This window comes from Nicotiana sylvestris, chromosome 1 (assembly GCF_000393655.2).
Source record: "Nicotiana sylvestris chromosome 1, ASM39365v2, whole genome shotgun sequence".
NCBI classification, from domain to species: Eukaryota; Viridiplantae; Streptophyta; class Magnoliopsida; order Solanales; family Solanaceae; genus Nicotiana; species Nicotiana sylvestris.
In genome coordinates, this window is record NC_091057.1 from 187,823,961 (window position 1) to 187,896,049 (window position 72,089).

The 72,089-nt window shown below is 37.7% G+C and overlaps 4 protein-coding genes across 6 annotated transcripts; 2 read left to right on the forward strand and 2 right to left on the reverse strand.

Annotated features, from left to right (window-relative positions):
- The first annotated feature begins 11,208 nt into the window (after nucleotides 1-11,208).
- On the forward strand, nucleotides 11,209-14,483 carry LOC138878390 (uncharacterized). Its single transcript, XM_070158065.1, has 5 exons — nucleotides 11,209-11,418; nucleotides 11,521-11,703; nucleotides 13,271-13,434; nucleotides 13,510-13,691; nucleotides 13,987-14,483. Exons 1-5 carry the CDS (start codon nucleotides 11,209-11,211, stop codon nucleotides 14,481-14,483), a joined length of 1,236 nt encoding a protein of 411 aa, XP_070014166.1.
- A 6,912-nt stretch (nucleotides 14,484-21,395) lies between these two features.
- On the forward strand, nucleotides 21,396-27,526 carry LOC104223000 (uncharacterized). Its single transcript, XM_070158075.1, has 8 exons — nucleotides 21,396-21,549; nucleotides 21,845-22,055; nucleotides 23,116-23,359; nucleotides 23,490-23,588; nucleotides 23,675-24,242; nucleotides 26,282-26,538; nucleotides 26,629-26,714; nucleotides 26,752-27,526. The coding sequence occupies exons 1-8, from the start codon at nucleotides 21,396-21,398 to the stop codon at nucleotides 27,524-27,526; spliced, it is 2,394 nt and encodes a 797-aa protein (XP_070014176.1).
- A 4,650-nt stretch (nucleotides 27,527-32,176) lies between these two features.
- On the reverse strand, nucleotides 32,177-32,960 carry LOC104224804 (metallothionein-like protein 4B). Of its 2 annotated transcripts, XM_009776511.2 has the most exons (3): nucleotides 32,872-32,960; nucleotides 32,635-32,735; nucleotides 32,177-32,542 (listed from the first exon to the last, which is right to left on the reverse strand). In XM_009776511.2, the coding sequence occupies exons 2-3, from the start codon at nucleotides 32,715-32,717 to the stop codon at nucleotides 32,365-32,367; spliced, it is 261 nt and encodes an 86-aa protein (XP_009774813.1). In that variant the 5' UTR covers nucleotides 32,718-32,735; nucleotides 32,872-32,960; the 3' UTR covers nucleotides 32,177-32,364. The 2 variants fall into 2 exon arrangements, with proteins under 2 accessions (XP_009774813.1, XP_070017669.1); XM_070161568.1 differs by lacking the exon at nucleotides 32,872-32,960 and having other exon boundaries at nucleotides 32,635-32,842.
- Nucleotides 32,961-35,235: 2,275 nt separating this feature from the next.
- On the reverse strand, nucleotides 35,236-52,776 carry LOC104247634 (alpha-1,3-mannosyl-glycoprotein 2-beta-N-acetylglucosaminyltransferase). 2 transcript variants are annotated; one of them, XM_070172606.1, is made up of 19 exons: nucleotides 52,564-52,776; nucleotides 51,298-51,348; nucleotides 50,874-50,961; nucleotides 49,244-49,306; nucleotides 48,956-48,990; nucleotides 48,777-48,853; nucleotides 48,640-48,685; nucleotides 48,486-48,548; nucleotides 47,587-47,653; nucleotides 47,414-47,482; nucleotides 47,266-47,335; nucleotides 41,789-41,850; nucleotides 40,532-40,622; nucleotides 40,353-40,446; nucleotides 40,150-40,212; nucleotides 40,016-40,054; nucleotides 39,710-39,880; nucleotides 38,281-38,411; nucleotides 35,236-35,570 (listed from the first exon to the last, which is right to left on the reverse strand). In XM_070172606.1, the coding sequence occupies exons 1-18, from the start codon at nucleotides 52,636-52,638 to the stop codon at nucleotides 38,295-38,297; spliced, it is 1,341 nt and encodes a 446-aa protein (XP_070028707.1). In that variant the 5' UTR covers nucleotides 52,639-52,776; the 3' UTR covers nucleotides 35,236-35,570; nucleotides 38,281-38,294. The 2 variants fall into 2 exon arrangements, with proteins under 2 accessions (XP_070028707.1, XP_070028700.1); XM_070172599.1 differs by having other exon boundaries at nucleotides 35,236-35,573.
- Between the last annotated feature and the right edge of the window lie 19,313 nt (nucleotides 52,777-72,089).

Consider the following 72,089-nt stretch of genomic DNA (forward strand, 5'->3'; position numbering starts at 1 on the left):
ATATGCAATTAATTTGATATCTTAGAGTTTCTAGCAAATTCAATAATCAAACCTTTGTTATATATATATATATATATATGTAATGCAGTTTGGAATTGCCATCTGTATATCAAATTGTAGAAAATTCATTTCTAAATTAGTTCATTCATGTTTGCACTTGCCTTTTTCAACAGTTTGTTATGCAGCAGCGATCTCTATGTCCAAGACAGCCAAATTAGTTGACGCTATGTGTTCTTTACTGGTGCTAGATAGTTCACAGTAGAGGTGTTTAACGTGCGGGCTGGGACGGGCTGTACATAAAAAAAATCAGCTCGTACGGTTATCGTTCCAGGCTGTTAGCGGGTTGTGTTTTTGCGGGTTTTATTGGGCCCGTACGCGTTCGGGCTTAAACGGGCCGGACCGGGCCGTGTTTTTTTTTTTTTTGTAAATTTTGTTTTTCTTATTCATGATATTGATACTTAAGTGTTTGCAAACTTTGAAGAATTAAATTGTAATTTATCAATTATTAGGGATGGGAGGGCTATTTTCTTAATGGGGAAGGCCGAAATGGTCATTTGTGCAAAATCTGGCCGTTGCCCAACGGTCATTTTTGAATTTGACCGTTGGCAATGGTCCACAAAATTTAAAAAAAATTAAAAATTATAAGGATAACGGGCTGAACCGGGCTGCAGCCCGTTAACGGGTTAGCGGGCTTAGCAGGTTTCGATGCACCGGTATCCAGAATTTGTTCGTCTAAAACCCGCTCCCCGTCCAAGCCGTTCCACCCCGCCCTAATATGCTACAGTAACGGGCTGAACCGGGCCAAAACAGGTTGAAAACGGGTCAGCCCAGCCCGATTAACAGGTATAGTTCACACTTCACTCACTATTTTCAGTGTCGAATCCACGTGTTAATGATTTTGTCCATTATCCTGCGTATGTGAGATAGTGTTAACTTTCACATTAACCCGTTTGGCCATAAATTTTGTTATTTTTTATTTTAAAAAAAAAATTGAAAATACTTTAGGTTCATGAAACATGATTAATATTTTTTCAAGTTCCCAAATACTACCTTTAGGGCAGTTTTTGACTGAAATTTTTTCACACCCACAAAACTTCAAGTTTTTTTTCCAAATAAAATGTATGTCCAAACACTACTTCAACTTCCAAAAATAATTTTTTTAACATGACTTCAAAAACTTCTCTTTCAAGTTTCAACCAAATCTATGTCCAAACAATGACTAAGATCATAGTTTTTAAATATTTCCTCATGAACTAGTTTTCAAATATTCGAATTAGACCTTATATCTATTTTGTTAATACACTACTCTCATGATACACGTGTTCTGTGTATACTCTATCTCGATAACTATCATTTTTTTATTAACATAAATATTATATGAAATTATATTGGTGTTAAAAAAATAAAAGTTAAAGAAAAAAATATAAATTCCTAAAATAATGATTGTTTATCATATTTAGTCAACTCAACAAAGTAAGAAACTCTTCCATAGAAGTGATATATTAATCATCATCGTCAATATATCAACTTAAAAATTTATTCCAATTTTAAATTTTTATTATTTTAATTTCACAAAACTTGTTTTAGTCTTTTGGCACGCACTTCAAGTAAGTACATTTTTAAAAATACATAAATATTAGTATTAAAAAAATATGTTTGAGTAATAAAATAAAAAATTTAAAAAATGTAAGTTTTTAAATAATAAAAGTTGATCACATTTAATTAGCTCACTAAGGAAAAAATGCCTACGACTATTTATCCGAAAAAATAAGGAAAAGGACTAAAAATGCCCATGTAGTATCACAAATGGTTTAGTATCGAGCTCTGTCCATCTATTTATCCGAAAATATGTTCAACGTTATTTTGGGGCCTGATATTATCCCTACGACTAACAGAGCCATTTTTGGCCCCTCATTTAATGCGTTGTCACGATTTTTATTGCGACATGTGGCTATATGGCCCCAATCACTTACAACCCGTCCCAAATATCCACCTGCCCCATTTTTTGGACTAACCCATGGTAAAATAAATATATTTCACCTACCTATTCATTTTAACCCCATTTTTCATCAAATTAGGGCAATTCCTATTTTTCTTCCTCCTCAAAATTGATTCCTTTGTCCATGTCGTAATTGTTTTGTTCCATTCCTCTTCTAAACTTGCTTTTGCTTGTAAAAACTATTATTTTATGGAAAATACAAGCCCACCATATCTGAGAATTCAATTGCTTCTGATTCGTCTCGTCGATGTGGTTGCGGGTTGATTGCTAATCTTTTGTGGCTAAGACTCCAACAAATGTTGGACGTAGATTCTACAAATGCCCTCGTTTTGATGAAGAATCGTCATGTTGTCTTTGGCAATGGCACGACCAAAATATGTCACCACATGTGATAATAGTGATAAGCAACTTGAATAACTCATTGAAATATGTAGAAGCAGAAAGGAATTATTTGATGAAGATGGTGGCTGACTTAGAGGATGTTGTTTGTCAAGAAAAGGTGAAACTGAAGAACATTGTAGCAGAAATGGAGGGCAGTAACTCAACCAATTTAGTGGCAGTGTCTAAGATGGAGGATAAATTACGAATGATAAAACTTTTTGTTGTTATTTCGTGGGTTGTCTTTATTCTGATTTTAGTGGCTAGGAGTTAGTGATGTTTGGTTATTTTTGTTGTCAAGAGAAATGTAATGGTCCTTTTGGTTGTTTGATGATCATGTTTGTTTCAGTTTCATGTGTTTTTAATGAATTTAAGTTATTTTGTTCAGGTTGAAATGTACTTGAAATGTTCTTACAAGGAAATTGCCCATCCATTAGTAGTATCATTTATCCTAACAAGAGAAATAATAATAAAGTTGGCACAAAAGAAGGCTCGATTATGGAGCTTTATTAAGATACAAACATACATTGTTGTTGGAATATTTACCTAACAAACATAGCTATTAGACAAGTAAATATGTGAGCCAAAAACTTACACTAATCTCACAATATTTACTTGTCTATTAACATAGAAGTGGTTACTTGTCTATTACAATCATCACAAAAATAAATTGTCAATTACAATCATCCCAATAACTTGTTACTTTACTTCCCCTTTTCCTTTCTAGTTTGAAGCTTTCAAATTATTTTTTCCTTCACACCTAGTAACTGAGTTCTGGTCATTGCTTGCTTGCCTTTTCAAGTAGTGTTTGTTGGGGAATATGGCAGATTTGTTGATTGTGAGCTACCGGTGGGATCTCCTATGAAGTTTATCTTCCTTGTCCTAGTATTTTGTTGTTTATTTTTCAGTTGAAGCCTTGTCATAATCTCAGAGAAAACTTTAGGCCTCAATACTGGGCCAGGTTCAGTCCCAAAGTCTGAATCAATTAGTCTTTTTGGAATGTCCTTGGTTCTTTTTTGACTTGGCTGTTGAGAAGCATCACTGGCTTGCTGAGTGGGAAACTGACTGGACTAAGTTGCTTGCTGACTGGACTGAGTAATCACAGTACATTGCTGAGTTGCCTGCTGACTGGACTGAGTAGTCTTAGTGTATTGCTGAGTTGTCTACTGACTTGATTGAGTAGTTTGAGTGGACTGCTGAGTTCCTAACTGGGGTATAAACCCAGGATTAGAGATCATAACAAACTCAGATGGTTCACTGAGTTTCTGCTCTGGCTGAGGTATCCCTTGTAGCTGCATAAGGTGAAATAAACTGGTTAGTGTCTTTAAACAAACAGAAATAATAAAATAACTATTGTTAGATGTCTTTACCTTCATTAAACATTTTCTTTGATTGTGATTCTGTTTGCCACAATAACCATAATGCATTTGAAGTTCTTTCCTAGAAGTTGTCCATGTACCTTGCCTATTAATAGCCTCATCTTTTTCTCTTGTCCTTTTTACTTTTGGTCTACCCACCATCTTTGCTAAGAGTGGTGGATCCATGGCATGGTGTGGCTTCACCTTCCAAAATTTCTCACCCCTAACAGGTTGGAGCTTGTGTTGATACACCAACTAGAATGCCTTTTTTTGAATACCACCAGTGGGTCCCTGTCTTTGGATCAAGCTTCTTGTAATTGAAGGCCCTGATAGCATGAGGATATGGGATGCCAAACAAGTCCCATATCCTACATGTGCTCTTCTGCAGCTCAAGAATAACAGTGTGTCTGTCTAAACCTTGTGATACTTCATTTGAACCTTTCTCTTAAAATAATGAGCTAAGGTAGCAGGAGTAGCTATTCTGTTCTCAAATGCTTCCCCACATTCATGTTTAGCATGTAAAGTATTTATCTTGTACCTTTGGTTATCTCCATCCTTAGAAATAAGACATTTAAAGTTACAACCAATAACACACTTATATCTAAGTTTTTTCCTGTCATTTTTAACTACCTCTAAAGCCTTCTTATTTACAACAGAATAAAACCAATAACTTCTTTTGCTTCAGCAAGATTCTTAAATGTCATACCCTTTACCAAGATTTTGTACCTATCAAGTTGGTCTGTTACCTCAAGTTTTCTTTGCTTCTTAAATACCCCTAACACAACATCACTATCATCATCACTTTGCACAGGTTCATTATCTGTACCTTCTTCGTCACTGTCACAATCAGTCTCAGCAGTTATATTTTCATACTTGGTATCAGTACGTTGAGTTATATTAGGAACAACAGCAATATCATCAAGGAGGTCAATAGCGAATAAATTAATAACCCTAAAATTTTTATTAATGAGTGACTGAAGCTTCCTAATTCATTCACCCAAAAAATAATATCTGCCACATGGAGTAGTAAAAATCAGTTGTTGTACCTCAACATACCCTAGTACATCAGTGTATTCACTATACAAATCAATGTAGGACAAATGGTCTACTTCATACTCTCTCAGTAGGTGCACATCTTTTTTACAATAAGATAAAGTGGGTTCCAATTCCCAATCACCATCATTATTAAAATATAAATATACTTTATCGATCATTCTTCTGACATATCCACATGCAACAAAAAAAATTACAAAAAAGAGGCCTACGTCATTTATGAATAAAATCAAAAAGATATCAAGCAATAAAGAAAACGGAAAAGGACCATACTTATGTCGACTAATACCCACCCAACAACATATACAAAAATAAAAAAAAAACTCAACTTTTTCATGTCGGACAAAAATGATTGGGACCACCCCAAATAAAAATTAAAAACAAATGCATAAAGGATACTATAATAATATCATATGACCTATTAAACAAAAAGAAAGAGACAATCTCTACTTAACCCCAAATATTCTCAAACCCTAAAAGTAAACCTAAATCAGTAAATACTTACTTTTATCAACGAGTAGTCAGTCAGATAAGGCTAGAAATGAAAGATTCTTCAGTTTTAGTCCACCAAATTAAAGCAGATAGCAATCCTAATAAACCCTAAAGCATCATTATTGAGAGCTCTAATTTAGTAAAGAAGACGGGATAAAAAATAGGGTAAAAATGAATGGATAGGTGAAATATATTTGTTTTACCATGGGTTAGTCCGAAAATAGGACGGGTTGTAAGTGATTGGGGCCATATAGCCACGTGACGCAATAAAATCGTGACAACGCATTAAATGAGGGGATCACAAATAGCTCTGTTAGTCGTGGGGGTAATATCAGGCCCCAAGATAACGTTGAATGTATTTTCGGATAAACAGGTGGACGGAGCTCGATACTAAACCATTTGAGATACTACAGGGATATTTTTAGCCCTTTTACGGGAAAAAAAAATCTCGAGGAAAAAAGAAAACCAAAACCTTGAAAATATTGAACTGGAGAGATCAGGAGATGAAACCTTATCTGCAATTGAAGTGCGAAATAGGCATACATATTGTTTGACCCAAAAACGTAAACCTTATTTTAAATAATTAATTCTAGTTAAACGGGGGTTAATCTTAACTAAGGATAATTTTCTCAAATTTCAAAGAGGTAGTTGAAAAGTATTTATAAAGATTATAGTGCTTCCTTGCAATAAATGCCTTATATCTGACAAGAACAATAACTATACGTAAGACATTCAATAAAATGCCAATCATGTAATTAAGAGGAATAATTTAAGCAGTAAAAGGTGGAACAAAGAAACCTTCCACCCGACAATGAATGGGTGACAGATCCTCAAACAGTCGAGGATCCTTCGGATATGGCAAGAATCTCAACAAAAAGTAAAGTCCTACATTGAGTAAAGAATGAATATTTAGTCAAAGTATTGTTTACAAGAATCAATTTTCACGTGCCTTTTCTCTCTCTCTCTCTCTTCCTTCTATTTATATGGGTCTTTTCTCGAAAAACTCTAATAGTGCAAATGTAAGGAATATTCACCAGAATATTCCCTTCCTGATTCTATTATGAAAACTAGCCGTTACAGCTCTATCGTCAATGTTCGATCACGACCCTCCTCATCTTCTCGCCGACCTCGGTCCTCCTCGATATTTTGACCACGACTTTCTCAGACTCCTCGAACTCAGCTAAAATGCTTCATGACTGTCTTTAAACGATGGTTTGCTGATCCTTCTCGTAGTGTTATTTTGCCCCGAACATCCTAAAGGCAGATTTTGACCTATATACATATATCCTTAACCGGAAAGCATTACAAAATCTAATAATTGACTTGGGCAAAGTACATACCTTATTTGCTAAACTATAATGTTAAAACATGAGAACTTGAATTGGCTGATATTAATGTCACAATAAAAACCTAAACTCGTAAATAAGTAAATTATACTTTTGAGATATTTACTCATTTTTTTACAATTTAAGATAATTAATCATCAGATCTGTGGGAAACCTTTCTTTTTGACTAAATGTTTGCTCATGTCGACAATAATACAGCGATACAAAGGAAAAAAGAAAATATCAATCGAAACATGGAAAGTATTATATTATGTTATATAGTTCTAATAAAGGAATGAATTCTATAAGCTAAAAGTTTAATTAATTTTAAAATCCTAAATATTAGAACTTAATACATAGTTTAAATTAATTAAAAATTTAATAACCTAAATTTTTAGTTGATTTCAATCTCCTAAATATTAGAAAAATAATTAAATTACGTTTTGTCCAATATGAAACTTATTTTTAAAGGATAAAAATGTGAACGGCATTTTGCCAACCTTCGCGTTTTTAATATGATATAGATATAAATAGATAAGTTTTTAAAATATTCGAATTAGACCTAACATCTATTTTGTTAATATGACATCAAAACCAGTCTCATAGTCATCCATTATGTTAGATTATCAAATTATGCGCATATTATTCAGGCTCCAACTACGAACATAAGTGATGTTAAAATCACGCATTAATTAATTCATAGCATGGGCAATTTTTCTTATAAGGTCATGGCATGAACGTTAATCACTTTAATTATATAGTTTTGGGCCAACCTTACATAATTTAAGAAAAAAGATTGTTAAAATTATGGTCTAGTATGAATCATAAACATTTGTATTGCTATATATCATTTCACTTAGAGCAAAATGAGAATTAAACTTAAAATTGAAAATCATGAACATTCATGTTGCTATATATACATCATCTGACTTGGACACTTGTATTCTTGTTCTGAACAGAATTAAAATAATAATTAGTGATTAAATTAGCTCGAATGACTCTAACAAGTGGCGCTGAACTTTCGCTACTTTGTTTTTCCAATAAATGTAGATCTTCTTAATATATAAATGTTTGGACCTTGAAATAGTAGGGTGGACATAGTTTGGGTGAACCCGAAAACCAGACCGAAATTCGATTTTTTTAGATTTTTGGTTTGAATTTTTGGATTATGGATAGGATTTTAGATTAAAATTTTAAAATATTTGAATTTCAGATTGAATATTGGATTTGGTATTTCGGATTTTTGGAAATCCAAAAATCCAAATTTTTTATACTTTATATTTTGTCCATTACCCATATATCAATAATAATAAGTTCAATACCCTACTCATTATGAAGAAGGCCTATGACTCTATTGAATGAGATTATATGGAGCAAGTCCTAAAGAGTCTGCAAGTACCAGGAAAATTTGTTCACTAAATTATGAAATGTGTGAGAAGTGTCTCTTATTCCATCATCATCAATGGGCATCATTCAAAACCATTTCCTGCTAAAAAGAAACTGAGACAGGGTGATCTTTTGTCTCCTTACCTATTTGTATTGGCTATGGAATACTTCACCAGACTGTTGAAGACACTAAAGAGGAATTCAAATTTTAACTATCACCCTAAGTGTGCTAAGCTGAACATAATATAACTTAGTTTTGCTGATGATCTGTTGTTGTTCTGTAGAGGAGATACTATATATGTGCAGCTGTTATATCAATCCTTTCAAGAGTTCTCACAAGCTTCTGGATTAGTTGCCAATGCTGAAAAATAACTCCATCTTTTTTGGAGGAGTCAGGGATGATACAACAAGAAATACTGCAAATGCTAGGGTTCTCTAAAAGGACTCTACCAGTGAGATACCTGGGAGTGCCTTTGAGTACTAAAAGGCTATCACTCGTGCAATGTTATCCCCTTATTGAGAAAATGATAGGGAGAATACAATCTTGGACTAGTAGGTTTCTTTCCTATACAGGAAGAATCCAACTTATTAAGAGTATATTATTCTCCATACAAGTGTTTTGGTCTCAGATATTCCTACTGCCCAAGAAACTGATTCAATTGATTGAAAACATGTGTAGAAGGTTTCTATGGACAGAAGGTGTGGAGGTCACAAAGAAAGCACTCCTAGCCTGGAACAGATTGTGTTGGCTAAGAGCGGCAGGTGGGTTAAGCCTATTAGATATAGGTATATGGAATAAAGTAGCTATCTGCAAGCTACTGTGGAATCTATGTAAGAAGAAAGATAAAATGTGGGTTCAATGGATCCATGTATACTATAAGAAGTACAGTTCAATATGGGGAGCTGAACCAAAACAAGCATCGTAGGTGCTCCAGAAGATACTAAAAGCCAAGAAGCACTTTGAGGAAGTTGGATACTCAGAAGAAGAGGTATTAAGAATGAAAAAATTCCTAATCAAAGCAAGGTACTTGAAACTTAGAGGAGAGTTTAGTAAGGTACCATAGAGAAGGTTGATATGCAACAATGTTGGGCTACCTAAGTGGATATTCATCATATTTCTAGCGTCACACAAAATACTGCTAACAAGGGACAGATTGGGGAGATGGGGATACTTTGAAGACACTACTTGCTCACTATGTCACACAGAAGAAGAAACTATTGATAACCTATTCTTCAAATGTTCATTCTCAACATAAGTATAGGCAGTAATGTTGCATTGGCAGAGGGTTCATAGACAGGCGGTGACGTGGGATCATGAATTGGAATGAGCTGAACAACACTGTAAAGGTAGAAGCTCCAAAGCTAAAATTTACAGGATAACACTAGTTGGAAGCATATACTATATATGGCAAAAGAGGAATGCACGAATCTTTCAAGCAACACAGAGGAACGCTGAAACAATCACTCAATTGTTAACGCAGGAAATACACTGTCGAGGGAACTTGAAGCAACTATTGAAGAGAAGGTTACTAGAGTTAAACTATTATCCTACTGTTCATATAGATATGTATTATCCTACTGTTCATATAGATATGTAATAAGATAAAGGGAAGGATAGTTGAATCTGGGACTATTGTCCAGATCAAGCTATAAAAAAGATCAAACGTGTAAATATTACTTGATAAATAAAATTATTTAATTACCAAAAAAATACCCTACTCATTAGATATTATGTCATGTTCAATATAAATTATTAAATTATTATCAGAATACTTTCTGGACATAATTTTTCTATTACTACTTCTTATCGACCGTATTAATATCTCTATTGCATTTCATTGCTAATAATGTTATTACTTGAATATTTTATTTGAATGATTACAGTGAGAATGAGAAACTTTTTAAATAATTTAACATAAGTACTTTATTTGAATAATTATTACTTCATTTGAATAATTATTTTTATAAAAAGAAAAAAAAATCTCTAACTTATAAGCTCAAAACTAAAAATTCAAAATACCCAAACCGTTTAATCCGAAAGCGAACTTAAAAATCCAACTTATTTAAATTGAATTTGAATTGTCATTTCTTCAATCCGAAAATCGAAAATCCAAACCAAAATTTTCAATCCTGAATTGAATTTGAATTGTCATTTCTTCCATCCGAAAATCAAAAATCCAAACAAAAATTTTCATATTCTATCCATACCGTCCGGACGCCCACCCCTGCAATAATCGACTATTATTCACGGTATTGAATCACCTAATCTTCTTCAAAAATGACAAAAATTAACTTTTTCCATATACGGCTTCCTTTTTGGATATTGAACTACTATAGTGCAAGCTCCACTGAACGGGTTGCTTTGCAAGGGCAGATCTAGTGTTATGGATACGGGTTCAATTGAACCAATAACTTTCGACAGAATTCGGGAATATACTGGGCAAAATTACTGAAATATGGTCATATATTCTTGTTTGAACCCATAGACTAAATTAGGCTATGGGTTCAGTGGTAAAAGTGCTGGCAGAGTGCTGCTTATTCCAGCGAGGACTAGAGTTCGAATCTCTATGTCTACAATTTTTATTGCATTTTTATTTAAGTTACTGTTTGACTTCTTTGTTACTTTTGGACTTCTTTTGCCCCTTTCCATTTAAAGAGGCCCGTTTCTTATCCTTAAAAGATGAGGACCCATCTAATTAATACTCCATTATTCTTTATTGTATACTTCTTGTGGGGCTTTTTAATAATTATAAAAAGTTAAGGCTTCTTTCTTATTTTCTTGGTCTTCACAAAGCTTTAAGAGATCAAAAAGTTCCACTTTACACAAGGTTCTTCTTTCCTAAATTTTTAAAGTTAAGGTTTCAAAAGAATCAAAGCAAATGCTCTTCTTCTTGGACATAAACTGCAATCAATTCTCTTTATTTTGCTAGTATGACTCTATGGCTCTTTCTCAATAATAATGCAATATTTATTAATTATAAGTTAAAGGATCCGCCTCTGTTCTTGGTTCTTGAACACCCATTCTTGATTCTTGAATATTTAAAAAGTAATCCTTTTGAGTTTTGTCATTAAGTTCCATGTCTAGCAATTATTTATGTTTGTTTGGATAACTAGTTAGCTCCTTCCATTCAATCTAACAAGATTAAAGTACCTCTGCTCGAGTGTAATTTGTTTTTTGTATTTTTGTAGTTGTAGGATCTTTTTAATAAGGGTGAATATGATTACGAAATTTTTCAAGGCTATTCCAACTCCTCAAACTTCTGGTTCTAGTCCTCCTACGCCGAGTTCTTCTCCAAGTCCAACTATTCATGACAATATCAATCCTTCAGCAAGATTAAACAAAGAGAAAATGTTGAATTTGAATCTTGAACCCGATCCTGCAGAAAGAAAGCAAATTTCAGAGTATCCTCCGAATTTACGTGATCAAGTGAGGAGACATTATATTCAACAAGGGCCTTGTAAACCTTGTAATTGTAGATTTCCAAAAAGAGATTTTGGTGGATTTATGCGTCAATTTAATCTTGAATAGTTTAACACTTCATACTCTGGATGGTTAGAATATAGTGTTAAAGTTGATGCAGCATTTTGCTTATGTTGTTACTTGTTTAAAAATGAGCATGGAGGACATGGAAAAGTTGGGGATTCTTTAACAAAGAGTGGTTTTAGAGCTTGGAATAAAGCTATAGAAAGATTTAACGCATATATTGGAGAGGTAAATAATCTTCACAATCGGTGTTTTAAGATGATGATAGACTTAATTAATCAAGAATAATCAATTCTAACCTCTTTTGACAAGCAGTCTGAAAAAATTAAAAGTGATTATCGAGTTCGGTTGAATGCTTCGATTGATGTGGCAAGATTTCTTTTAAAATAAGGAATGTCTTTCCGGGGCCACGATGAAGGTGAAACTTCTACTAAAAGAGGAAACTTTGTAGAACTCTTACAATGGTATGCAGATAGGGATGATGAAGTGAAAAAAGTTGTGCTACAAAGTGCTCCACAAAATAACATGATGATTGCTCCAAATATTCAAAAAGATATCGTGAATGCTTGTGCGAAATAAATAATGAAAGCAATAGTTGAAGATTTGAATGGAGATTATTTTGGAATTTTGGTTGATGAATCTAAGGACGTCTCTCATAAGGAACAAATGGCTCTTGTTCTGCGGTATGTCAACAAAGAGGGCAAACTTATTGAGCGATTCCTTAGTATTGTTCATGTTTAAAAAACAACTTCATCGTCATTACAAAAAGCAATCTATGATTTTCTTTTAGAGCACTCATTGAGTCCATCTCAAATACGGGGACAAGGTTATGATGGAGCTAGTAACATGCAAGGAGAAATTAATGGTTTTAAAACTTTAATTCTGAAAGATAATCCTTCGGCATATTGTATACATTGCTTTGCAGGGGCGGATCTAGTGTTATGGATACGGGTTCAATTGAACCCATAACTTTCGACAGAACCCGGGAATATACTGGGCAAAATTACTGAAATATGGTCATATATTATTGTTTGAACCCATAGACTAAATTAGACTATGGGTTCAGTGGTAAAAGTGTTTGCAGAGTGCTGCTTATTCCAGCGAGGACTGGAGTTCGAATCTCTATGTCTACAATTTTTATTGTATTTTTATTTAAGTTACTGTTTGACTTCTTTGTTACTTTTGGACTTCTTTTGCCCCTTTCCATTTAAAGAGGCCCGTTTCTTATCCTTAAAAGATGAGGACCCATCTAATTAATACTCCATTATTCTTTATTGTATACTTCTTGTGGGGCTTTTTAATAATTATAAAAAGTTGAGGCTTCTTTCTTATTTTCTTGGTCTTCACAAAGCTTTAAGAGATCAAAAAGTTCCACTTTTCAGAAGGTTCTTCTTTCTCAAATTTTTAAAGTTAGGGTTTCAAAAGAATCAAAGCAAAGGCTCTTCTTCTTGGACATAGACTGCAATCAATTCTCTTTATTTTGCTGGTATGACTCTATGGCTCTTTCTCAATAATAATGCAATATTTATTAATTATAAGTTAAAGGATCCGCCTCTATTCTTGGTTCTTGAACGCCCATTCTTGATTCTTGAATATTTAAAAAGTAACCCTTTTGAGTTTTGTCATTAAGTTCCATGTCTAGCAATTATTTATGTTTGTTTGGATAACTAGTTAGCTCCTTCCATTCAATCTAACAAGATTAAAGTACCTCTGCTCGAGTGTAATTTATTTTTTGTATTTTTGTAGTTGTAGGATCTTTTTAATGAGGGTGGATATGATTACGAAATTTTTCAAGGCTATTCCAACTCCTCAAACTTATGGTTCTAGTCCTCCTACGCCGAGTTCTTCTCCAAGTCCAACTATTCATGACAATATCAATCCTTCAGCAAGATTAAACAAAGAGAAAATGTTGAATTTGAATCTTGAACTTGATCCTGCAGAAAGAAAGCAAATTTCAGAGTATCCTCCGAATTTACGTGATCAAGTGAGGAGACATTATATTCAATAAGGGCCTTGTCAACCTTGTAATTGTAGATTTCCAAAAAGAGATTTTGGTGGATTTATGCGTCAATTTAATCTTGAATGGTTTAACACTTCATACTCTAGATGGTTAGAATATAGTGTTAAAGTTGATGCAGCATTTTGCTTATGTTGTTACTTGTTTAAAAATGAGCATGGAGGACATGAAAAAGTTGGGGATTCTTTCACAAATAGTGGTTTTAGAGCTTGGAATAAGCTATAGAAAGATTTAACGCACATATTGGAGAGGTAAATAGTCTTCACAATCGGTGTTTTAAGATGATGAGAGACTTAATTAATCAAGAACAATCAATTCTAACCTCTTTTGACAAGCAGTCTGAAAAAATTAAAAGTGATTATCGAGTTCGGTTGAATGCTTCGATTGATGTGGCAAGATTTCTTTTAAAACAAGGAATGTCTTTCCGGGGCCATGATGAAGGTGAAACTTCTACTAAAAGAGGAAACTTGTAGAACTCTTACAATGGTATACAGATAGGGATGATGAAGTGAACAAAGTTGTGCTACAAAGTGCTCCAAAAAATAACATGATGATTGCTCCAAATATCCAAAAAGAGATCGTGAATGCTTGTGCGAAAGAAATAATGAAAGCAATAGTTGAAGATTTGAATGGAGATTATTTTGGAATTTTGGTTGATGAATCTAAGGACGTCTCTCATAAGGAACAAATGGCTCTTGTTCTGCGGTATGTCAACAAAGAGGGCAAACTTATTGAGCGATTCCTTAGTATTGTTCATGTTAAAAAAACAACTTCATCGTCATTACAAAAAGCAATCTATGATTTTCTTTTAGTGCACTCATTGAGTCCATCTCAAATACGGGGACAAGGTTATGATGGAGCTAGTAACATACAAGGAGAAATTAATGGTCTTAAAACTTTAATTCTGAAAGATAATCCTTCGGCATATTGTATACATTGCTTTGCAGGGGCAGATCTAGTGTTATGGATACGGGTTCAATTGAACTCATAACTTTCGACAGAACCCGGGAATATACTGGGCAAAATTATTGAAATATGGTCATATATTATTGTTTGAACCCATAGGCTAAATTAGGCTATGGGTTCAGTTGTAAAAGTGCTGGCAGAGTGCTGCTTATTCCAGTGAGGACTCGAGTTCGAATCTCTATGTCTACAATTTTTATTGCATTTTTATTTAAGTTACTGTTTGACTTCTTTGTTACTTTTGGATTTCTTTTGCCCTTTTCCATTTAAAGATGCCCGTTTCTTATCCTTAAAAGATGAGGACCCATCTAATTAATACACCATTATTCTTTATTGTATACTTCTTGTGGGGATTTTTAATAATTATAAAAAGTTGAGGCTTCTTTCTTATTTTTTTGGTCTTCACAAAGCTTTAAGAGATCAAAAAGTTCCATTTTTCAGAAGGTTCTTCTTTCCCAAATTTTTAAAGTTAGGGTTTCAAAAGAATCAAAGCAAAGTGTGATGACCTGCCATGTCATCATGCCACATAGGCGTCATTTGGCATATATTAATACCATGTGGAAGCTTACATAAGAAGAAGGCTAGCATTTGTGAGAAGATTCTAGAGAGGTATGGACATTTCCTTAGGAAGAACCTATATCCTTATGGATTTGCTAGGAAAGTCCTTGGAATCTTCTAGGCTTGTAGAGAATTCTAGAAAAAGCCCTTATCTTGTAAATATCAGGGCCTTGTGTAATAATTAATATTTACACACTAGCCCCTAGGAAACTAGTATATAAAGGGGGCCATTCATTTGTAATTCATCAATCAAGCAAACAATTCAAGTTATCTCTAATACAAAGCCTTCTTTAACAATTCTCTTGTGTCCTTTCTTCCATTCTCTTAGCGATCTTGAGTGTAGTAAGGCTGACTTGACATAGCAAGAACGTGAGCAAGTTGTGCAAGATCGTGAGCGAGTTGTCAAGTGCCGCACGTGTACTTAGTTAACAACTAAGGACGTGACAACGTGGTATCAGAGCGAAGGTTTCAACTAAGGGAATGGCGAACGACGGAGAAATTAACGCTACCAACACCCAAGCCAACATCATCCAGGATGCTGCTGGCAAGATTGGTCGTAGAAAAAGGAGGAACGCCACCAACAAGAGCTAGAAGGTGCCACCTGAGGTTGTGTCAAATGAAGGGCTCACATCCCGAGAACCATCTGCCACTGAGGCGAGCGAGGATGAAGTGGAGGTCCTTCCAGAGGATGTCTCGCTCGGTAAAGAGTGGGTGATAAAGATGAACGCGGGGATGGACGCCGTGGAGATCTTTGGCCAATGTTTGGGGAAGGTGGAAGGCACCCTTAACGTTCTTGAGGGGCACACTCTTGAAGAGATTGAGAGTATCCGAAATGACTTGGAGGGACGTACACAGACTGAGATGGAACTAAGGCAAACCATCACTACCTTAGAGTGCCGACTCATGGAGGGTTTGAGTACTATCGATGCTATGAAGGCAAAGATAGAGTCACTCGAGGAGCATGTCAATGCTGGCATGACCGAGATAGCCAGCAATGTTATGGTGACGAGGGAGGCCAAGATCAAGGCTCCCAAACCCCCGGTGTTCAAAGGTGTTCGTGATGCACAAGAAGTGGAAAACTTCCTTTGGCACTTGGAGAACTACTTCAGACACGGCAAAGTGAGGGACGACGAGGCCAAGATAAACACTGCGGTATTGTACCTCTCAGAGACTGCCATGCTTTGGTGGAGAAGGAAGATGGATGACGTGGATAAAGGTCTATGTACTATTATCATATGGGATCAGTTCAAAATGGAGTTCAAGCGACAGTTTTTTCCAAACAATGTCTTGTAAGAGGCAAGGCGCAAGCTTAGGGAATTGAAGCAAACAGGGAGCATACGTAACTATGTCAAGGAGTTCACTACCCTTATGCTTCAAATCTACAACCTGACCAATGATGACTTATTGTTCCACTTCATGGACGGGTTGCAAAATTGGGCTAAGCAGGAGTTGCAACGCCGACAAGTCACTAATATAGACCAAGCCATAGTGGAGGCCGAATCATTGATGGACTTCAGGCATGACAAGCACAACAAAGGCAATGGCAAGGAGTCAAAGGTTAACAATGTCAAAGGTGGGGGAGACCGTGGCAAAGGCAAGGAGATACAACAACAATACTCCAAGACTCAAGATTTCAAAAAGTCGAGTGGCCGTCAGGGCTACGCCGAGAAGAAGGCACAGGTCGAGAAGAAGGGATGCTATATATGCGGAGGGCCACATGGCTTCAGGAATTGTCCTGACCTCAAGAGCCTCAGTGCCATGGTACGTGAGTGGAAGGAGCAGCCACAAGGAGAGAGTCCGGGAACCGCACAGTTGGGTATGATCGGATTATGTGGTGCTGTCACGAAGCAAGCTATCCAACCTACCGAGAATGGCAATCAGTACGTGGATCTCACCATCAACAACAAGCCCGCTCGTGCAATGGTGGACACTGGAGCAACTCATAATTTCATGACTGAGGCTGCCGCAAAGAGACTGGAATTGAAGCTTGCAACAACCAACTCTCGCGTCAAGACCGTGAATGCCGAGATACAGAATGCTCGTGGGGTAGCTAATGGAGTTGGTGTCAAATTGGGAACTTGGAAAGGTATGACAAACTTTACCATAACCGCTATGGATATCTTTGACATCATACTGGGGCAAGAGTTCTTTAGACATTGTCATACTTTAATCGACCCCTACCTCCGACGTCTCTTGGTTATGGAGCGAGAAGGAGCTTGCATGGTACCTACAATGACTATGCCACACGGACAGAGCCAAGCACAACTCTCAGCTATGCAGGTTGTCAAGGGTATCAAGAAGGGGGAGCCGACATTCGTGGCAACCATCACAAGTCTGCAGGAAAACAAGAGTTTTCAAGAAACATTGCCGTCTTGCATAGAGAAGTTGCTTGAGGAGAACAAAGATGTCATGCCCGAGGAGTTGCCTAAGCATTTGCTGCCTAGGCGAGAGGTGGATCACAAGATTGAGTTGGAGCCAGGGGCTAAGCCACCCGCATTTTCCCCATATCGTATGGCACCTCCCGAGCTAGAGGAGCTTAGGAAACAATTGAAGGAGCTGCTAGATGCTGGTCACATTCGCCCATCAAAGGCACCTTTTAGCGCACCATTATTGTTCCAGAAGAAGAAGGATGGATCGTTGCGTTTATGCATAGACTATCGAGCACTTAATAAGGTCACTGTGAAGAATAAATACCCGATCCCGCTCATTTCTGACTTATTTGATAGACTTGGGCAAGCCAAGTACTTTACCAAGGTGGATCTTCGAAAGGGCTACTATCAGGTTCGCATTGCGAAAGGGGATGAGCCAAAGACAGCATGTGTGACGAGATATGGAGCCTTTGAGTGGTTGGTGATGCCCTTTGGCTTAACCAATGCACCAGCCACATTTTGCACCCTTATGAACAAGATCTTCCATCCCTACCTTGACCAGTTCGTGGTAGTCTACCTAGACGACATAGTCATCTACAGCAACACCTTAGAGGAGCACATGGAGCACTTAAGGAAGGTTTTCCAAGTCTTGCGAGAGAACGAGCTATACATCAAGAGGGAGAAATGTGAGTTCGCACAATCAAAGGTGCACTTCTTGGGCCATGTCATTAGAAATGGCGAGCTATGCATGGACGATGCTAAGGTACGTGTTATCCAGGAGTGGGAGACACCCATAAAGGTAACTGAGTTGAGATCCTTCCTTGGCCTTATTAACTACTATCGTCGGTTCATCAATGGATACTCAACAAAGGCTGCACCATTAACTGAGTTACTAAAGAAGAACAAGCCATGGGTTTGGACGGAGCATTGTCAAAAGGCGTTTGAAGGACTTAAGACAGCTGTAACAGATGAGCCAGTCTTGGCATTACCTGACTTTGCCAAGACATTTGAGGTGCACACAGATGCCTCAGACTTCGCAATTGGGGGTGTCCTGATGCAGGATAAGCATCCCATATCATTTGAGAGTCGCAAGTTAAATGAGACGGAGCGACGTTACACGGTGCAAGAGAAGGAAATGGCTGCCATTGTGCATTGCCTTCGTACATGGAGACATTACCTGCTCGGGTCGAGGTTCGTGGTCAAGACTGATAATGTGGCTACTAGCTACTTTCAGACACAGAAGAAGCTCACACCAAAGCAGGCTAGGTGGCAGGATTTCTTGGCCGAGTTTGATTATGCGCTGGAGTATAAGCCGGGAAAAGGTAATGTTGTAGCCGATGCCTTGAGCCGGAAAGCCGAGCTTGCTGCAATCACTTTAGCGAGATGGGACATCCGGGAGGCTATAAAAGAAGGCATGCAGCATGATCTAGCAGCCAAACAACTTATCGAGTTAGCCAACAAAGGCAAGACGAGACGGTTTTGGATAGAAGACGGTCTACTACTTACCACAGGTCGACGGGTCTACGTGCCTAAGTTTGGAGACATTAGACGACGGATCATAAGGGAGAGTCATGATACAATGTGGGCTGGTCATCCAGGCCAACGTCGCACCAGGGCCTTAGTTGAGTCAGTCTACTATTGGCCACGCATGCGAGATGATATAGAATGTTATGTGCAGACTTGTCTAGTATGTCAGCAGGACAAGGTAGAGCAACAACAGCCCGGAGGACTTTTGGAGCCACTACCAGTTGCAGAGCGTCCATGGGAGAGCGTGACTATGGACTTTATTACTTGCCTACCGAAGTCCGATGGTTATGGTACTATTATAGTGGTCGTGGATAGATTTTCCAAATATGCCACCTTCATGCCCGCCTCACCGGGTTGCATAGCTAAGGAAGCCGCCAAACTATTCTTTAAGAACGTGGTATAGTATTGGGGCTTACCAAGGCATATCATCAGTGATCGACACCCCCGCTTCACTGGGAACTTTTGGAGAGAGTTGTTCGACATACTTGGCACGGAACTGCACTTTTCTACTAGTTTTCACCCACAGACGGATGGACAAACGGAATGGGTCAATGCTTTACTAGAATGCTACTTGAGGCATTATGTAAGCGCGCATCAGAAAGATTGGGCAAGGCTCCTAGACATTGCCCAATTCTCTTATAACTTGCAGCGGAGTGAGTCCACGGGGCAGACACCATTTGAGCTAGCCACAGGCCAACAACCACAAACTCCACATTCATTACCAGCCGCGTTCGAGGGAAAGAGTTTAGGGGCTTATCATATGGCCAAAGGATGGGAGGAGCAGCTCGACACTGCTAAGTCTTACTTGGATAAGGCAGCTAAGAAGATGAAGAAGTTTGCGGACCGTAAGCGACGTCCCATGGACTATAGAGTTGGGGACATGGTCATGGTGAAGTTTAACCCAAGACAGTTCAAAGCACTACGGGGCATGCATCAGAATTTGATTCGCAAGTATGAGGGGCCATTTAAGATCATCGCCAAGGTAGGCGAGATCTCATACAAGCTTGACATGCCATCGTATCTTAAGATCTACCCTGTCTTCCATGCTAGCATGCTTAAGCCATATCATGAAGATAAGGATGATCCGAGTAGGGGCCAATCAAGTCGAGCGCCAATGACTATCACCGCCTCGGATGATTAGGAGATTGAGGCTATCATAGATTACCGGGCCAGGCGAAAACAAGGGCAAAAAGCCACCGCTATGTTCCTCATCCATTGGAAAGGGCAATCACCGGAGGAGGCCACGTGGGAACGATATGAAGACTTGTGGCAATTCAAAGATAAGATCCGAGAGTTTATGCAACAGCATTGCGCCGCGGTCGTCGCAATATTAGGTGGGGGAGAGTGTGATGACCTGCCATGTCATCATGCCACATAGGCGCCATTTGGCATATATTAATGCCATGTGGAAGCTTACATAAGAAGAAGTCTAGCATTTGTGAGAAGATTCTAGAGAGGTATGGACATTTCCTTAGGAAGAACCTATATCCTTATGGATTTGCTAGGAAAGTCCTTGGAATCTTCTAGGCTTGTAGAGAATTCTAGAAAAAGCCCTTATCTTTTAAATATTAGGGACTTGTGTAATAATTAATATTTACACACTAGCCCCTAGGAAACTAGTATATAAAGGGGGCCATTCATTTGTAATTCATCAATCAAGCAAACAATTCAAGTTATCTCTAATACAAAGCCTCCTTTAACAATTCTCTTGTGTTCTTTCTTCCATTCTCTTAGCGATCTTGAGTGTAGTAAGACTGACTTGACATAGCAAGAACGTGAGCAAGTTGTGCAAGATCGTGAGCGAGTTGTCAAGTGTCGCACGTGTACTTAGTTAACAACTAAGGACGTGACAAAAGGCTCTTCTTCTTGGACATAAACTGCAATCAATTCTCTTTATTTTGCTGGTATGACTCTATGGCTCTTTCTCAATAATAATGCAATATTTATTAATTATAAGTTAAAGGATCCGCCTTTGTTCTTGGTTCTTGAACACCCATTCTTGATTCTTGAATATTTAAAAAGTAACCCTTTTGAGTTTTGTCATTAAGTTCCATGTCTAGCAATTATTTATGTTTGTTTGGATAACTAGTTAGCTCCTTCCATTCAATCTAACAAGATTAAAGTACCTATGCTGGAGAGTAATTTGTTTTTTGTATTTTTGTAGTTGTAGGATCTTTTTAGTGAGGGTGGATATGATTACGAAATTTTTCAAGGCTATTCCAACTCCTCAAACTTCTGGTTCTGGTTCTAGTCCTCCTAAGCCGAGTTCTTCTCCAAGTCCAACTATTCATGACAATATCAATCCTTTGGCAAGATTAAACAAAGAGAAAATGTTGAATTTGAATCTTGAACCCGATCCTGCAGAAAGAAAGCAAATTTCAGAGTATCCTCCAAATTTACGTGATCAAGTGAGGAGATATTATATTCAACAAGGGCCTTGTCAACCTTGTAGTTGTAGATTTCCAAAAAGAGATTTTGGTGGATTTATGCGTCAATTTAATCTTGAATGGTTTAACACTTCATACTCTGGATGGTTTGAATATAGTGTTAAAGTTGATGCAGCATTTTGCTTATGTTGTTACTTGTTTAAAAATGAGCATGGAGGACATGAAAGAGTTGGGGATTCTTTCACAAAGAGTGGTTTTAGAGCTTGGAATAAGCTATAGAAAGATTTAACGCACATATTGGAGAGGTAAATAGTCTTCACAATCGGTGTTTTAAGATGATGAGAGACTTAATTAATCAAGAACAATCAATTCTAACCTCTTTTGACAAGCAGTCTGAAAAAATTAAAAGTGATTATCGAGTTCCGTTGAATGCTTCGATTGATGTGGCAAGATTTTTTTTAAAACAAGGAATGTCTTTCCGGGGCCACGATGAAGGTGAAACTTCTACTAAAAGAGGAAACTTGTAGAACTCTTACAATGGTATGCAGATAGGGATGATGAAGTGAAAAAAATTGTGCTACAAAGTGCTCCACAAAATAACATAATGATTGCTCCATATATCCAAAAAGAGATCGTGAATGCTTGTGCGAAAGAAATAATGAAAGCAATAGTTGAAGATTTGAATGGAGATTATTTTGGAATTTTGGTTGATGAATCTAAGGACGTCTCTCATAAGGAACAAATGGCTTTTGTTCTGCGGTATGTAACCAAAGAGGGCAAACTTATTGAGCGATTCCTTAGTATTGTTCATGTTAAAAAAATAACTTCATTGTCATTACAAAAAGTAATCTATGATTTGCTTTTAGAGCACTCATTGAGTCCATCTCAAATACGGGGACAAGGTTATGGAGCTAGTAACATGCAAGGAGAAATTAATGGTCTTAAAACTTTAATTCTGAAAGATAATCCTTCGGCATATTGTATACATTGCTTTGCAGGGGCGGATCTAGTGTTATGGATACGAGTTCAATTGAACCCATAACTTTCGACAGAACCCAGGAATATACTGGGAAAAATTACTGAAATATGGTCATATATTATTGTTTGAACCCATAGGCTAAATTAGGCTATGGGTTCAGTGGTAAAAGTGCTGGCAGAGTGCTGCTTATTCCAGTGAGGACTCGAGTTCGAATCTCTATGTCTACAATTTTTATTGCATTTTTATTTAAATTACTGTTTGACTTCTTTGTTACTTTTGGACTTCTTTTGCCCCTTTCCATTTAAAGAGGCCCGTTTCTTATCCTTAAAAGATGAGGACCCATCTAATTAATACTCCATTATTCTTTATTGTATACTTCTTGTGGGGATTTTTAATAATTATAAAAAGTTCAGGCTTCTTTATTATTTTCTTGGTCTTCACAAAGCTTTAAGAGATCAAAAAGTTCCACTTTTCAGAAGGTTCTTCTTTCCCAAATTTTTAAAGTTAGGGTTTCAAAAGAATCAAAGCAAAGACTTTTCTTCTTGGACATAAACTGCAATCAATTCTCTTTATTTTGCTGGTATGACTCTATGGCTCTTTCTCAATAATAATGCAATATTTATTAATTATAAGTTAAAGGATCCGCCTCTGTTCTTGGTTCTTGAACACCCATTCTTGATTCTTGAATATTTAAAAAGTAATCCTTTTGAGTTTTGTCATTAAGTTCCATGTCTAGCAATTATTTATGTTTGTTTGGATAACTAGTTAGCTCCTTCCATTCAATCTAACAAGATTAAAGTACCTCTGCTCGAGTGTAATTTGTTTTTTGTATTTTTGTAGTTGTAGGATCTTTTTAATAAGGGTGAATATGATTACGAAATTTTTCAAGGCTATTCCAACTCCTCAAACTTCTGGTTCTGGTTCTAGTCCTCCTACGCCGAGTTCTTCTCCAAGTCCAACTATTCATGACCATATCAATCCTTCGGCAAGATTAAACAAAGAGAAAATGTTGAATTTGAATCTTGAACCCGATCCTGCAGAAAGAAAGCAAATTTCAGAGTATCCTCCGAATTTACGTGATCAAGTGAGGAGACATTATATTCAACAAGGGCCTTGTCAACCTTGTAATTGTAGATTTTCAAAAAGAGATTTTGGTGGATTTATGTGTCAATTTAATCTTGAATGGTTTAACACTTCATACTCTGGATGGTTAGAATATAGTGTTAAAGTTGATGCAGCATTTTGATTATGTTGTTACTTGTTTAAAAATGAGCATGGAGGACATGGAAAAGTTGGGGATTCTTTCACAAAGAGTGATTTTAGAGCTTGGAATAAAGCTATAGAAAGATTTAACGCACATATTGAAGAGGTAAATAGTCTTCACAATCGGTGTTTTAAGATGATGAGAGACTTAATTAATCAAGAACAATCAATTCTAACCTCTTTTGACAAGCAGTCTAAAAAAATTAAAAGTGATTATCGAGTTCGGTTGAATGCTTCGATTGATGTGACAAGATTTCTTTTAAAACAAGGAATATTTTTCCGGGGCCACGATGAAGGTGAAACTTCTACTAAAAGAGGAAACTTTGTAGAACTCTTACAATGGTATGCAGATAGGGATGATGAAGTGAAAAAAGTTGTGCTACAAAGTTCTCCACAAACTAACATGATGATTCCACCAAATATACAAAAAAAGATCGTGAATGCTTGTGCGAAAGAAATAATGAAAGCAATAGTTGAAGATTTGAATGGAGATTATTTTGGAATTTTGGTTGATGAATCTAAGGACGTCTTTCATAAGGAACAAATGGCTCTTGTTCTGCGGTATGTCAACAAAGAGGGCAAACTTATTGAGCGATTTCTTAGTATTGTTCATGTTAAAAAAACAACTCCATCGTCGTTACAAAAAGCAATCTATGATTTGCTTTTAGAGCACTCATTGAGTCCATCTCAAATACGGGGACAAGGTTATGATGGAGCTAGTAACATGCAAGGAGAAATCAATGGTCTTAAAACTTTAATTCTGAAACATAATCCTTCGGCATATTGTATACATTGCTTTGCAGGGGCGGATCTAGTGTTATGGATACGGGTTCAATTGAACCCATAACTTTCGACAGAACCCGGGAATATACAAGGCAAAATTACTGAAATATGGTCATATATTATTGTTTGAACCCATAGACTAAATTAGGCTATGGGTTCAGTGGTAAAAGTGCTGGCAGAGTGCTGCTTATTCCAGTGAGGACTCGAGTTCGAATCTCTATGTCTACAATTTTTATTGCATTTTTATTTAAGTTACTGTTTGACTTCTTTGTTACTTTTGGACTTCTTTTGCCCCTTTCCATTTAACGAGGCCCGTTTCTTATCCTTAAAAGATGAGGACCCATCTAATTAATACTCCATTATTCTTTATTGTATACTTCTTGTGGGGCTTTTTAATAATTATAAAAAGTTGAGGCTTCTTTCTTATTTTCTTGGTCTTCACAAAGATTTAAGAGATCAAAAAGTTCCACTATTCAGAAGTTTCTTCTTTCCCAAATTTTTAAAGTTAGGGTTTCAAAAGAATCAAAGCAAAGGCTCTTCTTCTTGGACATAAACTACAATCAATTCTCTTTATTTTGCTGGTATGACTCTATGGCTCTTTCTCAATAATAATGCAATATTTATTAATTATAAGTTAAAGGATCCGCCTCTGTTCTTGGTTCTTGAACACCCATTCTTGATTCTTGAATATTTAAAAAGTAACCCTTTTTGTCATTAAGTTCCATGTCTAGCAATTATTTATGTTTGTTTGGATAACTAGTTAGCTCCTTCCATTCAATCTAACAAGATTAAAGTACCTATGTTGGAGTGTAATTTGTTTTTTGTATTTTTGTAGTTGTAAGATCTTTTTAGTGAGGGTGGATATGATTACGAAATTTTTCAAGGCTATTCCAACTCCTCAAACTTCTGGTTCTGGTTCTAGTCCTCCTACGCCGAGTTCTTCTCCAAGTCCAACTATTCATGACAATATCAATCCTTCGGCAAGATTAAACAAAGAGAAAATGTTGAATTTGAATCTTGAACCCGATCCTGCAGAAAGAAAGCAAATTTCAGAGTATCCTCCGAATTTATGTGATCAAGTGAGGAGACATTATATTCAACAAGGGCCTTGTCAACCTTGTAATTGTAGATTTCCAAAAAGAGATTTTGGTGGATTTATGCGTCAATTTAATCTTTAATGGTTTAACACTTCATACTCTGGATGGTTAGAATATAGTGTTAAAGTTGATGCAACATTTTGCTTATGTTGTTACTTGTTTAAAAATGAGCATGGAGGACATGGAAAAGTTGGGGATTCTTTCACAAAGAGTGGTTTTAGAGCTTGGAATAAAGCTATAGAAAGATTTAACGCACATATTGGAGAAGTAAATAGTCTTCACAATCGGTGTTTTAAGAAGATGAGAGACTTAATTAATCAAGAACAATCAATTCTAACCTCTTTTGACAAGCAGTCTGAAAAAATTAAAAGTGATTATCGAGTTCGGTTGAATGCTTCGATTGATGTGGCAATATTTTTTTTAAAATAAGGAATATCTTTACGGGACCACGATGAAGGTGAAACTTCTACTAAAAGAGGAAACTTTGTAGAACTCTTACAATGGTATGTAGATAGGGATGATGAAGTGAAAAACGTTGTGCTACAAAGTGCTCCACAAAATAACATGATGATTGCTCCAAATATCCAAAAAGAGATCGTGAATGCTTGTGCGAAAGAAATAATGAAAGCAATAGTTGAAGATTTGAATGGAGATTATTTTGGAATTTTGGTTGATGAATCTAAGGGCGTCTCATAAGGAACAAATGGCTCTTGTTATGCGGTATGTCAACAAAGAGGGCAAACTTATTGAGCAATTCCTTAGTATTGTTCATGTTAAAAAAACAACTTCATCTTCATTACAAAAAGCAATCTATGATTTGCTTTTAGAGAACTCATTGAGTCCAATTCAAATACGGGGACAAGGTTATGATGGAGCTAGTAACATGCAAGGAGAAATAAATGGTCTTAAAACTTTAATTCTGAAAGATAATCCTTCGGCATATTGTATACATTGCTTTGCCCATCAATTGCAATTGACTCTTGTAGTCGTTGCAAAAAAACATTGTGATGTAGATCAATTTTTTGAAATTGTTGCTAATGTCTTGAATATTGTTGGAAGTTCTTTTAAGCGTAGGGATATGCTTCGAGAGGATCAGGCAAAAAAATTAGAGGAGATACAAGTGCTTGGTGAAGTTCATATAGGAAGTGGACTAAATCAAGAACTTGGACTCTAAAGGCCAGGTGATACTCGATGGGGTTCTCATTTTAAGACAGTGCGTAACTTTATTACATTATTCTCGTCTATCATTAATGTACTTGAGTTTCTTGCAAGTGAGGGTGCAAATTATCTAGAGAGATATGATGCACTTGATGTTAAAATTATTGGTAATTACAAATGATTTGAATATGGCTTTGCAAAGAAAAGACCAGGATATTATAAATGCTATGAAGCTTGTTGGTTTCGCCAAGAGGCAATTGCAAGGGATGAGAGAATCTAAATGGGAATATTTGATAAATGATGCCTCTTCATTTTGTGCCAAGCATGATATTGTGATACCTGAAATGGATAAGAACTATCATCTTGGAAAGTCAAAGTGTAGGAGTTCAAGTGTTACATATTCTCATCATTTGCGTATCGAAGTTTTTAATACTGTTATTGATTTGCAACTTTCAGAGCTTAACAGTCGTTTTGATGCGGTGAATAGTAATCTACTTCTTGGTATGGATAGTTTGGGTCCGGAAATTGTTTTTGCAAATTATGATAAAGAAAGAATTATGAAACTTGCTACACTTTATCCTCACAAGTTTAGTGGTTCAAAGCTTGAAGATCTCAGATACGAGCTTGACAACTATATTCTCTTTGTGAAAGAAGACAACAATTTCTCTAACTTGAAAGGACTTGGAGATCTTTCAGAAACACTAGTTGAAATAGATTTGTACAAGACTTGGAGACTTGTTTTTTTGCTTGTGAAGTTAAGTCTGATATTGCCTATCGCTACTGCAACGGTAGAAAAAGCTTTTTCTTCAATGAAGTACATCAAAAATGACTTGCGTAGCAGAATTGGTGATGAATTTTTGAATGACTGTTTAGTTTGTTATATAGAAGATGAAGTATTTGAAACTATACCTTGTCACACCTCCTTTTTACCCGTGCCCGTAGAGGCATAAAGGAGTTTTTCCACTTAAAGGACAATCAGAACGGGATTTATTATTGAGATTCAGAGTCGCCACTTGGAAGATTAATGGTGTCCCAAGTCACCGGTTGAATCCCGAACCGAGGAAAATATGACTCTGTTAACAGTCCGCGAACCAGAAATCCGAGTAAGGAATTCTGTTAACCTGGGATAAGGTATTAGGCATTCCCGGATTCCGTGGTTCTAGCACGGTCGCTCAACTGTCATATTTGATTTTATCTGACTTCAAAACATGCTCTAGCTTATGTGATGTTTATTAGCTTTAAAACCGCTTTTATTATTATATTTATTTTAAAAGGATTACAACGTCGTGAAAGCGCATCTCGAACCACGTCGCAATCAATGCACCCGTGGTGGTCAACACATTTCGACTCCGTTGAGATTTGGATTTGGGTCGCATAAATGCGCACCCGAGTTTAGGAATGTAATTTCATTAAAATCGCGCCTAAAGAGTCTAACGCGTTATTATTTGGGGAAGGTCGTGAAATTCGCTAAATGGCCCTCCCGAATTCTAAGTATTTTCATATAATATTTATTGAGGGCCCCGCATTTTGTATTTTTGTTTGGCGAGGCTCGTCTCATCATTTTATTAAAAGGCCAACCTAAAGGTGACTATGATTTTCTATTTGTTTGTCCCTAAACAATTTCCCTAATTAATTAAGAACTGAATTATACCAAGCTAAACTATACATTGAATTTTTAAACAGATCCAAATCTACGCACTAAACGGGCCTACTTGAAAGCTGCAGTGAATGGGAATCGTTCCCAGCTTTGGAAAGGGGAGCTACTTGGGCCTATGGGGAGTAAAACATGCCCAAACAGCCGTAGCCCCCCCCCCCATACCAATATCGAATCCTGGCGTGGGCAAAACAATCCAAACAGGCTAAAAGGCCAGGAACAAAGTGTTATTAACTCAAAGCCTTCTGATTTCTCTAGCTAAGTTGCTCAAAACCAAAATTGAATTAACTAGGACCAAAAGGAAATATCCATCAAGATTAGTCTAATAGTTTACTCAAATCAGGTAAATGCACTAAACTAACTATGAATCATGCTTTTCCGGTTCCAGTTCGACATTCAAATTCATGCAACGTTTAATTAATAATAGTGAGGCTAGACAAGGCTACATAATTCCAAAACAAGTGTTAACCTAAATATCTGAACATTAACAGGGCTCAAGCAACGATATAGACACCGTGAACGATTTTCATACATCTCACATTAGCTAAGAGACCACCCCCATCACACACATGCTTAAGACTTTAACACACTACTGGATTCAATGCCTGCCTACTGGTTTCAACTCAATGTTGTTAATACAAGTGAAATCCATGAACTTCTAAACCATTTTCCATTTCAGCCTGCTTTTAATTCCGGAATTATACCACACAAAACGAAATTAAATCAATACTATAATAGTTCTATCAGTTCAGTTATACACCATAAAACCAAAATGAGTTTAAACAAATACAAATTATCTACTACTACTCTACTAACAGCTTAAACACATAAATTCCAAAGAAGACCATTTCATTTCAGCTTTCAATTCAAACGGCTACATTGGGTCAGTTTCAGGCGTGTACCTGGATTGGAAAAACAGAACAAAAGAAGGAAGAGCAGTCAGCAGCAACGGATGACACAACAACACCAACAGCAAATCACTAGCAGTAATGGAATAGTTAAAACAAAAACCAACACAACAATACCACTCTCCAAATCAGAAATACACTCAAACCAAAAACCACACTGATTTGTAAAGCCAAACAGCAATACGGACGCCCAAATAGAACAAACTGAGCTCGGATAAGTTCTCTCAGATTGACTTTTCCTCTCCCCATGTCTCTCAATGCCTATCTCTCTATCTCTTCTTACTTAATCTTTTAACTCTCTGTCTTCTCTCTATATCTTTGGATTTTTTTCTCTGTGTTTTCACTCTCTCCCCTCTTATTGCCCATTCTAGTCCCCCCCCCCCCTTATGTCTCTACTCATCTCTATATTTAAACCCAAACTCTTCAACCTTTTTCAGCCCTCCTCTTTTCTTTACAGCTGTAAGAAGGATCTTTTATTATTACCCCTCATGTTTCTTTTTCTTTCCAGCTTGTAATATTCCTTTACTATGTGTATCCTTTAACTTTTTATCATTACCCCCCATACCATTATGTTGTGTTCCCCACTAATGCATTATTTAAATGGTACATTAGTACTTAGTGGACAAAACATTCAACTTAAACCATTTTCAAACCTTTTAAATCCCAAAATACCCTCTTAAAGTCCCTGAAATTACTGTCCTACCCAATCCCTTTTAATCTGTATTAAACCTTTCAGCTCTAACCTATTCAAACCTACCAACTAACTAAGCTGAATCCTAATTAACCAACAAACTACAATAGCTATAACCAATTCAACTTGTCAAATCATTCAGTAATTCAAGATAGAAACTCATATCAAATCAAATGGCATCAAAAATGAAGACTAAGGGTTCAGGGCAGCACATATTGAACTAACTATATTGGGGAACCAATCATATTTAGCTCAGAAACAAATGAACTGAAATCAACTAGACGAGCATACGCTTAATTAAATTGGAACACAAAAGAAGAAACAGCCAGAAGAGCTTTAAGGGGATTGACAGATTCAGGATAACAAATGACCAAGGAATTCAGTTCAATGTGATGAACTGAATATACCAATAGGCTCAGTTCTAAGTTCAAATATACCAACAAGCTCATTTCAACACAAAATTTAGAACAGAAACGAAGCAGGAGGGGAAACAGACTGGAATGAACTAAAATCAAGACCAAAATTAAACTACTATCATGTTAAACTAACACTCAAACCTACCAGACTAATCGACGAAACTTATTCAATTGATCAAACAATTTATAACATATAATCAACAACAGAAAATTTGGACCAAGAAAAAGGTCTGATGGAGAAGGGAGAAAATAACGGACAAAAGACGAATTACAACGAACCTAATTTAGGCAAATGAATAATCGATTGAACTACACCAGAATCAGAAAAAGAAGTGGAGTATTTACTGGGTTAAGAATTATCTTAAACTGAAAACCCAAAGAATCAACTAATTACAACCTAGCATAGACAAATCAACATATAGAAAAAGGAAAAGAAGAAGTTAAGAAGAACTTATTGTTCTTTTCTCGAATCCCACCAACATGCCTTTTCGAACTTGAGTTCCAGTTAGTATTATATGTCTATTTCGTCAGAAATAGGCTTATAATACTAACTAGAACCCATTCGACCTTGACAGCTTTGATACAGTCCCGAACCGTTTGAACCCTAGATCCGTTATTCGACGAGTTTTACTCAGATTCGAGCCAATTTGGTTAGGGATTAGCGACGAGGAGGTCAAGGGGATTATTGGATGTGATTTTGGGGTTAAATGGACAGGCTAGGGTTTGGGACGGGGATTTTTTATCGAAGATTCGAGAAGTTGTAGTATGATTCGAGGTTAATGGAGAGTGGAATCGGAGAGGGGGGAGCAGGGTAGTTCAGGGTGTTATTTTCACGGCCATCGGAGCCGGCACCGCCAGGTTTTCAGGCGAAGGGAACGAGAGCGGCTAGGGTTTGGGGGGTCGTCTCTGAAGGGTCTGAGAAAGACGATGGGGCGAGGGGGGTTTGGTTTGGGGGGTGGGGTATGGTTTGAAGTATATATATATATATATATGAAAGGGTGGGATGAATCCAAGCCGTTCAATCTGTGAGATCGAACGGCCTTGAGACCGGATCGGTCTTGGATGGGAATGGGTCGGGTGACGGAGGAGTTGATCTGGATCGTTGATCAGCTGAGATCAACGGCCCAGATTGAGCATTACTAAACGACGTCGTTTGGTTTGTCTTTGAGACGGACTGGATTGGGGCGGGTATTGGGCTGATTTTTGGTATGGGCCTGATCCGAATTTCTCATCTTTCTTATTTGTTTCTTCTTTTTCTTCTTATTTCCTATCTAAAATTTAGATTAAATTACCAACTAAAATTAAAAAATACTAATTATCTCTAATAACAATTATCATGCACAATCAAATACCAACCAAAATAAAATCACACAATTGGAGATCAAATTAAAAATGCAAAGTACATATTTTTTGTGTTTTTCATTCTTATAAATTCAAATATTGTTTAATTAATTCCTACTTGTAAAGTTAAATCCTAAATGCACATATATTTATTTATTTATTTATTTGTATTTTTTTTCCTTAATTAAAGTAAAAATAATTATGCACAGATAAATACAAATAAATCACAAACAACACAAAACTATCTTATTTTGAATTTTCTGGGAGTAATTCTCGTAGGGCAAAAATTACGTGCTCACATACCTAATGATGCGATTATTGATCGTTTTCAAAGCATGACAACCCGTAGGATTATTGATCGTAAGCACATACCTAATGATGCGGTACAATTGTAATGGTGATATTTATTGAATATATAATATGTTAGATGGTTCGATACTTGCTATATATATATTGTTCGTATTTCGTTCGGTTATTATTGTATAGTAACTTGAGGTATGTGCTAGAGTTCTAAATTTTGAACCCATAAAGTTAAATTCCTGAATCCGGCTCTGATTAAATGGCGCACGAGAATACACTGGAGCGAGGTGGAGCCTGGAAGTGCATGTTTATTTATTTTTATTAATGGACGAGGCAGTACTATATGTATACATCATACATATATCTGATCTATGCAAGGAAGAAGAAACTCCTAAGAAACAAGAGCCGGAAGCATGCATGCACTTGTACAGGATCCAAACTACTAGCAGCTAGGCCAAAGCGATCACTATTAGCTAGTTTAAGCAGCACACGTGACACAGTTGCAGCCAGGACCGCACTTGCAGTGAACCTTGCCAGCAGCGGCAGTCATGCCCTCACTCTTGGAACATGTGCACGGATTGCACCCACAGTGTTCTCCACAGGAGCACCTCTTGTGCTCCATGCTCGCATCACCCCCTACTGTCCCTGACGCACACCTGCATATGCATATAATCAGATGATTACATTCTCATATATCAGTCAGTGAGAGAATATATATTAGTGATCGATCGAGTAGTATAAAATATACCTGCAAGCAATGCCACCAGGGCAGGGAGAAGGACAGCCGCACCTTTCATCGCAAATAGCAGCACTTCCTCTTAGGTCAGCCATATCTCTAGCTTGATGTACCTGCAGGCGGAGGCGGATACTACTTAATTAGTATTAAGGGTATATGGCTGCTATATATGGTAAAAAAACTCAGATATTCCGGGTGAAGTGTAAACTGCAACAAGAAAAATAAGGAGCGCGAGAGGATAGCTCTGACCTAGACAAATATGTTTATCTTAAATGAGATAGACGATATTTGGTGAGCAGATAGAGAGGAATGAAGACGGCTTTGGCCTTAAATTTGGTACTACAAGGGAACCAGATCCAGGTGGCTGCAATGTGCAGGATTATCGGACACTATATTGCTTCGCGATTGACGCCTGGCTGTTACGTGTCAAGCCTCGCGCTTCTAACTCCTCTAATTTTTCTTGCCATGCATGTACCTAGTCTTCTTGAACTCCCCCCCCCCCCCCGGCCCCTCCCGGCTCTTCAAAATTCCTGCGCCCGGTTTTAATTTAGATGATATAGTTTAATTTGAAAGAAGCTTTAAGGAAAAAAAAAGATTTTTTGAAATATATGATCCTAAAAGTTTAAGGGACAAAAATTTTGTGAGTTCAGATATTTGTGTGACTATAAAAATTTTTATTAATAATAAAGTGGATAAAATAAAAAATATAAATTAAATTATTTTCAAATATAAAAATATATCATTCTTTTTGGAACGAACTTATAAAAAATATATAATTTAAATTAAAACGAAGGGGTACTATTTCCAGCATGCGTATGTTAAATTCATGTTAACTTTTCTAATTTAATGAAACAATGCACTCCCTCCGCTCGCTTTTATTTGGCATGTATATAAAAAATAAATTTTTATTTTTACTTGTCCCCTTACGCATATCAAGAGATGACAAAAAAAAATCTGTTATACCCACAGTATTTATTACTCATTTGAAATTATTTTCTCAAATCCAATAAAATATGCATCAATTAATATGGATATCATGATAAATTATGCACTTCATTTATTATTTTTTAAGGGGCATAAAAAGTCAAAAATCAAAAAATTCAGCTTATATAGTGCTGAAGTTTTTACAAATGAACTAAATAACTTCAGCATCTTCTGCTGAAGTTTTTGAAAAAGTTTTATGACAAAATTAATGAATCCAGAACAAAAACAACTTCAGCATTAAAATGAACTAAATAACTTCAGCATCTTCTGCTGAAGTTTTTGAAAAAGCTTATCCAGGACAAAAAAACTTCAGCTTATTTAGTGCTGAAGTTTTTATAAATGAACTAAATAACTTCAGCATCTTCTGCTGAAGTTTTTGAAAAATCTTAATGACAAAACTAATGAATTCAGGACAAAAAAACTTCAGCTTATTTAGTGCAATTACAAACAAAAACTTCAGCAAATAGAGAACAAAACTTCAGCTACTATGCTTAAGTTCAGCAATTACAAACAAAAATTTCAGCAAATAAAGAACAAAACTTCAACTATTATACTTAAGTTCAGCAATTACAAACAAAAACTTCAGCACACTTGCTACTTCAGGCCCGTCTGCTAGAATGCTGAAATTTTGCGTGATTGTCTTTGCTACTTCAGCCCCGTATGCTGAAGTTACACGAAATAGTGGGTACGCTTGCAATATTTTTTGCAAAGCGAACACAAGTTAAAACGTGACCCAAAAATTGAGTATAGATGCAAATGCCCCATTATTACTTGCGTCTAAAATCAGAGGCACATTAAAATTTTATTTGGGGATCTTTTTCAGCTTGTAAATAAATAGTTTTAAACTCTCTTCTCTGGTAAAGGCTATTGATTAGATCACTTTGATATTCTTAGGTTGTGTTCGTCAATTTGACAACACTAAGGGTGTGTTTGGCATAACAGAAAACATTTTCCTTGGAAAATGCTTTCCAAGAAAATATTTTCTTGGAAAATAAGTAGTAATCTTATTCATTTTCCGGTGTTTGGTATGCAAATTAAAAAAAATGACTTCTCAAGAGTATTCATAAATAATTTAAGATATAATAAACGCAAAGCCATAAACTTTCAAACCAACCTCCGAACCCACAAATTTCATAAACTTTCGAACCGCTAAACTTTCAAAACTGCGGAATTTTGAACCCGTAAACTTTATAATTTCTAAACCCGTAAACTTCCAAACACATAAACCTCCGAACTCATAATTTTAGAACTAGTAAAATTTTAAACCTTTAAACCGATAAATAAAAAACTTAAAACTGAAAAATATATTTAAAAAATATTTTTTCCGGGGGGGGGAGTGTGGGGTAGGGTGGAGGGATAGTAGGGTGGGTGGTAACAGAAAAACTGAAATTTAAAAAAAAAAAAAAAAAAAAACCTTTTTTTGGAGAGTGGGTGGGATGGGTTAGTGAGAGTGAGGAAGGTTGAGAAGAGTTTTGGAAAATGTTTTTCCTTCTCTTGATAAGGAAAACATTTTCCTCCAATTGGAGAAAAATGAGTTAATTTGGAAAATATTTTCCTTCGTACCAAAAACACCCTAAGAGTAATATAAATTCTGACGAATCTGCATTTCCAAAATAGACTTAGAGTAGATTAAATGAAAACATGTTCTCATATTCTTCCAAAAGAGGGCGTGCAGAGTGCTCATAATTGTAATGTTCCTTCTGAGAAGCAAAAATATTGACCTGCGATTATGATGGTCCCATGTATTGTCTTTACAGGGCTACATTTCCTCTTTATGTTCTGAACACTTAAAATAATAGGTTGTGTTGATGATTCATCCAATACTAAGAAGCCGATATCCCTTCAACACTAGAACAGTGAGCTCCTCCGTATAACATTAAAACGTTGTATGTAACTGGTAAAATCATGGTTTAGTGTCAGCTCGATGCATCCTACCCAATAAGTCAAAAATTTTGCCCGGGCTCCTGCTGAATGTAGTAGAGAGTGAAATACAGATCAGTGTCAGCAAATATGGTACTTATTGGTAAAAAGACAGGTCAAATGTTATTTTCACAATAATATACTGTTAGCACCCCTTTAGTCTACCAACAATTTACACATGAAAAGTTTCAAAAGATCAGGAAGTAGATGAGTCCAGGAACTTCAGGCATACATTAGTTATGTCATGGACTGCTTTCCAGACACGCCCCATGACCCCTTGGCCGCGCCCCATGGCGGCCTAGCAAGCCTCACAATGCCTAGCGCCATGGTCGGCCCCGTGGTCTTGGCTGCGCCAAGTGACAAGCGCGCATGCGCCTCTGTCGCCCCACCGATGCCTCTCGTCAGCGCCCAAGGGCTGGCCAATGACAACAGCGCCGCGCGCCCTGACAATGCCGCGCGCGCAGATCCTGATGCCTCGCCAGCGCCCAGCTGCAAGCCCATTCCAACAGCGCCTCGCGCACAGACCCTGATGCCAAGCACCAGTGCCCAGCCTCAGGCCAGCACATTAAGTGTCGCACGCGCCCACAGCAACGCGCGCGCAGATCCTGACCCGCAAGACAAAGTTGCTGCCATCGGACTTAGTTTTACCTTGTAATAATCTAAGTCCTTTTCATTGTAATCATAGACTAGTTTACAGCATTTTCATTTCAGTGTGCTTCTACAGCTTTATTAGGACTAGTCTTGTAATGTTGGTTTATTTTTTTTAAGCATTATTAAGGGGGACCAAACAATCAAACATTTTCAAGCAAGCATTTTCTGGTGTCTCTCCCCCTCGACACCGCATCATTGTAATCATCATTTTCATTCAGCAATAAAATCATCATCATCATTCAAAACTCAATTCTCTCTCTCAAGCTTCCGCAATTGCCCACGACATTGGTTTTCCCGCACGGCACTGACAATCTAGTCTAGCGTGCGGCGAGGACCTCATTGGCGGACAGCAACCGCACTGACATCGGTTGCTTAGCCTTACGTTGCCCTTCCAAAGATCATCAGGAAGGCGTTGCGTAACAGTTGGTATCAGAGCCTAGGCTCGACATCGGACGAGGGAAAACATTTGCCATCATCACCATTTCTGACCATGGTGAATCATGGGGAGCGTCTAGCATCCCTAGAGGAGACGGTTGACCGATTACGACCCATCGTAGAAACGGTGCCTGATCAAAGCAACAACCTAGTGCAAAGGTTGGACGACCTGGACCGCCGAATGCGGCAGGCCGAAAATGACATTGCAAACATCAGTCGTGACTCCGACGAGGACCGACAAACGGCAGCCATTGAAACTGCCAACATCCATGGCAAATTTGAGGACCTCCAACAGGAGCGTGCCGACGATTTAGCCCATCAGCAACATGAGGCAGACAGACTAACTGCCATGCAGCAAACCATAAACGACTTGACTGACAAGCTCAACGTTGTCAATGCTGCCTTACAGAGCCTACTTCGAGAAGGCGACCATCACATCAGGGGTGCAGCAAACCTCACCCCCATTCCACAAAAGCTTAAGATACCGGAGCCAAAGCCATACGACGGATCCCGGGATGCTAAAGAAGTGGAAAACTTCATCTTCGACATCGAACAATACTTCGATGCCGTGGGCCATTTGGAGGAATCCAAAAAGGTAGCGACTGCTGCCATGTATCTTCAGGGCGATGCCAAACTTTGGTGGCGGGTCAAACACGAAGCCATCAAGGCCGGGCCACCAATAAGTCAAAAGTTGGGAGAATTGGCCAAGTTGTGCCAGGTCGGGTCTGTGGCAGATTACCAGGAAAAGTTTGAGCAATTGGTTTCGCAGGCTGGTACCCTCACACAGTCGCAGGAAATTGAACTTTATATCAGTGGTGGTCCTGCTGACTATATAGCAACTGAAGTTGCATAACCCTCCAGATTTGGCGACCGCAATGAGTATGTCCCGGCTTTATGAACGCAAGGGACAACCCCTTCATTCAGAATTATCAGATGTCCGTAGATCAAAGACAACAAATTTCTCATCGCAACAACACACCAGATTTGTAAAGAAATTGACCAGATCTGAGATGGAGGAAAGACGCCTTAAGGGACTTCTTTTCAATTGTGATGAACCATTCACCCAGGCCATAAATGCAAGAAATTATTCTGGATTGAATCTATAAAGGAAGAGGAGAAAGAATCTGACGCACAAGAGTCATATCCTAACCCTAATTTGCCTACCAACAACGCTTTCCATACTTCCCACTTGAGGATAAACGCGATTTGACGAAGGGGAGTAATGTTAGCACCCCTTTAGTCTACCAACGAATTACACATGGAAAGTTTCAGAAGATCAGGAAGTAGACGAACTCAGCAAGTTTAGGCATCTGTTAGTCATGTTCATATATATCCTGTGGCAATTATTAGTAGTAGCAGTTATTAGTAGTAGCAATTATCAGTAGTAGGCCACTTTCTCATTCCAGTTGTGTTAGGAAGTTATTTCCCAATTTTTAGGCGGGTGGTTAATCCATCAGTGTTTGTATCTAAAATTATTTGAATTCAGTAAAAAGTATGCAGAAAATTATTCCAGTCTTTGAGTACTTCAACTCAAGAGATTGCAGGTTCTCTCTTAACGAACCAGCACTATAGGTCGAAAAAAGAAAACCTCTATCCAAACTAACTCTGATTTTGTCTTACAGCGTCCCATAACTAGATCTATAACAGGGGACCGGGACAGAAACTTACCAATCATATCTTTGTTAAGTATCTTCAATTCCGAGTTGTTGAAGCGAATCATGGCCAACAAGGAATACACGTCTGGACGTTTGGTACCGGAAAACTACTATTCCTTTATATGCTGCACGTGGTACACCATCCTGATGAAATGAACAGTTAGTGCAAGTTTTACGGAAAGCAAAAGGAGAACCATGAAAGAGGACAAATCCAGTCACAGCTAGTGTGAATAGACCTGTCCATGGTCCAGGCAAAGAATAGATATGGGCCAGTCAATGGTCAATATTAACATCCTCAAACATATATGAAATGGAATAAAGATGGACCAAGCTACTTATGAAGGTAAACACAATTAACATCACTATGGTCGGGCTATCATAGATCTAATTTCAACTCCACCCCACCCTTTCCCATAGGACTGGCCTTGAGCAACAAATAGGTGTTAAGAAAATTTTATCTTTAAATTTGAAAACTATAATATTGAATATTAATCTAGGCTTTATTTACCAAAAAGTAACTAAATTTGCAGAAACAGTTTGTTTAAGAATTAAGTAATCAATTAACCAAGTAACCAAAGCCACAAATAAAACAAGTAAATGAATATAGTTCAATCTAAATTGTAACCTATGGAACTAAAAGATCTCCTCCTATTTCATTTTCACTAATTCTATTTAAAATGGCTATAGATCAGTCTAAATTTTAATATATGAACCTAAAAAATCTCCTATTTCATTTTCACTCTTCTATACATGTGGTATAAAACCCAGAATGAATACATATCAGAATATAATATATCAACCTATCCAAAAGAACACTTTCTATATCAATTATATGAAAGTTATGAATTATAATAAATATATGAGGCCAAACAGACTGGCCTAACACGGTCCAAGTATTGCCCAAATTGGCAAACCTCATTTTTTGTTCGCGCAGACGCAGCCTCTAGCCCAAGCACATATTGCATGGAAAGTTACCGGGGCCCAAGCCCATAGATAGGCATAAGTGAAAGAGGAGATGGCAAGCATGTATTTCAAATTTCACCTCCATTTGCACCTGAATTCTAGAAGGGAATGAGTTGTGCAACTGGATTCTGATTGCTTACTCTAACACTAAGAGCACCTGCATATTTTTGCGTCACAATACTATTACCAGCGTTTGTGATATCAGATCAGCAACTGTTTGCATTGATGATATATCGAAAGAAAATGTCATATGGCTGTGAAACAATAAATCTCCAAATGGTAAAAGGATAAAATCAGGCATGAATTTTGAACTGCTGAACAGTCTGTTTCAAAGTTAAGTAGATAGACAGCTCATATGCTATACACAGCCATACTCGACATACATAATGACTGCATCTAAAGAACCCACTCAAACAAATATGATCAAATCTCAGGCCATAATCAATTCAATATGAAGAGAAGAGTCACATATGCATTACCTTCCATTCTTCAAAAATGCCAAATTGCCGTGCGATATTTTCAAAGTCTAGTTGATCTCTGTACTGAATACGCACATCACCATCTATGTTAAATGCTTTCAAGACAGCATCAGCTCCATGGATGGGCTTAGCCTTTTTAACCAAGTCACCAAAGTGTTTCACGTAATTGTCCTGAGAACACGAAACCACAAGTTACCTACGCAAGATGGTTTAAATGACAAATTTCTCAATCAACCATCTAATAACTTGTCAGCATTCATAAGTGCTCTAAATTTTTCAGCACAAAAATAATCTTCAAGTCATTACCTCCAAAAGGTAACTAAGGTCCATTGACTTCCAATCAACCTTCCAACAAAATTCAAGGTAGAATACATGTCATACAAATGGAAAGAATGGGTAAGCAAGAAAAGGGGTGACGGCAATAAAATAAAATAACATGCCTGGACATCATTTAGCTTAATTGGCTCAAGATACTGCTTGAAAAACTGCCCCAAACTAGAACCCTGCAAATAACATAAGATTGTTGACAAGGTTTAAGGAGAAGTTTCTGTAAACGAATATCACACCATTGAAGATCAAAATTCAAGCTCAACTATTTCTACTGAGCCAAAGTCATCTAGCACTGATTTCAAGGAGCACATACATGCTCACCAAAATTATATGTTCTGCAAACTTCTGGGCGAATAAATTGTCGACCTCTGTGATTCTCTTTGAGTCTTAGCCAGTCGTCCCAGTAAGTAAAAGTAAGGTCAAAGAAAATATTTGAAGGTTCCAAGGTAGTCAATTTAGGCAAGAAATAAGCACATCAGTTCGAAAGGATATGCCTTTGGCCACTTTGGAGATAATTCGTCCCAAGTAGATTTTGAAAGCATCCATCCAAGACCGGGAAAAAAATCTGAGCGGTAAAGAGCATCTGCAGTGTAAATTATAAAGCATTTCAGTGAGATCAGAAAAGCGGGGCTCTTTTTACTTTGCTAAAAATCACCTAAATAATATCAATATATTCCGCAACATTGAGAAGAAAACAATGGGATTAACCTCCATGGAGGATATACTTTTGCTCAGCCCAACAATGAAATCAATGGGGTAAAAACACGCAACTCCTTTTTTTTTTTTTGGACAGTCCAAATATTCAATCGAAGCCCCACAATCCTAGAAAGGACTATGGATTTGAAAAGAGAACCGTGGCGTCCCAAAATTTTCTCTTACGACAATCTTAGCCATAAAATATTTGTGTTTGTACCAAAAGAACAAGTCACTTACGAATGCTTGATTCACATGCGAAAACGATTGGCTCTTATCAGTTCAAGAAAAGGTAATTCCCTGTCCTAAAATTTTTAAAAATATATTTTCTTTTCTTGTTTCTGCTTTCCAATTTCTCATAAAACTTCCCGTTACAACTCCAATGAGCAAATTTTCAACTTTTCCCCTTTTTCATTGGTTTCTCCAAAACGAGAAGAGACGTTAAAATTCAGTACTAAGCAGCTACCGACTGTTCCGACGCGCCCTTGATCTATTTTGATAAAGACCAAAAACCTATCTCTAAAATGGAGCCTAGTTTAAGCTGTCAAACAAGTGATGATTGAATGAAAGAAAAACAACTAGTATATTGTAACACTACCAATCTTCTTACTGATGCTTGTATTAGCATGAGTAATATGATTCAATTTCAAGTTGATGATTAAAAAGGATATGGGTTGAGCAAGGAGAAAGAGAGACAATGGCAGAGAAATTCAGGAACCAGTCACAGAAAGAGAGACATGTGGCAGACAAATCCAAGAACCAGTCATAGAAAAGGAATAAAGAAAAAACTGCAGAGGTATATCAAAAGTAAAGTACTCAAAGGCAAATCGTTTACGCTGTTTAGAATATAATTTCTTTCCAGGAATCAAAAACAAAATGAAGTATAACCATTCAACAGAACAGAAAAAGAAACCATCTGCACTAAGCAGTGTTTGGGTTTCTTCATTGAACAACGGCCTATGATATTTCTAATTGAAACAGGAGAAGAGTTCAAAAGAAAAATCATAACCACCAATCGCAAAGGACAAAAAAAGAAGTAAGAAAGAAAAAACTTACAAGGATCTTGGACAAACTGCATTTGTCCATTGTCATTCCAAGAAGAAATAGCCATAATCGACCTGGAATGTTCACCATAAAAATTTAGGAAATTCTTGTAACATACTTGGGACATTTAGAACAGGCTTTTTATCCCCATGTTTTAGGCTAATCCCATTCTAGTTCGTTCACTATACCACTTAGCATATTTGGACATCAGTCCATGAGGGAAAAGCTTTTAATCCTTTTGCTAAGAATGTTATATAACCAAAATGGAAATCAATCTATCCCCTCGCTGCAATCAGATTTTCTCCTATCACAAGCCTGGAAGAGCAGGAGATCTTGGATGCTGTCGAATCTGATTATGTTGGTTCTTTAAAGAAAATGAGGGGGGAGTTGGACACGAGTAAAAAAATAGTAATTTTCCTCAGACTAGGATAAATTCAATAATTCTTTGTGTTAGAATAGTTATGTAAATAGGAGTAAATAACCCTAATCCCATATGTATTCGGAGTAGGACATGTTATGTATATATATATATATATATATAGGGCTCATTGTATTGTGTTTAATATAAGAGAATAATATCAATAATATTTTCTCCCGTGCATTCTCACATGGTATCAGAGCAGCAGTGAGAAAATATCCGGGAAAGAAAACCCACCCAAAACAGTCATCGTGCATCAATTCCGGCGACCTTTTAGGGCTGTTTTTCGAAAAAAAATCAATTTCCATCGGTATTGTACAAAAACCAACACCACCACAACATCCCCCAACCCCCGGCGACCAAACCCCATCAAACACCTCCGGCAGACAACCTCTCACGCGCCGCCACGCGCCGCCCGGAGGATTTTTTTTCCGGCGAGATCTGCTTCACGCGCCGGCGCGTGGAGCCCTTTCCGGCCATTTTTTGACGACGGATCTTCGGAACAGTTGGGTCGGCTACTAATTCTGACCCTACCCATCCTCTTTTCGTTTGATTCCGACCATTTTGAGGTTTTTCCGGCATCTACACTGATTTTTTTCCGGCAGCTACAGTAATTTCCCGGCAAAAACAGTGTTTCCTTCATCTGTTTCAGCGAGTTTTCACGATGTCTTTGGGAGTCGATGCTTTCGGATCTAAAAAACCGGGTTCTGGCAGTTCCGGTGTTATGATTACCTCAGAACCTTTAATGGGAGGTTCACACTACTTAGCTTGGGCTTCGTCTGTCGAGTTGTGGTGTAAAGGTCAAGGAGTTCAAGATCATTTAATAAAAAAGGCTAGCGAAGGTGATGAAAAGGCCAAAACACTGTGGGAGAAGGTCGATGCTCAGTTATGTAGTATCCTGTGGCGATCTATTGATTCCAAGTTGATGCCCTTGTTCCGTCCATTCCAGAGATGTTATTTAGTTTGGGAAAAGGCTCGTAATTTATACACTAATGACATATCTCGTTTCTATGATGTAATATCGCGAATGACAAGCTTGAAGAAACAGGAATTGAATATGTCTACTTACTTGGGACAAGTACATGCAGTCATGGAAGAATTTGAGACATTGATACCAGTTTTTGCTAGTATTGAAAAGCAACAAGAGCAACGACAGAAGATGTTTCTAGTTCTTACACTCGCTGGACTCCCTAATGACCTTGATTCAGTACGTGACCAGATTTTGGCTAGTCCGACTGTCCCCACAGTTGATGAATTATTCTCTCGATTACTTCGCCTTGCTGCAGCACCAAGTCACCCAGTGAGCTCATCACAGACACTTGACTCATCTGTCCTCGTATCTCAGTCAGTGGACAATCGGGCATCTCATACTATGGAGAATAGACGAGGAGGAGGTCGTTTTGGAAGATCTAGACCCAAGTGCTCTTATTGTCATAAACTTGGACACACTTGTGACGTGTGCTATTTTTTACATGCTCAGACTGAGACTACAGGTAACCAGGGTTTTTCTTTATCTGAAGGGGAGTATAATGAGTTCCTTCAGTATCGAGCAAGTAAGCAGACATCTCCACAAATAGCCTCTGTTGCTCAGACTGATACTTCTATTGCTGGTAATTCTTTTGCTTGTGTTTTCCAGTCTAGTACTCTTGGACAATGGGTTGTGGACTCAGCCGCTTCTGATCATATCTCTGGTAATAAATCACATTTGTCAAATATTGCGTATTCACAGTCTCTTCCCACTGTTACTTTAGCCAATGGGTCTCAAACCAAAGCAAAAGGAGTTGGACAAGCGAATCCCCTACCCTCTGTCACTCTAGATTCCGTTCTCTATGTCCCTAGATGTCCTTTTAATCTTGCATTTGTTAGTCGTTTGACTCGTGCCCTCCATTGTGGTATATATTTTATTGATGATTCCTTTATTATGCAGGACCGCAGTACGGGGCAGACGATTGGAACAGGACTTGAATCAGAAGGCCTTTACTACCTTAACTCACTCAATTCCTCCAAGGCATGTCTAGTTACAGATACTCCGGACCTAATTCATAGACGTTTAGGACATCCAAGCTTATCCAAGCTTCAGAAGATGGTGCCTAGTTTGTCTAGTTTATCTACACTAGTGTGTGAGTCATGTCAGCTCGGGAAACATACCCGAGCCTCCTTTCCTCGTAGTATTGAGAGTCATGCATAGTCTGTTTTTTCTTTAGTTCATTCTGATATATGGGGTCCTAGTAGAGTCAGTTCAACCTTGGGATTTCGTTATTTTGTTAGTTTTATTGATGATCATGCAAGATGTACTTGGATTTTCTTAATGAAAGATCGTTCTGAGTTGTTTTCTATATTCCAGAATTTTTGTGCTGAAATTAAAAATCAATTTGGTGTTTCTATTCGCACTTTTCGCAGTGATAATGCCTTAGAATATTTATCCTCTCAATTTCAGCAGTTTATGACTTCTCAAGGAATTATTCATCAGACCTCTTGTCCTTATACCCCTTCAGCAAAATGGGGTTGCAGAGAGAAAGAATAGGCACATCATTGAGACTGCTCGCACACTTCTCATTGAATCTTATGTTCCGTTGCGTTTTTGGGGCGATGCAGTTCTCACAGCTTGTTATTTAGTTAATCGGATGCCTTCCTCTCCCATTCACAATTAGATACCGTATGCAGTATTGTTTCCCCAATCACCCTTATACTCTGTTCCCCTCGTGTTTTTGGGAGCACTTGTTTCGTTCATAACTTAGCCCCTGGGAAAGATAAGTTAGCTCCTCGTGCTCTCAAGTGTGTCTTCCTTGGTTATTCTCGTGTTCAGAAGGGATATCGTTGTTACTCACCTGATATTCGTAGGTACTTTATGTCCTCTGACGTCACATTTTTTGAGTCTAAACCTTTCTTTACCTTTTCTAACCATTCTGGCCACCTTGATATATCTGAGGTCTTACCTATACCGACCTTTAAGGAGTCTACTATAGCTCCTCCTTCACTTTCCGCCACAGAAGCCTTACCCGAGTCTACTATAGCTCCTCCTTCACCTTCCGCTACAGAAGTCTTACCCATTCCAACCGTTGGGGAGTCTAGTGTGGCTCCTCCTAGACTCCCTGCCACAGGAACACCACTCTTGACATATCATCGTCGTCCGCACCCAGCATCAGGCCCAGCTGATTCACGTCCTGCACCTGACCATGCTCCTCCTGCGGACTTGTCTCTTCCTAGTACACCGATTGCACTTCGGAAAGGTATACGGACCACCCTTAATCCTAATCCCCATTATGCCGGTTTGAGTTATCATTGTTTGTCATCACCCTATTATGCTTTTCTATCTTTTTTGTCCTCTGTTTCCATCCCTAAGTCTATAGGTGAAGCATTGTCTCATCTAGGATGGCGACAAGCTATGATTGACGAGATGTCTGCTTTACATACGAGTGGTACTTGGGAGCTCGTCCCTCTTCCTTCAGGTAAATCTTCTGTTGGTTGTCGTTGGGTGTATGCAGTCAAGGTTGGTCTGGATGGTAAGGTTGATCGTCTTAAGGCTCGTCTTGTTGCCAAGGGATATACTCAGATATTTGGGCTCGATTACAGTGATACCTTCTCCCCCGTGGCTAAGATAGCATCAGTTCGCCTTTTTCTATCCATGGTTGTTGTTCGCCATTGGCCCCTCTATCAGCGGGACATTAAGAATGCATTTTTACACGGTGACCTTGTGGATGAAGTTTATATGAAGCAACCACCTGTGTTTGTTGCTCAGGGGGAGTCTCGTGGCCTTGTATGTCGCTTGCGCCGGTCACTTTATGGTCTAAAGCAGTCTCCTCGAGTCTGGTTTGGTAAGTTCAGCACAGTTATCCAGGAATTTGGCATGATTCGGAGTGAAACTGATCACTCAGTATTCTATCGGCATTCTGCTTCGGATCTCTGTATTTATCTGGTGGTCTATGTTGACGACATTGTTATTACCGGCAATGACCAGGATAGTATTACTAAATTGAAGCAACATCTCTTTCAGCACTTTCAGACTAAGGATCTGGGCAAACTAAAGTATTTTCTGGGTATTGAGGTCGCTCAGTCTAGCTCAGGTATTGTGATCTCACAACGAAAGTATGCCTTAGATATTCTTGAGGAGATAGGAATGACAGGTTGTAGACCTGTTGACACTCCGATGGATCCGAATTCTAAACTTCTGCCAGAACAGGGGGAGTCTCTTAGCGATCCTGCAAGATATAGACGGTTGGTTGGTAAATTAAATTACCTTACAGTGACAAGACCTGACATTTCCTTTTCTGTGAATGTTGTGAGTCAGTTTATGGATTCTTCGTGTGATAGTCATTGGGATGCAGTTGTTCGCATTCTTCGTTATATAAAATCAGCTCCAGGCAAAGGTTTATTATTTGAGGATCGAGGCCATGAGCAGATCGTTGGATACTCAGATGCTGATTGGGCAGGATCACCTTCTGATAGGCGTTCTACGTCTGGATATTGTATCTTAGTAGGAGGAAATTTGCTGTTCTGGAAGAGCAAGAAACAAAATATGGTTGCTCGGTCTAGTGCAGAAGCAGAATATCGAGCGATGGCTATGGCGACATGTGAGCTAATTTGGATCAAACAGTTTCTCGAGGAGTTGAAATTTGGTGTGATTAGTCAGATGGGACTTGTGTGTGATAATCAAGTTGCTCTTCATATTGCGTCAAATCCAGTGTTCATGAGAGAACTAAACACATTGAGATTGACTGTCACTTTGTCAGAGAAAAGATATTCTCGGGAGATATTGCTACAAAGTTTGTGAAGTCGAATGATCAGCTTGCAGATATTTTCACCAAGTCCCTCACTGGTCCTCGTATTAACTACATATGTAACAAGCTCGGTACATATGATTTATATGCACCATCTTGAGGGGAAGTATTAGAATAGTTATGTAAATAGGAGTAAATAACCCTAATCCCATATGTATTAGGAGTAGGACATGTTATGTATATATATATAGGGCTCATTGTATTGTGTTTAATATAAGAGAATAATATCAATAATATTTTCTCCCGTGCATTCTCACACTTTGAAAGTAAAACAACGCAACATCCGGCCTTACTTGTCTCTGTCAAGAAGAGTAGCTCCAGCCTCAAAAAAGTCAAAAAAATCAGGGGCAATTTCCATATCATCTGCATGTCAGAGGCACAGATATTGTGAGAAGAAAAAGAGCAAAGAACATCAACGTGATTAAGATAGATCAGCAGTACCTTCTAGTATGATAACACGGCTAAAATTATGCTTGTAAAACAGCTGATCCAATGCCCACTTGTAATGACCTACGAAAAGAGTGATCGACAATGGCTAAGGCAAGACTAGCACTAGTTGGAATAAAAATGAGTTAAGAAAAAAGATGGGGGGAAAAAAGACCAATCATCCTTACGTGCAATTTTGTAGTATGCAATCAGCTCCCCTGGTCTTTCAGTATGCACAGGTTCAAAATCCAAGTGCTGTTGATAAAGAATCGAAAAAGTCTTTTCTTAAGAACTGTCAAGAAAAAGCGCCAACAAGAGTTTGATACCGAGCTTAAGCAGAAGCAATTGTTAACTACACTTCACATTGCCATGCCAGAACAGTTATCAGCTAGGCAGCAAAAGGATACAGACTAAAGTAACTGCAGCCAAATGATAAAATAAAGCAAATAGATTCATATCCTATGCAATGAGTAGCTTTTATCAGAGAAAAACATTAGGTAGAAAAAGCAATTGATAGGTTACAAAACTATGAACCTTATATTGCAGTACATAAATGAATATATGGAACAAAACTGTGGCTACTCATAAAAGAGAGAGAAATCACATATATATGGACTTATGGAGAGAGAGGGAAAAGTTGCAACGTAAGAGCATAAATCAAACAATACATGCCTCTTCCACTTGTGCTGTCTTATAGGGAAAAGGACAAATTGTGTCACACAATGATACAAAGCTGAAGTAATAAAAGGTTTGAAATGATAAGGAAAATATCTACAGGTTAAATATAAATAATGTATCTTTTCCCATTCCATCTTTTAGCAGATAAAAATTCCTTATGGGCAATATTTCTACTAACTTGTTTCCCTGTACATAATCTTGTTATTGGTAATGATGATGATTGAGTTTTGCTTTTACTGGGTGGTTGTTGATGATCGAGTGTTGCAAGTAAAAACAAGCCTGGCAACAACGAGTTCTTATACTTAAGTCTATACTTCCCCTCCAAGTAAAGACCTGCCTGATTTAAATTTCAAAGATAGAGATACCCCAAACATCCCGTTTTCCCTTCTCAAGTGGTAGAGAAGATTACCTGCATATACGTCAGCTGATCATAGCTCAAAGCAAGCTTCCTGACATCAGGATGTGATCCATCCTGCCAAAGGGAGGTAGATCGAAAAGTAGGTTCAACAACACAAAGAAGACAAGCATACAATAGAAAGCTATGTGCGAAAATAAATGGATACCTGGGATATGAAAAGAGGATATTTTGACGCAACAGATATTTGGTATCTGATGACAACAATGGAAGTACCGGGCTTATCAGCTGAGGCATCTAATATGCAATAAGAAGCAGATAAAATTGTTTTGATACAAAACATACTTTAAGATGGATTTAATAGTCTTTTCCAGGTAATCAGCCCGATTGCAAGCCATAACAACTACAGCAGCCACTGGCATCTAGTAAATATAGTAATTAGGTGATGCACAAATTTGACAGAAATGAAGTCAACAGATGTTGATAGTGAAAGCAAGACTGAGGATATGAGAATGTATGTACACCTGTACATTTCCGATCAACTTTTTTATGCCCTTACCTGTAACAAATAAATTAAAAATATCAACTATATAAATAAGTACAAATACATGTAGCATAGGTATATCTAGAATTAGAGCCCATAATATTAATAACTCAATGATATGAACAGACAGACACATTGACACTAACAGATTTTTGTTGCCACGTACAATGGGTTTCATTATTACAGGCAAACATTTCATATTACTGTGACTAAAAGCAGTGGCTTTTGGACTAAAAGCTGAAAGAAGAAGAGGAGTTTATGAACTTACTTTCAAGATCCTGAACAAGAGCCCTTAATTGTCGGCACTCCTGGTCCTGACGCTTCATTTGTTCTGAAAATGTAGCAAGATGAAGATAAGGAAACTAAAATTACCCATTACCTTTCTTCCCCTCCCCAAAAAAAATACAACTACCTGTTACCCTTCATACAAAAGAGAAAAGTAGCATTTCAGTTTCTGACAGCAAACGCCAGATTTTATTAATTGGGATCTGTTGGGTTTTTTAAAGAGATGGAGCAGCAAGAAGATTAAAAGAATGGTTGAAATTGTCTCTCATTTTAATTTTATTAACCAGAGGGCTTTAAATAGCCAACTTGAAAACATAATCTGCAGAATAAATATTCAAAATTCGAAAACCTCAAATAACTAACTTATCCAACTAAATTTACATTTAAACAAAGACTCCTCCTATGACTAAACTACTTATTATTCTAGTAAATCATTAATCAGCAGTAACAGAAGCAAATATTCAACATGATCTGTATTATCACAGAAAGGATAAGGAATAAAGCATTGAAAGAGGACATGAAGAAACTGAAAAGGTCCTATCCTCACTGCTCATCCAGGAAGATGTGTCGAAACTTACAACACAAAAACAGAAAATTTCTTAAAAGAGACCAGATCTACATCAACACAACAACACATAACAGGGATGGGAACAACTGGACATTCAATTCAAAAGGAACATGCAGGATTGGGAACTGGACGAACTCTTTGATCTATACAGAATACTTGAAAACCTCACGATGAACCCACAAACCCCCAACATCCTAAGGTGGGACAACACCAGCAAGGGCATTTATTCAGTGAAGGCAGGGTACAACAAAATGTGCGTATCAAATGAAGTGATTGATCATTGGCCTTGGAAACTAATCTGGAAAAAAAAAACTCCCCACTAAAGTCATGTGCTTTACATGGACAGCCCTCAAAGAAGCTATCCTGACTCAAGATTTGTAGAAGGGGTTTTCAAATGGTGTACAGATGTTACATGTGTCATCAGAGTTCAGAGTCAGTAAATCGTCTTTTTTTGCATTGTTCAGTGGCTGCAGACATATGGCAAATGTTCCTATCAGTTTTTGGTATTAGCTGGACAACACCTCAGAACCTAAAGGAAGCAGTAGAAAGTTGGAGCTTCTGGGAAGTTGACGGTACCATCAAAAAGACCTGGCAGATGATCCCAGCATGTATTTTTTGGTGTATTTGAACAGAAAGAAATAGCAGATGTTTTGATGGCGTTTCAACTCCTAATTGCTCCCTGAAATCTATATGTTTGATGAATCTTTTTAGTTGGAGTAACCTTTCCCCTGTAAATGACGTTATTCCCCTCCTAGATTTCATTAGCTCTCTTACATTGGCCTAGCAGGCAAAGTTTTGGTATTGGTTAGCTCATGCTCTGATCTAGATTTTTGTAATTGGAGTTAACCATTACTATCTTTTGTACTCTCTTGCATCTTCTTGATCAGATTTTTTCAGTGTACTCGCTTATGATAGGACCAAAACTTACATGAAATTTTCAAGATAGACTATTTCCAATAGATCCATTTGTAGAATGGAGGAAAAAAATCCATCTTTCAAGAGGACAATGAAGAAAGAAAAGACTACACCGAGAAACACTTTGCACCTTCAAGAGCAACTATTCTTCCTTGCTGCAGGCTAATCTGGTCAATAAGCAATCTGGTCTGGCTTGTACAATGATTTTCTGCTTCAATCTGTGTCATTCAATGATTTATACACATAGTGAGCAATTAAAAGTTCTTTACTTCTTTCTTTAGCCTGCATCATTCAAGAAGGGTGCAGTTGTATGCTGTTAAGACAACACAAAGAAAGATTATGCAATATCCTTCTGAGAAGAAAAGAGAAGATTTTTGGAATGACATTTGAATTGTTGAAGGATGCCTTCAAGTAAAGCATATGAAGCTTTTAGAAACATCATATTCACAATACGTGACATGAATACAAATTCTTAAACGGTAGAATAAAAGAAATATGTCTACGGTATTTAGATTTCCTCTAGGGAGGATGACTAGATGAGTCCAGATACATACTGCAGCAGCAAGGCGATCTGCATATTCTGACTGTGTCGCAAAAAGCCGCATCTGAGCAATGTAGCAAAAGCAACCACTTAAAACCATACCTAATTCACCATTAAGCAAACACTAATCCAGAAAGAAAAAGAAAGAAATAAAAAAAAAAGGTAAATTCTTTTCATAGTACCCATGTCAACAAAACCAAGTAACGTCATATGTCAATGTGAAGATGAAACAATCTAACAGTGCAAAGAAAGGACTGCTTGGGTTGGTGGGCAAGTTGTGACTTTTGCTAAGCAATATAAACTTTTCTTTTTACAATTGTGGTTGAATGCATCTCCGCTAATCCACCGGGTACTTAATACCTCCTACTAGCACAGATATCGAGCAACTCTATCCACCAAGCTTAGACAGATGAGAATACTGTTGCCCAAATTTTTCAATCGTTACGCCAGAACCTGGGGGCTAGAAGTTAAATCTTGATATTTGCTTTTGTCTAATACATCAGAAAGAGATAACAGAGATACCAAAACTAAACCTACAGTACAGTACCATAAGTTCTTTACCTAAGATGGTACAGTGCCGTCAGAATCTATTGCAATAGCAGAAAAAAGTTTCAACTGCTTCGCCTACAAGTCATGAGAATTTCAAATGCATAGCCTACAGAAGTTCTTTTGGGCATGTGAATCTCAATTCTTTCCTAACGGCTCACCTTATCTTTGCCAAGGGGAATTTGCGACCAAAATCCTAAAAGAGGAACCAGCTGCTTAAAGTGGCACTTCCCACCAGTGGCACAGCTAAATGTATTGAAGGGTGTTCACTTTAATCTCTTACAAGAAAAGTTGCACTGTACAAATAGGGGAAAAACTATTTATTATATATATAAAAAAGAAATTGTTGAATCCCCTTGATAGTTAAGCTATTCTGCAAGTTTGCATTTGCTTTTTAATCCCCTAGGTATAAATCCTGACTCTGCCACTGCTGCCCACATGGATAGTGAGGATTCATATAATTGAAACGTACTTGTTGTTGTTAAAACTGTTCTCTAGTTTCCTATTTAATAACAAACTTGTTCCAAATTCTACGTAATTCAAAATTAGTTCCACTAATTTATTAGTCTATCAATTTTCTGTATTAAAGATTGCAAATTATGTTCATGTAAGAGAAGGCTAAGGTTTCAGGACTGCATTAAGAGTATGGTCCAAAAGAAACCTAACCTAATGCACCTATTTCATTGCTGGTGATCTTAATCGTACAAGAAAGATAGATCTGAGATAAGAGAACCTGTGTGTAGATGAAGGCGACAGCAGCCAAGATGAGTAGGTACCGGAAATCACAGCAAAACTTGTTCCCTCTCATCGTGCGAATTCGATTGAAGGCTTTAGGAGAAAGCGAATTGTCTCTCAGTGTTCAGTTATGAGTGTTTCATCGCTGGATTTACTTTGCCTGTTCAGTTAGGATCAAGTCAATATTGGTCCTTTTCATCCTCTCTTCTCTATGGGAAATAAACTCCAACAAGACAATTATAAGGGGGAAAAAACACAAATTAAATATTAAAAAAATACCCTGTTTTAGTACAGGAATAATATGCATAAAATTATAATGCAGGGATTAAAATATGTGTTTTGCTTATTTAGAAGAAAATTGGTTAATATATGAGGGTCATTTTGGTCTTTTTAGTTATTTTCATACATATATTACTAATTTCCATATTTTTGTTACACCTCATATTCCAGGTGTAAAATAATACATTTATTGGTTCCTGCGTAACTTATGCATATATTTTTTATGCAGGCAACAAAAACAACAACCAAACAACGTATATATAAGGCGAAATACATAAACGGCCCATTTAAGTTGTCCACAACGATCAAACCGTCTCTTCAACTAACCCATTCACCATTTAGACACTTCAAGTGACTATTAAATGTATCAAATAAACACCCGGGTGCAACAGACCACATACGTGAGTTGCAATTGCCAATGACCTGTTAAATGAGCCAATTAAAGTACGACACGTGTAATTTATAATAAAAAAGACACATATAATTAACAAAACTAGAAAATACATCTAAAGAAGAAAAATAAACCTCTTTTCCTGTACTTTTATCAAAACCAGCGCCTATCCCCCTCTCCCCCCCTCCCCACCCCCCTCCCTTTCATCTTCTTCTGTGCTCCCATTCCCGTCCCCTCTCCCCTGCCTTTGGCAAATCCACCCAACAAATTAAAACTCATACAAATATAAAATAACATAGTTTAGCCAAATAGAGAACCTACTAAGGGATTATTAATGGACCTCGCCGGAAAAGCTCCTCTTATGCGATCTCTATCGCCGAAAAATTCGTTCTCCAAGCAAAACTAAAAAAAAATGATTCTATTGGAATCTTCAGTTTCTCTCTCCATTATTTTTTTGATTATGATTTTAGGCTTATATCACTTTTTTCTCTAATTTATTATTTTTGGTGTAAAATTATCTTTAAAATTGTCCCCCGATGAAGATGAAAGAGGGTGGAGAAATTATGTTCTTATGGTAGAGATAAGGGTGACAGGACTGACAAAAAAAAGTTGTTGTTTTCCGCAGCAACAACATTTTTGCTGCCTTCTTTCGCTGGGTCTGGGACTGATTTTGGGTCGACCGAACTAGGCGGAGCTCCGAAGGTTACCAGCAATAGAGATTTGTGGTGAAAGGTGGCAGTTTCTGGTAGTTTTCGGTGCTTAGTTCGAGCTTTAATGGCTGATTTTCCTCGCCTCTATGGCAGTTTTACGGTGGGGTTGAGGTGGTTTAGTTCATAATAAAGGAAGAAGAAAGGTTTAGTTGCAGCTGCTTTAGCTAGCTACTGCTCTAAGGTTTCTTGGTTTTTTTTCAAAGAAAAATAAAATTAGGCTGAAAAAATGACTTTACGCGCTCAAAATTTTGTTCGTAAACACGCATATGCCTTATCAACAACATGTGTTTACTTGATACACTTAATAGTCACTTGAAGTGTCTAAATGGTAAATGGGTCAGTTGAGGAGACTGTTTGATAGTTGTGGACAACTTAAAGGGGTCGTTTATGTATTTCGCGTATATATAATGCTGAGTTTTAAACAAAATTCAAGAGGCAATCAAACACTACATTGTAGGCATAAGTAATACCGGAAGTATAATGGAGGGATTATTTAGTCGATACAATTTTATTAGTAGATATTTGGCTAATTGGACTAAAATAAAATATACAAGGTATGATATAGAACATGTATTTAATCTCACACTAGATAAGCCGGGATAATCTTTTATTTTTAATTTTCACCTAAGATTTTCTAAAGGACTTTGAGAGAATAGCTTTGGAGAATGGTATCTTAGTCATTTTGGTATGTTATTCTGAGATTCGGAATTCCGAGATTGTTATTCCGTATTGAAGAAGGTATAAAAATAATATCATAATTATAATTAATCTCAAAATTACTGATCTCGAAATAAAAGATTTAGCCACATGTATAAAATAAAAGAATTTTGCATTTTTATTCCGAAATTGCTATCCCACAAACTAAACGACCAGTAAGTATGTTCCTCTTGTTGTCATCGTGTACGTAGTGACAAACCCACCAATCAAGCTTAGCAGTTTCTCTCTTTCTTGTTGCAATCATTGTCTTGATTTTGTTGAAAAATTAGTAATATCTCAAAAGTTAATGTCCATCTTGGTTCGGGAAAACATTTTTCTTTGAAATATTATTTACATCTACTTATTATTTAGTAAGTTATTTTACAATTAATAGAGTCAAACTAGCTGTTACTAGCCGTTAACTAGCCAATGGAGCAACACCTATATAAATATGATCTTTGGAGAGCTAAATACACACTTTCTAATACAACTTTTTGAATCATCTTCTTCCTTCTCCATGCTGGATTTCTTTCTTGAGTTTTCTGCTAGTTTTGTTCCCAGTTTAATAACTGGAAGAACTTGTTGAATCCTGGGAGATACGCCTAATTTTATTTATAACTGTATGGTGAAATATCCTTAAGGATAGTGTCCTTGACACGCCTCAAACTAATTCTTATTCTCCATAATCAATTTTTCCAACAATCTTAAGGATATTCCTACATTGTTCTTATGGAGAATACTGATTGCAATATTTCGGTTGATACTCCTACGCCTAGTACACAAACTATTCCAGTCATTATTCTAATTCAACCAGCGACATATAGGTTTTCCATCCATCTTTTTTTTAGAGAAGGTAAAAGGTAAGATCTACATTGAGTATTTTACAATTTAGAAGCGGGTTGTACAATTGTATGAATGTTTGATACGATGAATTTTGAATACTTGATTTACTACAATAGGACTATACACTGTGAACGTAACTGAGTTAAAACAAAATTCAGGAAACTGTTAGAAGAATAAAGAAATATATAAAATAGTAAAGAATCAGAAATATTCCGAGTCCACAATTTTCTTGTGCGTCCTTAAGGAATTTTAACCCCCTCACACGTTGCCAAGGTAATGGATTAAATCCTCCCAGGATAAAACGGAATAAACCTTCCTGCAACAGTGGCAATACAAACTGCAGGATACCAACGAACTCAAAGAACGGAGCAAAATCACACTTACGAATTTGAGAGAGAGAGACTGCGAATTAGGATGCAGTATATTCAGAAAGAAAGAAGTTCTAGAGTTTTTTTTCGTATATGGAAGATGCAGCCTTGCCTCATAATTTATAGGCAAATATCATAAGAGGTGTCTGGAAAGGTGCCTTTTCAGAAAATACGCGGCCTGCCGCGGTTCTACCGCGATCGCGGCCAGAGAGCTTCTCTGAATCTGACTGTCGTGATTCTACCGCGGCAGAACCGCGGCCAGTGAGGCCCTCTGAACGTTCAGCAGTGATTTGGCATTTAATTAATTATTAAATAATTAAATAAATTTTGTCCAAAAATAATCTTATCGATCATTTTCCAAATCCAAATCCAAATCCGAATCCGAATCCGAATCCGAATCCGAATCCGAATCCGAATCCGAATCCGAAGCCGAAGCCGAAGCCGAGCCGAGCGAGCGACGACGACGGCGCGAGGGTTCATTCTCTTCAACTCCTTTTAAGAGCTTTAAGAAGTGAATCTATATATAAGCACATAAATGTGATTGTCCCTCACCAATGAGGGACAAAGTGCAAGACAAAAGTTCACTTCTTCAAATTTTCATTTTCCCTCCATTTCCAATTCACACTTCTTCTCTTTTAAAGCCCAATGGCTTAAAGTCCAACAATCCCCCACATGAATGGGAATGGTTGTATCAAGAAAGATCATAGATGAAAGCTATGTGATTTTGCAAGTAAGGATTAATTGCATCTGGATAAGTAGGTTTCCCTTTGAACTTTCCGTAGTGAACATATGTCGGATATACTCGGTCAATCGGTAGATTTGATATCTTTGAACCGTCGAACTTTTAGTGTATACCTAGACAGCCATATGTCACACAACCAACCCTTAACCGTCTTTTGGTTCTCATTATTGTGTTCGTTTTAGCCATGAACACCGCCTGGTTTCATAAGTGCGTAGAGAATTGGCCTTACAGAATTCTCATTGAAGCGGCTTCTTCTTCTCACTTACATAGGTGATTCCTAAACGTGTAATCCTTTAGATTGACATTATTTGATAAATACTTCATCAAACTTAGGTAATCATTAAAGAACGTGTAAAGTTCTATCCTTGTTACTGAACATTGTCTTCATCACGAGAATGGACCAAAGATTTTGTTTTGATAATGTTGAACCGGTCAATCACAACTTTGTTTGAGCTCCTTGAACCTAGATCTTGGAACATCCAAAATTTTAGGTAGAGTTACCGCCATGTTGACTTGTCCTCGGCCATAGTCCCATTCCCTTAGATGATTTCTCAACTCCCTCTCTAGTTAAGCCTTTTGTAAGTGGATCCGCAACATTATCCTTTGATCTTACATAATCAATAGTGATAATTCCACTAGAAAGTAGTTGTCTAACGGTATTATGTCTTCGTCGTATATGACGAGACTTTCCGTTATACATAACGCTCCCTGCCCGTCCTATTGCAGCCTCACTATCGCAATGTATGCAAATAGGAGCCAAAGGTTTTGGCCAGAACGGAATGTCTTCTAAAAAATTCCGAAGCCATTCAGCTTCTTCACCGGCTTTATCCAATGCTATAAACTCTGATTCCATTGTAGAGCGAGCGATACATGTCTGTTTGGAAGACTTCCAAGATACTGCTCCTCCACCAACAGTAAACACGTATCCACTTGTGGACTTTGTTTCTGATGAGCCGGTTATCCAATTAGCATCACTATATCCTTCAATAACCGCAGGATAGTTATTGTAGTGCAAAGCGTAGTCTTGGGTATACTCCAAATATCCCAAAACTCGTTTCATAGCCACCCAGTGATGCTTGTTGGGATTACTTGTGAATCGACTAAGTTTACTTATTGCACAAGCTATATCAGGTCGGGTACAGTTCATGATGTACATTAGACTTCCCAACACACGAGCATACTCCAATTGAGACGTACTTTCGCCTTTATTCTTCATAAGATGATGGTTTAAGTCAATTGGAGTCCTTGCACTTCTAAATTCCAAGTGTTTGAATTTTTCAAGTACCATTTTCACGTAATGTGATTGAGACAAAGCTAGACCTTGAGGAGTCCTCTGGATTTTAATTCCTAGAATTACATCGGCAACTCCTAAGTCTTTCATATCAAACTTACTAGCAAGCATACGCTTAGTAGCTTGAATGTCGGCAATGTCTTTGCTCATTATTAGCATATCATCAACATATAAGCAAACAATGACTACATGATTTTGAACGTTCTTAATGTAAACACACTTATCACATTCATTAATCTTAAAACCATTTGACAACATTGTTTGGTCAAATTTCGCATGCCATTGTTTGGGTGCTTGTTTTAATCCATAAAGAGACTTAACAAGTCTACACACCTTCTTTTCTTCTCCCGGAACCACAAACCCTTCAGGTTGGTTCATGTAAATTTCTTCCTCAAGATCACCATTTAAGAAGGCTGTTTTTACATCCATTTGATGGATTTGAAGACCATACAAGGCGGCTAACGCTATTAGCATCCGAATAGATGTAATTCTTGTTACCGGCGAGTATGTGTCAAAATAGTCAAGACCTTCTCGTTGTCTAAATCCTTTGACAACAAGTCTTGCCTTGTATTTGTCAATAGTACCATCGTCTTTCATTTTCTTCTTGAAAATCCATTTAGAACCCAACGTTTTATTACCCGGAGGAAGATCAACCAACTCCCAGGTATGGTTGCTCAATATGGATTCTATTTCACTATTGACAGCTTCTTTCCAATATTGTGCTTCTGAGGAAGACATTGCTTCCTTGAAGGTACGAGGCTCATTTTCTAACAGAAAAGTCAGAAAATCTGGACCGAATGAAGTAGATATCCTTTGACGTTTACTTCTTCTTGGATTTTCTTCATTAGACATACCATCTGTTATTTCCTCCCGAGGTCGTTTTGACTTTTGGCAGGTCACTTCACTTTCCTTTTTATACGGATAAATAGTTTCAAAGAATTCAGCATTATCTGATTCTATTATCGTATTAATGTGAATCTCAGGATTTTCTGATTTATGAATCAGAAAACGATATGCCTTGCTATTGGTTACATATCCAATAAACACACAATCAACCGTTTTTGGACCTATCTTAACTCTTTTAGGTTTAGGAACTTGTACCTTAACTAAACACCCCCACACTTTGAAGTATTTCAAGCTAGGCTTCCTTCCTTTCCACTTTTCATAAGGAATGGACTGTGTTTTACTATGAGGTATACGATTGATTATCCGGTTAGCTGTAAGTATAGCTTCCCCCCACAAGTTCGGTGGTAAGCCAGAACTTATTAGCAATGCATTCATCATCTCCTTCAATGTTCGATTCTTCCTCTCCGCAATTCCATTAGATTGTGGAGAGTAAGGGGCAGTTGTTTGGTGAATAATGCCATTTTCCAAACAAATTTCTTCAAAAGGAGATTCATATTCGCCACCCCTATCACTTCTTATCATTTTGATCTTTTTGTTTAGTTGCGTTTCAACTTCACTCTTGTATTGCTTGAAAGCATTAATTGCCTCATCTTTACTATTAAGTAAATAAACATAGCAGTATCTCGTGCTATCGTCAATAAAAGTAATAAAATACTTTTTCCCACCGCGAGATGGTGTTGACTTCATGTCGCAAATATCTGTGTGAATTAAGTCTAAAGGACTTGAATTCCTTTCAACGGACTTATAAGGATGCTTAGCATACTTTGATTCCACACATATTTGACATTTGGAATTAATGCAATCAAATTTTGGCAATACTTCTAGATTTATCATCTTCCGCAATGTTTTGAAGTTTACGTGACCTAAACGCGAATGCCATAAAGTGTTTGACTCAAGTAAGTAAGAAGAAATATTCACTTTATTGATAGGAACTGCTATTACATTTAGCTTAAAAAGGCCCTCATTTAGGTAACCTTTTCCTACATATACATCGTTCTTACTAAGTACAACACTATTAGAAACAAAAATACATTTGAATCCATTCTTGACAAGAAGTGAGGTAGACACAAGATTCTTGCGAATTTCTGGAACATGGAGGACTTGATTTAGAGTCACTATTTTTCCCGACGTTCATCTTCAACGCAATCTTGCCAACTCCTTCAATTTTGGCCGTAGATGAATTTCCCATGAAGATTGTCTCGTCGGGTCCTGCGGGGGCATAAGAAGAAAATAACTCCTTGTTAGCACAAACATGGCGGGTGGCTCCAGAATCTATCCACCATTCTTTTGGATTTCCTACCAAATTGCATTCAGACAACATGGCACATAAGTCTTCCATTTCATCTTCAACCATGTTAGCTTGATTCTTTTTCTTCTTATCATTCTTGGGCGCACGACAATCCACGGCCTTATGCCCAGATCTTCCACAGTTGTGGCAATTACCCTTGAACTTTTTCCTGCTTGGGTAATTCTTTGGTCCGGAAGCCTTCTTCCTCTTCTTATTTTGTGGCGCCTCCTCAACAACGTTTGCCCCCATTATTGTCGAGTTTCCACGTGACTTCTTTTCAGCATTTTTGTTGTCTTCTTCTATCCTCAGACGAACAATCAAGTCTTCTAGTGTCATCTCCTTCCGCTTGTGTTTAAGATAGTTCTTAAAATCCTTCCACAACGGAGGTAACTTTTCAATGAAAGCAGCGACTTGAAAGGCCTCATTTATGACCATACCTTCAATAACAAATTCATAATTAATAATAAGATAAATCTTATTAATAAAATTATTGATTCGGGTCATACCTTCAGCAAGGAGGTCATGCACAATGTCACACCTCCTTTTTGCGCGCCCGCCCCGAAGGGTTAAATGCGCGGGTGGAGTTTTTCCAATTTAAGTGACAATATTCGAAATGGGATTATTTATTTAATTCAGAGTCGCCACTTGGGAAAGGTTTGGCTTTTGGTGTCCCAAGTCACCGGTTTATCTTGAATCCCAAATCGAGGAAATTTTCGACTTTTCCAAATGAAGTCTGCGAACCAGAAATTCTAAGTAAGGAATTCTGTTGACCCGAGGGAAGGTGTTAGGCACCCTCGAATCCCGTGGTTCTAGCACGGTCGCTTAAATTGTTATAATGGCTAAATATTTGATTTAAATACATGTTATATGACTTACGTGTTTTTATTAAGTTTAAACCGCTTTTATTATTATCGTTTATTTTTATAGAATTGCAACGTCGTGAAAATGCGTCTCGAACCACGTCACAATCAATGCACCCGTAGTTGTTAACGCACTTCGACTCCGTTGAGATTGGGATTTGGGTCATATCAATGTGCACCCGAGTTTAAGAATGTAATTTTAATTAAGTCGCGCCTAAAGAGTCTAGCGCATTATTATTTTGTAGGAAAGCCATGAAACTCACTAAACGGCCTATTCTGAATTCTGAATATTTATTATGATTATTTATTGAGGGCCCCACAATTTGCATTTTATTTGGCGAGGCTCGTCTCATTATTTTAGCAGGGTATCCTACAGTGACTACATTTCTACTACGTTTGTCTCTAAAAGAAAGATGATACCGAACTTACTTGTTTGAACAAATACAGACTGAATCTTTATTATGTTTGCCGAACCTAAATTTGTTTGATTACCTGATTGATTGTTTATGAGGTGAGAGTTACCTCATGCTTTGTCTTCATCGAGTGAATACGCTTATTAATTTGCTAAGTGAGATTGCAAGCAAACTAACAACATATACTGAGTTATATTTAACGACCTCCAAGTTTTATTTTTTAAACGCTAACCTATTTGGACTTGATAAATGAAATTGGCTGTTTATTAGGAAAACTACTACTAATTGAACTCAAAAACGCCTATTAGTTTTCCTCAACAGTCATCGCATTATTTCGAAACAAGGAATCTATACCGAGACCCGATATCGAACCTATATCGGAACAAATAATCTGACAAGAGAGCTGGCATTCATAGCCAGACTCTTAATGTGACTGCATGAGAGTTTGTTTGGGATACATTTATCCCAGACCAAGTACCACAGATTTGTCAATTCAGTGGTCTAGGCAAAATACATACAGGTGCTTGCCATGGTTCTATGTTATACTGTCACAACTAAATCAAACAGAATGTTATACTGAACTGAATGTATACTGAATCAAACATACTGTCTATGTCATACTGTCATTACTATTAAACAATACTATCTAATAGTTCATCTCAAACAGAATGTATGTTAGTTTATACATAATGTTTGCAGTTTGCAGTTAAACACATACATGCTAAACTAGCATTCAACCTATTTTTGAACACCAGTATTATAACATAAACAGATGTTCATTTCTTTATTTCTGCCTTAACTTCAAACTTTCAACAACACATGGTTTCAGGAGTTGTGTACCTGGAAATATTTGACAATTCGAAGAAGAGGGAAATCAGCAGAGTAACAATGGCCACAGGTGCAGCAGCAATAACAGCAGCAATCGAAACAACACAGCAGAACAGATTCTATTGCAAGAAGTGGAGCTATAGTTGAAGAGAAAAACAGCCAAATGAAGCAGCACACAGTGTGATGGAAACAAAACTCCAGACAATCCAATTCTGAGATATACCAAATGCAACAAAACACTAACAATAATCTCGATTGAAACTTAGAAGAAGCAACACTGCCTAACACATTGACAACAGATGAACTTCAGACAAACAAGACCAAGTTTCTGATTTCCTAGTCTGTTTTATCTCTTTCTTGTTCTCTTTCTATGTGTATCTATCAGACCTCTTCTTTTCCTTTTCTCCTATCTTCTGTGTATATCTCTGTCTATGTATGTCTGTGTGTGTATACTCCTCAGTGTGTATCCCCTCTCTCTCTTTTTCTTCTATGTGTCTCTCTATGTCTGTATGTATATATCTGTATCCCCTCTTTTTCTTCTTCCTTTTTTTTCTTATCCCCCAGGTCCTCCTTTATAGGCCTAAACCTCAGCCCTTTAACAGCCTCTAGACCCAAAAGAACACCCCTCCCATGTGCCATCTTCTTTTCAGTTCCACTTAGTTATTTAAGTATTAACCCCCATCAACATTCCCTGGCAGATTTACCCTTTAAAAGGTTTAATACTTCTTAAACTAAAGCAAAGTATGGGCAGTAGAATATATCTGACAACATATGCTGTCAAACCATTTTTAAATCAAAAGCCCTTTTATGCAGGAAACAGGTTGTGCACAATGCACATGCTGTGCACAAGTGCACATGCCATCCACTCAGATTTCAATTACAGACCAAGCCTTAGGTTTCTGAAATCATATTAACAACTATAAGTAACTGAACTTGGTTCTTAATTGATTCAGGCAATGTTCAACAGAAGCAAATCGATTTATTTTTGTTCAGACAGTTGAAACTAATTGACGACACATGTCGACTCGACTATATTAGTTATAACACATACAATCGACACCAAAATCAGACATTCAAAAGTATAGGACACATGATTCGAATTGTACTGACTAAACAGAATTGTACTTCGAGGAATCAGTTAATCAGTACAAATTTGGAATTCAAACTAATTGCACAACAAATACATACATACATACTATCAGAACAAGTAGAAGAAAGAAACAAATCAAACACAAAGGCTCGGGCAAGGTGGACAGGACACAGTTAATAAAATTCAAAACACCAGATTCCACCAAACATGGACAGTTTTTAGAACAATCACATGGACAAAAACAAATAAAGAAAAGAAAGAAACTCACCTTAAACCTTGAAAAATCAAAACCTTAACTCGGACTCGGACAGACCTTTCTTAAGGCTGAACGGACTTTAATCGAAGTGTTTCTCAGATGAGAAACACTTTGATTAAAGTCCATTAGACCTTAATCTCTTCGGTTGAACGGATATGGACCAGTGACGAAGAATCACAAAGTTCCAAAACTCAGATCTGGGATTCATGCTTCCCTGATCAGATTCGGACCAAACCAAGCATGGTTTGGTCACGAGGGGGGTCTGGGGAGTGTCTGGTGTGAAGCTGGGGTCGGTTGGTGTAAATCGGGTTCCGACTCGAATCTTCAAATGAAGATTCGAGAAGGTGGGATGGGATTCGAGGTGTGTGGTTGGTGGATTTGGGTTCAGGATGGTGAGGAGCATCTATGGTGTTGAGGGTAGGGTCACCGGCGACCATGCCGCCGGCTTTCATGGTGAAGGATACAGGGGCGGCTCTAGGGTTTGATGGGGAATATGGTGAAGACGGGAGCTGGGGTATCAGATGGGGGGCAGGGTAAGGTTAAAGGGCTTATATATGGAATGGGTGGGTTGATCTCAGCCGTTGGATTAACTCAAATCAATGGCTTGGATCTAAGGGCTTAGGGGAAACGGTGTCGTTTCAACTAAAGGGGGTTTGGGTTGGTCCGGGTGGAACGGGTCGGGTTTTGTTCGTGGGTATGGGAAATGTGATCTTGGCCGTTGATCAATCTGAGATCAACGGCCCAGATCAGGCTGGATTAAAACGGCGTCGTTTGGACACCCTGGGTATCAACTCGGACTGCACCGGGCAGGCCTGGTTTGGGCATTGTTTGTTTGGGCCAATTTGTTAAAATTGGCCCAAATTCGGAAAAAGGAAAGGCTTCTTTTTTTCTCTTTTTTTTTATTATAAAAATACAAAACTAAGTAAAATCAAATTAAAATAAACACTTAATACAATTACTTGCACACACATTAAAATAATTCAAAACAGGTAAAAATCAAACAAAACAAAATCACGGACAAAGATGCATGTTTATGCTTTTCTATTTAACAACCATGTTACGGTTCAGATTATGCATGACACGTACATTTTTTTGTATTTTGTTTTAATAAAGTAAAAATGGGCCAAAGTCATAAACAATTAACGAAGTGCCATGTAAAAATCCCAAAATTGTACAACGGGATCAATTGTTGTTATTTTTTATTTCTTTTGGAGCGATTGTCTCGTGAAGCAAAAATCACGTGCTCACCGCCACGAACTTCTTAAGTCCGGCATCCTCAGTCTTGTACTTCTTCTCTAGTGCATTCCATAATGCTTTTGAAGTTTCCATGACACTATAGACATTGTACAAGCCATCTTCCAAACAACTCAATATGTAGTTTTTGCACAAGAAATCAGAATGTTTCCATGCTTCAGTTACAACAAGTCGTTCATCATCCGGAGTATTTTCAGCCATGACCGGAGGATCCTCCTTGATGAAACGTTGCAAACTCAACGTAGTAATATAGAAGAGCATCTTCATTTGCAAACGTTTGAAGTCAATCCCGGAAAACTTTCCGTGTTTTTCTGCCGGTGCCATAGCATGAGCAGGAGTAGAACGGCTTGTAACAGCAACAACCGTTCCCGCAACACTTCCATTAGTTTGGTTTTCATTCGTCATATTTCTGTAAAGTTGAAAACAATGCAGAACTTGTTAATCAGTGAAGTTTTTTTTTTGATATCTTCAAACTGAATACCAAACCAACCATACAACACGTAACAATGGTGAAGTTTTTATATACTTCAAACCCGTACGTTTATTATTCTGGCAAAGTTTTTATGTACTTTAAACCGGACAGAAACAATTATAGGAGTAGAAAGCAACAAGGCTTTAGTCTCCAACAAAGTATAAAGAAAATAATTTAATAATCAACACAGAAACGTTAGTAAAAATAAAATTCCTTAAGCTTGTGAACGTAACTGAGTTAAAACAAAATTCAGGAAACTGTTAGAAGAATAAAGAAATATATTAAATAGTAAAGAATCAGAAATATTCCGAGTCCACAATTTTCTTGTGCGTCCTTAAGGAATTTTAACCCCTCACACGTTGCCAAGGTAATGGATTAAATCCTCCCAGGATAAAACGGAATAAACCTTCCTGCAACAGTGGCAATACAAACTGCAGGATACCAACGAACTCAAAGAACGGAGCAAAATCACACTTACGAATTTGAGAGAGAGACTGCGAATTAGGATGCAGTATATTCAGAAAGAAAGAAGTTCTAGAGTTTTTTTTTCGTATATGGAAGATGCAGTCTTGCCTCATAATTTATAGGCAAATATCAGAAGAGGTGTCTGGAAAGGTGCCTTTTCAGAAAATACGCGGCCTGCCGCGGTTCTACCGCGATTGCGGCCGAACCGCGGCCAGAGAGCTTCTCTGAATCTGACTGCCGCGATTCTACCGCGGTCGCGGCAGAACCGCGGCCAGTGAGGCCCTCTGAAGCCGAAGCCGAAGCCGAAGCCGAAGCCAAAGCCAAAGCCAAAGCCAAAGCCGAGCCGAGCGAGCGACGACGACGGCGCGAGGGTTCATTCTCTTCAACTCCTTTTAAGAGCTTTAAGAAGTGAATCTATATATAAGCACATAAATGTGATTGTCCCTCACCAATGAGGGACAAAGTGCAAAACAAAAGTTCACTTCTTCAAATTTTCATTTTCCTCCATTTTATTTCCCTCCATTTCCAATTCACACTTCTTCTCTTTTAAAGCCAAATGGCTTAAAGTCCAACATACACTTGTGTTAGTGTACAGTCTAAATTTCTTTTAACTGATAAATAAGAGCAATCTTGTAAACGAGTATTTATCTCCTAAATTATCAGTACACTCCACTATTTTATTTATTTATTGGAGTAAAATATACCAATACATTTAGGAATTCCAGCAAGTGAAGTTGCTTATCATCAGTTATTAAGAAAAGCAATTAGCTTTTTTAAATAAAATAAAAATTGTTGCTCAATTCGTTATTTTTTGAAAGTGTGGGGGTTGAGAATATATTGCCAACAGTTATGTAGCCTGATCATAAGGGGAATAATGAGGAATTTTTTTATTAAAATTATTACAATGAAGCCTAACAAAATTGAGATATGTTGTGGCAAAATTTTATATTGAAAGATAAAAATATGTTGTATTTCTGAAAAGTTATGTTGCTTCGGGCCTCTTAATCATTTGGGTAAAGAAATCGTTGAATTAAGACTCGTTTTCTATTGATTTGAGATATTTTTGTAGAAGTTAAAGTTGCTTCTATATTTAGAAATATTTTTACTTTGGTATTTGAATATGAAATATACTATGTGTTGAAAAATATTTCAAAAGGCACTTGTACAGAAGTCAAGTTTTATTTCATTTGAGATAATTTTATGCCTTACTTGAGAAGTACTATGAGTTAGTACTTTGTATGTGAACTTTTCAGTGTATTAGAAGGATACCGTGATGATGTTGAATCTCTTAGATGAGAAAAGCTCAATAGTGATTATGTGATCACCTTTTGGTGAGGTGTTATGATATTAAAATTGCCTGGAAGTGAGGTTGATTAAGCAATCTCTTGGTGAGTTAAACCGACAATAATTATGTCGATGAATTGTGATTGCCAAAGCGCAATAACAACTGTAAGAAAATAAATCTTTCAATGGGAAGAGTAGACACATTTTCTTAAGATATAATGTCATAAAGCAATTGCTTAGAGATGAGAATTTTTTATACATATTATGTGTAGTCAAAAGAGGATTTGGCCGATCCTTTGACTTATAAGTGAAACATCGAGGGGTTGGGACTTTTGTCAATTTGAGATGTATCAACAATGATGGTAATCCAACCTATGTGATTGGAGATCCCATGAAGTAGGTTCATATGGAATAACAAGTCATTAGTTGATCAAATGTGCACCATTAAAGTATGTCTCTTCCTATGGTGTATGTGTACATAGTGCAAGACTGCAAGGAATGTGAGATTGAGTTATTAAACTCTTAATCCAATAATCCATGGTCTTTGCACTGCAAATACACTTGATGGATGGACATATATGAGTATGGAGTGGGGTCGCTCCTATGAAATTTGTGAAAAATTTTCTAGAGCACTCATAAATACTGTCAAGCCCCGAGCTTGGGGCCGAGACCGGCACCCGGTGCCTCATCTATCCTTGCGTACCAACTTGCAACTCAGGAGTTCTGGACATATAATGTCATACTTTGGTCATGGGCTACATTGCAAGACAATTTGCGAAGCAAAATATAAAACTGAATAGAGACTAACGCTGACTAAATGTCAACATAAAGCTGGGCCGGCAAGGCCGTCATAACTACTATAACTGACAAGCCAACCAAATATACGTACAGGACCTACAAGCCCAACATACTGCACTAACTGACAGGATATGTCTACAAGCCTCTACTGATGAATGTATTGTAATCAGAACAAGGCCCCGACCTACCCATAACCTATCTATACATACACAAAATGCACATAAAACTTCTAGACCCGGCAACTTCGAAAGACGGGGAGCTTACCAATAAATCTGAACTCGGGCAACACCTACTGAGAAGGTTTACCCCTTTATTTGTCTAAACCTGCACGCATGAAATACATCGCCCCCAGTAAGGGATGTTAGTACAAAATAATGTACCGAGTATGTAAGACAATATACAGAAAGCTGAAACTGAACTGATAATCTGAACATATGCTTACCTGCTGATACTGACTCAACTCTCTCAATATAGTAAGTAAAATAGTTGTCCGGCTCTATAAGGCTCGGTATGTGTGTATATATATACATATAGTAGGCTCGCTCATAGGCGCTCGACCATACTAGGCTCTGTATTTCGACCAACTAGACTCGCTCAATGGCGTTCGGCCACAGTAGGCTCGGTATATAACTTACCATCCAATCAGAGGTTGTCCAATAGGGGCCTGCCCATCGATTATAGCTCGATGGTAATGAAAATACTGTAATACTGTATATATAGATTTTCTGCTCTCTTGATTGGAAAAAGGAAATACTCAATTGAATATGAAGTCCCGATAAGGAGAATATTACACTTACAAGACTAGAAAAATATACGTAAGTTTCGGGATATGAATTTTTCTTTATGTCTCGTTATCAAACTCGTGTAATTACGAGATCATGCAAAATAAAGGAAGAGCTTAGCCTTAACATACCTAGAGTAGGGAAAATTCGTATGATATTCTTGGAAAAAGGTTACACCGTACTCATTTAGAATAGCAAAATTTTACGTTGCTATGATTTCAATAATTCTCGTTGGAATTGTTTTGTCGCAAGAAATTTTGTTGAAACTTGCTAGATTATAGCATCTGTTTGAATGTTTGAATTTAGGAAGATGTTATAAGATCTCTTTCAAAAATTTGCTAGATTTGAGGGACGTCCGTTTGAAATGGTTCATTTAGGAAAAAATGTTCTAAGATCCTTTACTTTGTTTCTTTAAGCCTAATGAAGCCAAAATGCTAAATGACTTACACGTTATAATTCCACCTTTCAATTAAGGTCATTAGTCACTTATTTTAAATGGAGGGACTGCCACGTTTAGTCATTATCACATATATTCTTAATTAATTATGTAATATCCTATTACCTAATAATTAATTAATTACCCACATAATTAAGAATTATCTCAACTTACTTAAAATACACCTTATCTCATTTTTTAATATACCTTATACATCATACTATCGTGGTCATATGGTACCTTGTATGGTACTAGTCCATAACTATCAGGTATTATAGCTCGGACCGTATTTTATCCAAATTCGACAACCTTCAACGAAACTCATTTTCTTTAATTCGTGTACCCTTTCCTTCATGGCACTTACTTATTGCTTGTTATAAATAGCATAAATATGCTAACCTCAAGATAATCTCATCCCCGAGTTTATGTCAATTAACTGAAGACAAAACTTTAGCGTACGAAAAACGCGAGATGTAACATCCTTCCCCCCTTAGAAACATTCGTCCTCGAATGTCTACTCTTAGATATTTTGGAATTTTTTTTTTGCCAGAGTCTCTCCCGTACACTTGACTAAAACCAACCTGTACGCAACCGGAAAATATACTATATATGCCACACATGGCCACTGTCTATAAATAGCAACACTTGGCTTCACAACTGTCCATTAAAAATTCTGAGAGTCGAAAAAATGAGAGCTTACCTGATGACCTACTGGCTTGAATAGAGCTGTGCTGAGGTATCCCACCTCGAGCCATCTCTTCAGTTTGAAATAGGTGAGGGTATTTAGACTTCATTTCTTCCTCCGCTTCCCACGTCATCTCTTCCACATTCTTGCTCCTTCATAAAACCTTCACGGAGGTTATTTCCTTATTCCGTAGCTTGCGAATTTGTCGGTCTAGGATAGAAATCGGGATTTCCTCATATGACAAATTCTCCGTAATCTGTACATCATCCGTGGGCACCACTCTGGTAGGATCGCCAAAGCACTTCCGTAGCATTGATACATGAAAAACCGGATGGACAGACTCCAATTCTGAGGGTAATTCTAACTCATATGCTACTTGGCCCACTCTCCGAATGATCCTATAAGGCCCAATATACCGTGGGCTTAGTTTGCCTTTCTTGCCAAACCTCATCACACCCTTCATAGGTGATACCTTTAAGAATACCCAATCATTAATCCCGAGCTCTAAATCTCGTCGCCACACGTCAAAATATGACTTTTGACGACTCTGCTGAACCAGGTCTGGCCCATACAACCCAGATTCTCCAACATCAAACCACCCTATAGGAGATCTGCACTTACGACCATACAAAGTATCGTACGGGGCGATTTGGATACTGGAGTGGTAACTGTTATTATATGCAAACTCGATAAGAGGTAGATGTTCATCCCAACTTCTTTTAAAATCCAACACACATGCTCGTAACATATCCTCGAGCGTCTCAATTGTGCGCTCGACTTGCCCATCAGTTTGCGGATGAAAAGTTGTGCTGAGATTCACCTGAGTTCCTAGACCTCTCTGAAATGACCTCCAAAAATGTGTTGTAAACTGGGCCCCACGGTCAGATATAATAGATATTGGTACTTCTTGTAGTCGCACTATCTCCTCAATATATAGTTTTGAATCTTCTGTTGTATATGTAGATCTGATCGGTAGGAAATGAGCTGATTTCGTGAGCCTATCGACTATCACCCATATAGAATCGAACTTACGATGAGAACAAGGTAAACCCGTGATAAAGTCCCTGTTTATCGCCTCCCATTTCCATGTCGGGATATCTATAGTCTGCATTAGCCCTCCAGGCTTCTGGTGCTTTATCTCCACATGCTAGCAACTAGGGCATTGAGCGGCATACTCAGCAATGTTCTTCTACATATCGTTCTACCAATACACATCCTTAATGTCATGATACATCTTCGTTGACCCAGGGTGAATGGAGTACCACGCATAATGTGTCTCTGACATAATCTTGTCTCATAGCCCTGCTACATTTGGAACACACAAACGATCCTTGTATCTGAGAACCCCGTCTCCCTTGAGTTCTAACAACAACTTCTTTTGCTGCGGAACTCGCTCTCTCAACTCAGCTAACTTTGGGTCCTCGTACTACTTCTCCTTTACTTTAGCTATGAGAGATGATTTTGCAGTATTTTGGAGTACAACTCCACCATTGCCAGAGTCTACTAACCGAACCCCCAAACAAGCCAATTGATGAATTTCTAGTTAATTGTTTTTTCCGGCCTCTACATGTGCTAAGCTACCCATAGATCGTCGACTTAAGGCGTCTGCTACAACATTAGCTTTCCCTAGATAGTAGAGCATGTTAACATCATAATCTTTCAATAACTCAAGCCATCGCCTCTGCCGCAAATTCAACTCTTTTTGCTTGAAGATGTATTGCAGGCTTTTATGATCTGTGAATACATCAACATGAACACCATATAAATAATGCCGCCATATCTTAAGTGCATGGATGACCGCAGCTAATTCGAGGTCGTGGGTTGGATAATTCCGTTCATGCTTCCTTAACTACCTTGAAGCATACACAATTACTTTCACATGTTGCATCAGGACACATCCTAACCCGACACCTGAGGCATCACAATACATGGCATAACCATCTGGACCCTCTAGAAGTGCTAGAACTGGCGCTGAAGTCAACCTGTTCTTAAGCTCCTGGAAACTCTGCTCGCAAGCCTCCGTCCACTGAAACTTAGTTGCTTTCTGCGTCAACTTCGTTAATGGTGCCGAAAGAGAAGAAAAACCCTCTACGAACCTCCGGTAGTATCCTGCTAAGCCTAGAAAGCTATGAACCTCTGTTGGAGTGGTAGGTCGAGGCCAGGATTTCACAGCCTCAATCTTCTGAGTGTCTACCTTTATACCTCCATCGGATACAACGTGCCCCAAAAATGCTACAGACTTCAACCAGAACCCACATTTAGAAAACTTAGCATATAATTTGTTATCACGGAGGGTTTGGAGTACCGCTCGCAGGTGGTCCGCATGCTCATCCTCTGTACGTGAATAAACTAAAATATCATCAATAAAGACTACCACGAACAGATCT

Bases quoted from the DNA above. Each gene is read 5' to 3' on its own strand.
- LOC138878390 (XM_070158065.1), top strand. From the start codon at position 11,209: ATGATTACGAAATTTTTCAAGGCTATTCCAACTCCTCAAACTTCTGGT. The intron at 11,419-11,520 runs GTGAGGAGACAT...AATCTTGAATAG, and splicing joins CTCCGAATTTACGTGATCAA to TTTAACACTTCATACTCTGG. The intron at 13,692-13,986 runs GTTTTAGAGCTT...AATGGTATACAG, and splicing joins GGATTCTTTCACAAATAGTG to ATAGGGATGATGAAGTGAAC.
- LOC104223000 (XM_070158075.1), top strand. From the start codon at position 21,396: ATGCGTCAATTTAATCTTGAATGGTTTAACACTTCATACTCTGGATGG. The intron at 22,056-23,115 runs GTATGTAACCAA...GTATTTTTGTAG, and splicing joins CAAATGGCTTTTGTTCTGCG to TTGTAGGATCTTTTTAATAA. The intron at 26,715-26,751 runs ATATGATGCACT...ATTGGTAATTAC, and splicing joins GGTGCAAATTATCTAGAGAG to AAATGATTTGAATATGGCTT.
- LOC104224804 (XM_009776511.2), bottom strand. From the start codon at position 32,717: ATGGCTGACCTAAGAGGAAGTGCTGCTATTTGCGATGAAAGGTGCGGC. The intron at 32,543-32,634 runs GTATATTTTATA...ATGCATATGCAG, and splicing joins CCTGGTGGCATTGCTTGCAG to GTGTGCGTCAGGGACAGTAG.
- LOC104247634 (XM_070172606.1), bottom strand. From the start codon at position 52,638: ATGAGAGGGAACAAGTTTTGCTGTGATTTCCGGTACCTACTCATCTTG. The intron at 41,851-47,265 runs GTAAGGCCGGAT...TGAACATTCCAG, and splicing joins ACTCTTCTTGACAGAGACAA to GTCGATTATGGCTATTTCTT. The intron at 39,881-40,015 runs GTAATGACTTGA...TCGTGTTCTCAG, and splicing joins ACCTTAGTTACCTTTTGGAG to GACAATTACGTGAAACACTT.